We start from the raw sequence: 71,153 nt of genomic DNA, 5'->3' as shown, positions 1-71,153 counted from the left end.
GATGTGTACCAAACCTGATGTGTGCCTTGCTATTAGTTTAGCAGGGAGGTACCAAAGTAATCCAGGAGTGGATCACTGGACAGCGGTCAAGAACATCCTGAAATACCTGAAAAGGACTAAGGATATGTTTCTCGTTTATGGAGGTGACAAAGAGCTCGTCGTAAACGGTTACGTCGATGCAAGCTTTGACACTGATCCGGATGACTCTAAGTCACAAACCGGATACGTATTTTTATTGAATGGTGGAGCTGTCAGTTGGTGCAGTTCCAAGCAGAGCGTCGTGGCGGGATCTACGTGTGAAGGGGAGTACATAGCTGCTTCGGAAGCAGCAAATGAAGGAGTCTGGATGAAGGAGTTCATATCCGATCTAGGTGTCATACCTAGTGCATCGGGTCCAATGAAAATCTTTTGTGATAATACTGGTGCAATTGCCTTGGCAAAGGAATCCAGATTTCACAAGAGAACCAAGCACATCAAGAGACGCTTCAATTCCATCCACGATCAAGTCAAGGAGGGAGACATAGAGATTTGCAAAATACATACGGGTCTGAATGTTGCAGACCCGTTGACTAAGCCTCTTTCACAAGCAAAACATAATCAACACCAAGACTCCATGGGTGTTAGAATCATTACAATGTAATCTAGATTATTGACTCTAGTGCAAGTGGGAGACTGAAGGAAATATGCCCTAGAGGCAATAATAAAGTTGTTATTTATATTTCCTTATATCATGATAAATGTTTATTATTCATGCTAGAATTGTATTAACCGGAAACTTAGTACATGTGTGAATACATAGACAAACAGAGTGTCATTAGTATGCCTCTACTTGACGAGCTCGTTAATCAAAAATGGTTAAGTTTCCTAGCCATGGACAAGAATTTTCATTTGATGAACGGGATCACATCATTAGAGAATGATGTGATTGACTTGACCCATCCGTTAGCTTAGCACTATGATCGTTTAGTTTATTGCTATTGCTTTCTTCATAACTTATACATGTTCCTATGACTGAGATTATGCAACTTCCGAATACTGGGGAACACTTAGTGTGCTATCAAACGTCACAACGTAACTGGGTGATTATAAAGATGCTCTACAGGTGTCTCCGATGGTGTTTGTTGAGTTGGCATAGATCGAGATTAGGATTTGTCACTCCGATTGTCGGAGAGGTATCTCTGGGCCCACTCGGTAATGCACATCACTATAAGCCTTGCAAGCAATGTAATAATGAGTTAGTTACGGGATGATGCATTACGGAGCGAGTAAAGAGACTTGCCGGTAACGAGATTGAACTAGGTATGATGATACCGATGATCGAATCTCGGGCAAGTAACATACTGATGACAAAGGGAACAACGTATGTTGTTATGCGGTTTGACCGATAAAGATCTTCATAGAATATGTAGGAACCAATATGAGCATCCAGGTTACGCTATTGGTTATTGACCGGAGATGAGTCTCGGTCATGTCTACATAGTTCTCAAACCCGTAGGGTCCGCACGCTTAACGCTCGATGACGATCGATATTATGAGTTTATGTGTTTTGATGTACCGAAGGTAGTTCGGAGTCCCGGATGTGATCACGGACATGACGAGGAGTCTCGAAATGGTCGAGACATAAAGATTGATATATTGGAAGGCTATGTTTGGACACCGGAAAGGTTTCGGATGAGTTCGGGCATTTTCTGGAGTACCGGGGGGTTATCGGACCCCCCCCCCCGGGGTGTTAATGGGCCTTAATGGGCCATGGTGGGAGAGAGGAGGAGGCGGCCAAGTGGGAGGCGCGCGCCCCCAAGCCCAATCCGAATTGGGGGGGGGGGGGCTCTCCCTCTCCCTGTTCCTTCTTCTCCTACTCCAACTAGGGAAGGGAGGAAACCTACTCCTACTAGGAGTAGGAATCCCCCCCTTGGGCACGCCCCATGAGGCCGGCCCTCCCCCTCCTCCACTCCTTTATATACGGGGGAGGGGGGCACCCCATAGACACACAAGTTGATTGTTTAGCCGTGTGCGGTGCCCCCCTCCACAGATTTCCACCTCGATCATATCGTTGTAGTGCTTAGGCGAAGCCCTGCGTCGGTAACTTCATCATCATCGTTATCACGCCGTCGTGCTGACGAAAATCTCCCTCGGCCTCTGCTGGATCAAGACTACGAGGGGCGTCACCGAGCTGAACGTGTGCAGATCGCGGAGGTGTCGTGCGTTCGGTACTTGATCGGTTGGATCGCGAAGACGTTCGACTACATCAACCGCGTTACTTAACGCTTCCGCTTTCAGTCTACAAGGGTACGTGGACACACTCTCCCCGCTCGTTGCTATGCATCTCCTAGATAGATCTTGCGTGATCGTAGGAAATTTTTTAAAATACTGCGTTCCCCAACATATTTTGGCAGTTGTTTTGCAGGTCGGGACAGGATGCGGGGTCTGCTAGAGTTGCTCTAAAACAATCACTCCACACCCCGCAAAAAAAAAAAAAAAAAACAATCACTCCACTTCAAAATTCACTAAAAAACAAAGTTGTCAAGCATGAGGAACGCCTAGCTTAACAAGACTAAGAAAAGGAAAGACTCAACAAAGATCAACTATCAACCAATAATAAAGAAAAATGGAAAAACAGGTCGCACATAGAAGAGCAGTGCGGCAAAGCGCACGTCCACAACCGAGCACTAGCCGCAACCCAGTGGCGACCAAAGGGATACAGCACGACGATCTTTAACTATAGTTAAATGCGATCGATGGACATGCAACTGTAGTTGCACGCCCATGCACGGACGTGCGACTGCAGTTGCGCACGATCTGTTGGCATGCAATTGTAGTTTTGTGTGGTCGACGAACGTGGTAAAAATAAAACCAACACACATAAAAATAAAGGTACCAATCAAACTGGTCAAAATAATAAATAGAAAGGACATATTCCGCTTTGCGCAAAATAAGACTGAGATTAGCAAAACAATTTTTCTGAAATGAGTTCATTTTTGTTTCACAGTATTATTTAAAAGCACACAAAAACAAAAACAGAAGTACCAATCGAACCGATCAAAATAACAAATAGAAAATAGGAAAAGGACATGTTCCGCTCCATGTAAAATAAGACTGAGATTTAGTAAAAATGTTTTTCTCAAATGAGTTTATTTTCGTTAGCCATGTATTGTATTAATTATAGTTAATTCATTAATGTTTTCTAGGCAATTAATATGTTTTTTTAGTAGAACGGTGTGATGTTTCTCTCAAATCCGTGAATTTTTTTTCAAAATCTGGTGAACGTTTTTCAAATTCGTGAACTTTTGTTTACAAAAATCGATGAACTTTTTTCAAATCCAGTGAACTTTTTTGAAACCATGATTTTTTAGAAAATTTATTAACATATTTTTTTATTTTCGTGAACATTTCTTTTGAAAATCTGTGAACTCTTTTTTCAAAATCCATGAACCTTTTAAAATTTTGTCAATTTTTGTTTCTTTTTTCCAAATAATTTATACTGCAACTATAACATGGGTCAAATAGATTTGTTTTCGAACAGAACACAACAAAGTTGTCGTGGTACAATGGTTCTATAGCAAAGTGTATCGATAATGCCATGTGGGTTCGAATCCCACGTATGGCGCTGAGTGCGCCGTAGAGGAGCACTCCAAGGAGGCACGACAGGGTGCCGTGCTTAACAGCACGGTAGAGTAGCCGGTTCCCATGGCATAAAGAATATTAGAGATGTTGCAGAGCTTCATTGTGGCTAGGGGACCTTTGCCCCCCTCCCCCAATCCAAAAATACTGTAACTTGTTTTTTTAGGGGATAAAAACACTGTAACTTCTAGACATGCATGTATGAGTCTCATAACTGAGTGGGACTAACTAGCCCATCCCACTTAAATTGCGTTACTGGGATCCTATTTGTATACAACCTTGAAGTGTAATACTATCCTCCGTTCTGTATCCTTCAAACGTTTGAAGTGTGATATTTCCAATCGCGAGTGCATTTAAGTGGGGGATCCCACTTGTGCCCACATGATTTGTGTATGTTCTGACGGGATGTCTGGTTATCACCCCTAAATGTACGGATTGAGGTGGAACAAGAACACATCCAAGAAGCAAACTGTACCAACCGCATTGAATCGGCTCCATTGAATCGTTGGTTTGAATCATGCACCCGCCGCAATGACCGAACCTGCATAATAAATTCACCGTTTAAGGAGGTCGTGATTAAGATGATGGAGGTAAGACGAGTATAATTTTGCCGAAAACGATCTAAAGAAACACTAGAATGATCCTAATTACTCCCACCGTTTCTAAATATTTGTCTTTTTAGAGATTTCAAATGGACTACCACATACGGATGTATATAGACATATTTTAGAGTATAGATTCACTCATTTTGCTCCGCATGTAGTCACTTGTTGAAATCTCTAGAAACACAAATATTTAGGAACGGATGGAGTAGATTGTTAAGTGCCGATAACGGCCCCTTTATCATTAATTCTTTAATGGTTTTGATCAGCTTGATATACTCGAGAGATCAACACGGACTTATTTATCTTTATTTATATATATGTATGTATGCCTAGCTGCCTCTTCTCGTGTCCGACTGGATCAAGCAGCATCATGGTCCTGTGCCTAGATGATCTTTGTTCCTCAACGGCATCAAGCTTGATCTTTGATGGGGGTCGATGCCGGTGATGATGGCGTTTGCAGACGTCCTTCTACTTATCAGAGGCATTGTCGACAAGTTCGTTGGATTGTGACAATGGTTTAGTGTCATCATTCATCAAACACCGTGTTTTCATCATTCAGACGACAAGAATTCTGCCGGTTGTAACTTCAAAAATTGCCTGAGGTTGTTTTAGTTCGAAGAACGGCATAGACAAAAAGCATCGCCGCTGTTTCCACATTAATTCAAGTCAGTTCTCATCCACAAGAGGTCTTGAGCACATCAGAATGCAACGCCAGGGCCTTCTAAATAACTAAATTGCCGAAATTTGTTGTAGAACAGAGGAATCACCACATGAACCGACTCGTATGCAACACTAGCATTACCACATTCCCACAAATTCAGCAAATAACTATCCAGGTCCAGCATGGGATAGTTTTGCAAGAAGCAAATTGCACAACTGCACCAACAGGGAGGCGTACGAACTGATGATTTGATGAGTGCATCTTAAACGCACATGTTTTTGAACACATACAGACCGGAAACAACCAAGAGAAATATCATCCATGTAAAACATAGTTTGTACTATCTTGCTCTATAAGTATGAAAAGTTACATTGTCATACCTCCACATATGAACGTCTGAATATTTTCTGATGATAAAAAGGGGGCTAAAATGGCTATTTACATTCCAAAAACAAAACCATTCGAGTAGCATGGTATGTATAGCGCACTATTGTTCTCTGCAATCGGCTGCCTGAAAGGATTTACCTGTATCTGGATGAGAAATGACAGATGATGAAGGTGTCAGTTTGATCGGCGCTCCATAATGCAACAGCAAAAGAGATAACGAAAGACTGAGCATATATTGGACATACAGGGAGTCCCAGGGGTTGGCCAGTTATGGAGCTTATGCAGCAAGAGGCCAGATGAGCAGCTTCTTCGCAAAAGTCGGTAAAGATTGCAGGAACTCCAATTCCCCTAATCATTTCCTTGAAACGAAATAGAATACAAATGATAATTAGCACCGACTTCTTAAAATGAAAAGCCTCTTACAAATATAGCTGAGGCAGTGTATATGTGAAATGCCAAAACATGCTTCCATGAATCATGTAGCTGATGGAGTATTACAGAAACAAGAGATATCAATTGACTGCATGCATTTTTACTTTGAAATCATCAATTGAAGTTATAACTTGAAGTACTAGACAAAAGGAGGGAGGATACAACAACATAGGATCAAACAGTTGAAGTCATAAATGCATGCTACAGTATGAAAATAACTTGTTTATTATGCATTCAATACTTACAATAGTTGGCATCCAACTAGGATAAGCAGCTACACCCGCATTTGGGGCAAGTATAAGATGAGGATTTGAATCCTACCAAGAAACAAATTATTAGTAGGGGGAAGTCAGCCATACATGAAAATACTTGACTGTCAAACTGACAGGGAACTTCACATTTTCCCTTTTAAATAAGTCAAGAGTTACTGTTGAGAGAACCTTTACTATATCACCATATCTCTCATGATAGAGTCCTTTCCATATTTTCAGTGTCACCTCACTGCAATTCAAGTTCTCAGAGGCAATAGAAGATCTACAATGGCAGCTCTCACCAGAACAATTTGGATAGCTGGAAATATTTACAACTTCACCATCCCTGTAAGCAGCCATCATATCAAAATCACAAAAAAGAGCAGGTACTCCAAACCAATTATACTACTCAGTATTTGGAAATAACTGTATATGTAATACCTGTTGAAAATAAGGCTACCACTAAAATAATTCTGAAAACAGGCAACATACTGAACATCAATGTTAGATCTACAAGATTTCTACCACTATCAAACATATGAAGGCTAGTATTGCGTGTATCATCGACTTAAAACTTGGATAGACTAAATTCGATATGAGTCAACTGGCAATCTGATCACACATGAAATAACAAATCACAACATGTACTTGCAATGCAACAGATGGAGAGTCGGACATGCTTTTGTACATAGACAGAGGAGAGGTCACGGCGATCGGCCATATGCAAAGGAGAGGCGACAACAATCGGAGACCTGAGTAGTTGTGTGGAGCACAGCACTGCCCAGAATCCTTATCACACGGCACCCATTTTAGGTCCCAGGTCCCAGTTTTCGCCATTCACATGCTGGCACACTTGACCAAACAGAATTCAGAGAACACATGGAGATGTATTCTCCTCCTCTAGTCGACCTTAAGCATTTGATTTTCTTATCTAATTGGTTCTCTACCTCAACCTTATTGATCTTAAAGGAATTTAATGCCTCATCTTCTGCTTTAAGTTAAAAGATGTAGCACCATCTTCTATGGACGTCATCATACTATTTCCTTGTATTAGACAATATTGCATTCATTCCACATATGTCTAAATGGTTAAATCTAAAGGTGAAAGATTGTTCTCCCATATAGCTGTGAATAGATTTCGAGGTTGGATTGCACACAAGCAAGACAGTTATATCCTCTGACTATGGAAAAAAACAGAAGTGAATCAAGTTTGCACAAACGAATAATGCGATCAGGCAACATAAACAAGAATTCTGAACATGACACCCCCTAAATTATTTCCAGAGTCTAGGTTAGTGTTCAACCTTTTCTATTTAAGATGACTAACTGGAGGCAGATTTCTATTTAGCTCTGATAAATAAAGGAACGATAAAATATTGATGGGGAAAAAGTAAGTATATATATATATAAAGTTGTCAGGCAAACACAAGGAAATATCAAACATTAAAATAAAAAATCAGCTTCGGTGGCTAGCCTGGATCTTGGAACTGCTGGCCCCACAAGTTCAATGCGAAGGTGGACACCTGGAAATAGTGCACGTAGTTCTGCAAACACCGCAAGCTGAAGCAACTCTTTCTCAGGTCCTTCAGATATTTAGTAGATAATGTGCATGAAGAAAGCAAAACATCAGTGCCTGCTATCTGGTTGAAAGAGCTATACAGTACTTAAACAAAGATATTTCTCCTATGGCAAGTTGTGGTAAAATTGGAACCATGACATAATTAAAACTTGATTGTTGTGTTGTTGAGTAGTAACCAAAGACAAGCTAAGATACACTATTTGCATTCAAAGTTTCGAAGATATTGTAAGTTATAACACTGTGAATTTTGTTCTTGCTTTTACGGAAGAGAAGGAGTATAGAAATTTTGTCTCATTGAACAGCCTACAAAGCTTTCAACGTTTGCTGCAATCTGCACAATAACAGCCTAAGAAAGTTCCTGCCATGAATTAAGTACAATATTGCTTACTACTTAATGGCATGTACTTGTGCCCAAATATTTAGTGATAATCCTGTACAACCAATACAATGTGGGGCGAATGTAGTCAATGAAACAAATGATAATACCAGGAGATACTTATACTTCTGAAATAAATTTCAGCAGACATTAAGAAGTTTACCAACACTTCAAGCCTTTGCAAAAAATGCAATCATCCACAACTAGCCCTAGCATAGAGTGAACCTCAAAGGCATTTTAAACCAGCTTGGCCCAATAAAGAATGACGCTAGCAGGAACCACTGAAGCAGCTGGCTACCATGGAACAACCGGACTTACACAGATGCATGCAAGCACTCTACATGTCAGAGAGCTGGACATAACAGATTTTACCTAAATAGTGAATGTGCAGAGTGTCATGCCCATCATATCTTGAGGTTTGGATGCGAGATAGTTGAAGGCAATGATATAGAGTAAGTGGCTGCAAAATTGAAGCAAGTGCTGTGAACACTGGCCCATAATGAGATTGCACAGTAAGACAAAATGGGGCCGCAACTGTACACTATACTAAAACAGCAGCATCTCCCTGTCTGAAAAATGCTATATAAAATAAACTGTGCCCCCCTTAACTTCAATTCCTCCCTTTACTCACTTCGCAATTAACATTGCTCAGTATCAGACCACTTATAATTAATGAAATTGATACTATCCAAGACATTCCAAGTTTCATGCTACATGATGACATCAAGATGGATTATCTCAATGTAAATAAAACCTTTCGCACATATCCTATATACAACCATTGTATTAACAATGCACTGACCAACACAAATTCTGAAATTATCGCTCCATTCACATGAGAATTTGGTACACCTTATTTTGTTTCTGCAGACACATACTTGTTCACCCATGCAATCATCAATTCTAGCACATTTAGGGTAAATGGTTCAAACCCACAAACAGTAACCAGAATAGTATCTTGTTTTAGGCAGTGGATGTGTTTTTGTGTATGTTTCTTTGTTTGTTAAGGAGTTCTGTAACCAGTTGTCTCTCCTTAGTTTGGACCTTTATTTTGCCCTCCTAATATGTTCAAACAGAATACCTCATACCCCATGTGTTCTTATTAACAAAATCAAACCCACCAGATGACATAATGAGTGACAGGATATTTAAAGAGTACCATTTCTGAAAACTAATACTCCCTCCGTACAAAAATAATTTGAACTAAAACCATGTCACTTATTTTGGGATGGAGGAAGTATATCATAAGATATTATATTGCACATACCCAGTGAAGTAAAACTGCCACAGGTGAATGTAAAGGAAGGGATCTCCACTGAAAGTAGTCTTCCCAGCTTGCCAGGGGTGCGGGCACAGGATTTTCAGGCTCTATGGTTCACAAAAAATGTGATATTTTTAATTACAGTGAAATAAACACATTTCCAGCAACCTCACCAAATCCAGAGATGCACCTGTACATGGGCAAAGTGAGCTTTCCATGTTCCATTCAGTTGTTATGCTGTACATTATGCAGAACAATACAAAGTCAAATTATCAGACAGTAACGATGGAATAAAGAAATAACAATTTTAAGCCATGTAAATAGTTTGTTTAAAAACTAATTAGCCACTGAGACATTTATACCCACATGGAAATGGTGAAGACTGATTCCTAATGACCAGAAAAAGAGAGCATGTAGAAAGACTCGAAATTATTCAAGTTTGATCTATAGGATGAAAAAAGTGATAGAATTGACTACATAAAAAGTTGAGATACAAAAGCAATTCATCATTATACAAAAAAGTTACCCGCACCCTCATAGGCCATTACAAAACTCTTTTGATGCCATATATGAAGTTAAGCGAAAAATATGAAGATGAACACAAGACTCTATAAAACAACTTCCAAAAAAATTAGCAGAAAAATCACTACCATCAGCCAGTCGAACTGTATCAGTTCAAACATTCAAAATAAGTATATAGATCACAGGAATTCCCTCCTGCTCCGACCATAATAGCTTAATAGGAGAAGTGAGTTCCCAAAAAAGATAGCCATAAGATCTTTAGACTTAACTAATAGCGTTCCCAATACATGGAAGATCATACATTGATAACATGATATCATATAGAATATCAAACTGGATGGCTAAGAGTGCCTCCTCAACAAACAATAGAGTTCATTATTATGTTTATTAATTGACAAGACCATTCCAGGGCTGCTCTTCTGCCACTGGCACACTGAGCATTTCTTAGTGTGTTCATTTTGCTCTTTCTTTCAGTTGTTCGGCTGATCTTCTCTAAGGCATGTACAGTTTTCTAATCATCAATACAACGAGACACAATGCTCATTGAGTTTTCTTGAATAGACTAGTACGTCATTATGCTATTTTCTTTTACAAACCTCAGGTCCTTGACAGAAGCAATATCTGGGCCACACATGCATCCTGATTTCCAGAGTCCTTTCAGGTGAACTTTCATTGACTCCAAAAATAAGCACCTCATACTTCGTTTTGTATGATTCTAAAATTAATAAATGTGTGTGAGAAAACAAGACATTACAAAGCAATGAGGAAACACAAGCTCTTTAATTTGCATAAAAAGGTAACTTAGAAGGCCAGGTGAGTTAAGTGCAGAACATGAATGAAGGCAATGGTACAAAATCATTTCAAGAATCTAAGGTAGGACCATGAAAAACTTCAGGCACAAGAAAAATGAAAAATTACAGAGAAACGGAATATCACTATTTTGAAGACAGGAAGTACCAGAGCATGAGGTTCGACGGAGAATGTGAACGGAAATTGGCTGAGCATATCAATGCGACTCATTTGTGTTGCAAGCCTTGCACATTCTTCTTTATGAACTTTCCAATGTATGAACTGAAAAGGGATTGCCAAATTAATGCATGAAAAATATATGTAAAAGGAGAATGACAAGTGATACAATTATAGAAGAATTTATTTCCTAGTACACTGCTATAAACTCCACTGACCCTGTCGATAGTGCTACATGGCCCCTAAAGTCGCGTTTCCTAGTATAATTCTGCTACCTCTGTCAAAGAATCAAACTGCTGTTGATGGTTATCAAATAGCCCTCCATTTCTACCGCATGATGCATAGCCTACCAACCCTTTTCAACATGAAGTCTATCAAACACCCCAACCATCCTGAAAGGCTCAAGCTTAAGCGAATATAGGAGAAATACTCCTTTCAAAATGCAAAGTGAACAAAAACACTTGTCTGCAGTTTGATATCTCCTGATGCCTGATGATTCCCGCCTTGTGTTTATGGCTTATTTAAAACAACGACCATCACAAATTTACAACGATGTAACTCAATCCTAATGTACCTGTGAGCCTCCAAGAATCAAGTGAACCCATTTCTAGCAATATTTTCACCGAAAGGTTGCATGATCAACTAATTTGTAGTACATTCCTCAATCTAAAACCACCAAAGAAAAATCAATCTAGAAGCACAAAAACCTCAATGCTTACAAAGCTCACGTAGACACGAGTCCAAATGTGCCCATTCCTTAGCCATATTTCTCTATTCAGAGTGCTAATGACATGCCATTCATTCTTGGAGCTAGAGCACCCACTCGAACTTGCAAACCCTCCCCCCAAATTTCAAGAACTAAATAAATTGTAACGGAACGGAAGATAAAGGGATAGGTGCTACCTGGTGGTCTTTCGAGCAGTAGGCTACGGCCCCGCAGCTGCCGCACCGCCGGTTGGCGCCGCTGGCGCATGGATCCTCCACTATCCCCTTCGCTGCACACTCCATTATCGTCTGACAAAGAAAAAAGAAGGGAAGGTGAACTCTTCTAGGAGTGACAAAGACGGCTCCGGCCCACAATAAAGCTGCACAGTCACTGCATTTTTTCTCCCGGGTGCTAGTGGTAGTGGCTGCTGGCTGGTGTCTGTTCTGTTTATTTAATATTGCTGGTTGCTCAATCCTAAGTACCATGTGAAGTTGTGAACTGACCAAGTTAGATTTTTTTTTTTCTGGAGTAGTGATTTAAGCACCCTGTGCCCTGTACTGTATGCGCAGGTGACTGGTGATTATTAAGCTGGAAACTGTGTTCAGTACTACACTATTGCAAGAACGCAAAATCTGCACCCTGCCAACTATGCATACTAAATTACTACTACCTCTGTTCCTAAATATAAGACGTTTTGGCAGTTCAATTCCAACTCCCAAAACGTCTTATATTTAGAAACAAAGGTAGTAATTCTCAACCCTGCTGGCATCCTACCAACCATAAGCATGTTACAAATTTCTGCCTAGTTTGTTGTTTCCAGTTGAAGAAAAAACAACTTAGTAGTATTTTATTTGAGAAGATAATGTATGTAACTTTAACCTGCTTTGCAGTTTGTTAAGTAAAATTTCTGGTTTGCGTCAAGAATGTACTGTAGCTAATAAGCCTGGACCTTAAGCAACATTTCTTCAGAACAATTCAAGCCCAGCATCCAAAAAGACACGGGGAAGTAGGGGAGGATGGGGAGAGGGAAATGTCTTACGGGGCTGAAGCCTGTGGTGATGTTGACGGTGAGGAGGGAGATCTCGTCGTCCTTGGGGCGGAAGACGGCGGGCTGTGAGGTGGAGGTGGAGGAAGACCACGCGCTGACCAGTGATTCTGTGAGGCGCTTTTGGGCACGGCCGGCCGGCGGGCGATGACCGGGAGGGGAGGAGCTCGGAGGGCACCGACGGCGGGCGGAGTGGGCGGCGACGGTCGAACGGGTGGACCGGGGGTAGAGCGGCGACGCACGGACGGGTGGCGGGCGAGGCGGCGGCGGCGGCGGCGGATCCCTAGTTTTCTCTGTCTCGCTGTCGCTCGGTTTGCGGCTGGCCTGTTCGGGCTGAGACAGTAACAGTGACATGCCCCCTCTCTAAACCGTCCGATCGAGAATCAACGGACAGATCAGGATGAAGCTACAGAAAAAATACCAACAATAGGAGACGTGAAGTTTTTGCACCCGAGCTTAAATTCGAAAAATATTCTAAAAATGTTCAAGAAAATCTGAAATTTTCTTATGGCAAACTTTGACAAATGTTCTAAAAGCTTGCAAAGTTTCATCATGAAATCACATTTGTGAAAGTCATGGCAAAAGAAACAAAATCGATACTCTGAAAATACTGCTTTACTTTCAAGAGCATTCTGAAGCATTAATTTTTATTTTTCTTTGCCACGACGTCCTCAAATGTGATTGTGTGCTGAAATTTTGCAAGCTCTTAGAACATATGTCGAAGTTTGCCTAAAAATATTCAGATTTTTCTTAACATTTTTTAAATGTTTTTCAAGTTACTGTTCACCCCGGCCTCATTTGAGCTCGGGTGTAGAAGGGCGCTTTTTAACAATAGGGGCAAAGAGATATATCTCCTCCACTCTCAAGTCCTTCTCATGACCACCGCTCGAGGTAGGGTTGCTCCCGATTATTATCACCCCGCAGTATGGGCGGCGGCGACATGCTTCGTCGCTAGAGGTAACCTTCCATCTCACAGTGGGCATAAAATCCGATGTCCGAAGTCAGGATACATGATAGTAGTTGCCAGATCTCATATAGTACCTCCGTACCAAAATATAAGACGTTTTTGCAGTAATTGAACTGCAAAAACGTCTTATATTTTGGTACGGAGGGAGTATGAGTGTGTTTTATGTCTATTCACATAACTTGCACGTCATTGATAAGTAGTTGTCAGTTTAAGTGTTCAACTTGCCTAATGGTTCCCTTCACACAACTTGCACGCGCGACTGATGTAGTTGCCTCTGTTTTAACTGTTCGACTTGCCGAGTGGTTTGACAGGTATTTTTACATTGACATTGCTATGTTCCTTTTTGCTACTAAAACTTGCTACGCTCCAATGTACATGTGTTTGCACTCAGAGTTCTTTATACACACATCTGCTGTTAACTATGTAGCCATCTACGCGGGATTATCTACTTTTGTTTTTTATTTTTCTCAAAACTTGCCTAACACTTGATAGCTATTTGCATCAACTGCACTTGAAACCTTGACTCACTGGATGTTAATGAGCCAATACCTGGCGCGAGCCAAAGAGCGTCCATTTGGAATTATGCATGATCTCATAACCAAGGTAATGAAGAAAGACAAGAAGGGGCCAAGGGATTACGGCAAGCTGCACGTAAGAGTTTTTTCTACTCAACATCATTTTTTTGCATCAAACCATGGCAAACTTCATAAAGCTAGTCGAGGCAATTCCCACACATAGCATAGGCAAAAATCATACAAACATTTGTGAGGGGTAATCACAGACATAATTTCTAGACAAGTCATACAAGAAACACTAGCAACTCAAACTCACAACATAAGCAAGTCATGCACACAACATCGACACAGTGACACAAATTATATCAAGCAAGTCGCACATAACGAGAAAGGCAACACATAAACACAAGTTGTGCATGCACAAAACATGAATTGGCTTTTTTAAACAAGTTTGATGAACTATTCTTAGATTCTCTTGAAGGGCCCTAATTGGATAGATGTTCTTCGAGATGTCTAAAGATATGTATATCAGTTTATCATGCTCTACAGAATACAATGCACAATTTTCTGATTTTTTAAGTAGCTAATCTATTGGAATAGCAGCAACCATGTAATGCAAGCATAACAATTATCTCAAAGAATAACCGTCATGCCTAAGATGCATAATGGGATTGAGAAGGAATAAAGCTAATAAGGTAAAACAAGAGTAAATACTAAATACTTGCGAAAAAGTGTGGAAAGCCAAGACAGTAGTTGAAAAAGGAAAAAAAATAGAAAAAAAGACAATAGGGCCCAACCGGGTTTGAACCAGTGACCTATTGATCTGCAGTCAATTGCTCTACCACTGAGCTATGGACCCATTAATATTATTTCATTTTACCCTAGTATATATATAATTACACAAACAATAAGATTGGCTATGGGCCAGTATCCTTGTGTTTAAATATTAATTGGTTCACTATGTATTGTTAATGCAAATTAAAAATTAGTTTGCATCCTTACAGATTTAGATATGGATTAGAATGCTAGTGTTTATTTTTACATGGTAATACATGTCTTATTTATATCGTAAGGATCATAGTACAAGCCATGTACGTACCGACCTGGCAAAACTGAAAAAATAACAGAACGCTAGCCTTTGCACAAAGGAACACCAACCAAGGAGTAAAAATACAAACAAGACCGAAGAGCTTGACATCAACGCCCGTCACTTGTCTCTGGCACCACCACAACAGCCACCAAAGAAAAACAATGGCGGATCACCTCCACACCCGAGCTCGACACAGCTCCATCGCTGATATGCAGCTTTGCGGACCTCCAAGGTGGCTCACCAAAGGCGAAACCACTACCCTTGAATGAATTAGACCGGGGCAACACCCCATACACGCAATCGAACTCCAAATCTGGCACCCCCACATGACTAAGATGTCGAAGGAGGAAATCATACCTGACATCCATGTACCACGAACCCAGCACATGATCCACCATTTTTCTGATGCCGTCAATGTAGACCACAATCTGCATTCACCCCTGGACTACCTCCCAATCTCCGCGCCGGCACTGGAGAAAACGTCGTCACAACGGTGGAGCCCGAGGACATGGGTCCACCACGAGGATGCCGCCGCCACCGTACCATCCTTGCTTGAACAGATTGGATTCCAAATCCATCCCCAACCATAAGACCAATCGCCTTGTCGGAGTAGGATCTGAAGAAACTTTATACAGCACCACCATCGCCGCCGCCGAAGCCAAGACAATGAACAACCTAAAAACTAAGCTACTTTGGCCTAAAACTATCCATACACATGGATCCGGTGACCCCCCACACCACCGACGACTGAGGTCGTCAACGGAGGGGAGCCTGTCGTGGAATTGTCACGGCAGATGTCCTCGTGCAAGGACTTAGTCGTGGAGCCATCGCAACTAGGAAGCTTAAAGGGGTTAAGCGGGACAAGGGACACGAGGATTATACTGGTTCGGCCCCTTACGGTGAAGATAAAATCCTACGTCCAGTTGAGGTGGTATTACTTAAGGTTTCGATGACCAGGGAGCTTAATCGCTATGCCTGGCTATCGATCTGTTGTCTCCCCCCCTAAACCGCCGCCGGGTCGTTCCTTTATATAGAGAGGTTGACGCCCCGGCGGCTCTCAGGGTTCCGGGTCGGCTTATAACAGTGTCCGGCCCGGACTCTTAGCTATTCTTGCCTTACACTACAAGTCTTGCCATAACGGCGGTTCATCACTACGGGCCTTAAGCCGCCTCCGGGTCTTAAGCCCATTACTGACCCGCCTTCCGCAAGCTTGGTACTGGGCTTCACGTGATGATCATTATAACGTAACCCGGCCCCTCCTGGGCGGGTGACTCTACTGGTTATATCCTCAACATTAGGCCCCAGATTGATTTGAACCGGTTCACGTCAATCTTCAAAATCTTCCGGCTTCTGCTTGTGTAAAGGTTATAACCCGCCATGACGTCATCTTCTGGATTCTTGGTAACCCGCCATGACGTCATCTTCCATTAAATTCATTGTTTATTCTGTCATATCCCAACGGATCTTATCTTTAATGACCATCCCGAAATCGAGGCGTTCTGCGACAAGATAATCATGTCTTCCGCCTCCTCTTTTCCCGCGCCCATTTACCAGCCGGCCCTTATAAATAGGCCCGGCCCATAGGTCTTCGTCACTCTTCCCCTCCATCGTCTTCCTCCTCCGACGCTCCAGAGCCCAAGCTCCGCCGCCGCCACCGCGCACCTCGTCTTCACCGACCAAGGCCGCTGCATCAACCTGTCTTGACCAGAAACCTGCGGCGCGCCTCCGCTGCTCATCAGCACCAGTAAGTCCTCACCGTCCCGTACCTTAGATCCGCATTAGGGCTCGCAAGTTCTCTGTGTTCTTCGTAGTTCGTCGCGATTTCTTCACAGTTCCGCCACCGAGGTTCCTTTTGATCCAAAACGGTACAGACTCCCTGCGGTAGTAGTTTCTCACCCATTTTTATGCTAGTAGATCCCTTTTGTCCGCAAAAAGACCTCGTTTAGAGCTTATGAACTTCTCTGTATCAGCTTTTTAGGTCTAGAAATTTTTCCTTTCTAGACGATCGTTTGATCCAAAACAATCCCTGCAATCTGTGAAACTTGTTTGTGCAACACTTAGACAAAAAACTGCATCTGTTAACCATGGCGGCTCATATCGTTGGCTTAAAAGAGGCCATGCTTTGTGAAATTTCCGGCTCATTCATAATAGAGTTTTAAACAACTTGAATTGCTCATGATATCCACAGCAGCTTAGATAACCCGACACAGTTAGCCATGTATCATTAGGCCCCTTCATAAGCCGCCATCTTGAATACTGAACTGAAATCTTCCTCCGACTTAGATTTGAACCGGAAATTTTCTTTTGTCATAGGCTTCCGTCTTTCACAATGCCGCCCAAGGCTCCCAAGGCACCCATTACGTGCAACTGGGTGAGATCCAACGTTACTGATAATACCTTAGATGACTTCGTGAAGACGAGTTACCTGCCTAAGAAGGAGGTCATGTCCTATCGTGCCCCTGACCCGTCCGAAGAAAGACCTCAACCAAGAAACGGAGAGGTTGTTATATTTGCTGATCACATGAGCCGGGGTTTTGCACCTCCCGGCTCAAAATTCTTCAGAGATGTTCTGCACTTTTTCGATCTGCGACCTCAAGACATTGGACCCAATTCCGTGTCGAACATTTGTAACTTCCAAGTGTTCTGTGAGGTGTACCTTGGAGAAGAGCCCAGCCTACTGCTCTTTAGAGAGCTGTTTTATCTGAACCGCCAGAACGAGTGTGCCAACGGGCCTAGCTTGGAACTTGGCGGAATTTCAATCCAACGACGGAGGGATTGCCTGTTTCCTTATGCTGAGCCGCCAAGCCACCCCAAAGACTGGAACCAGACATGGTTCTACTGCCAGGACACCTCTCCGGCTAACGAGAACCCTCTGCCCGGCTTTCGCGCCCTGCGTCTGGAGTCAAATCACCCCCTGCCAGACAAATTATCTCAAGCTGAGCGTCAACCACTTATCCCCACCATCAACAAGATTAAAGCTCTTCTGGGAAACGGCCTTAACGGCGTTGATCTAGTCCGGGTCTGGATTGCTTGGCGGGTGATTCCTCTAAGCCGCCGCCCCGGCTTAATGTGTGATTATACAGGCCGAAAGGATGATCCTCTTCGGCACAGCCCCAACGACTTACCTGAGGACGTCGTTGATGACATGACCAAGTCCCTTCTAAACGAGAGCTTAGCAGATTGCGGGAGGACAGGCTTAAGTCCCTTCTGCAAAGCTAACCCGGCTCCGGCGGTAAGATACTGATCTGAGCACCTTACTTTCCATTTTAACAATTTTCATCTTAACTTCAAGAAACCTTTGCTGTATTTTTCAGGCCAATGATAAGTTCTGGAAGGTCAGGTATGACCATGAGGCTGCTAAAAAAGCCAGGAAGGTTAAAAAAGCCGCCAGGAGAGCCGCTCCCCGCTAGAAGGGGAGTAAGCCTAGCGCCTCAGACCTGCTTCAGTTGGATGACACCTCCGAGTCAGAGGTAGCCCTTGATTCTTTAGGCTCTTCTTTTGTTTTTTTGTCTGTTTTTAACCACCTTATTGACACTGATTATCAGCAGGATGATACCGGAGCGAGTAACCCGGTGATTGAAGAGGTAACTATACTTTCCTCCGACTCGGAGCCCTTGCCAAGGCTGAAAGTCCGAAGAGTAACCCGGAAAGTAAGATTTTCACATCCTTTAGCTTATCAAGATCCTCAATTTCTTTTGAAGCGACAGATTCATGAGAGACGGAGGCAAACCCGGACCAACAAGGATGCAGACCTCTCCTCCGGCTTACCTGAAGCATCAAGGAAGCACCGGACTGAGGTTATCTCCAACTTATATCCTTTTCATCCTTTGGCGGGCGTCACTCGTCAACCACTCAATTCTTCTGATTCAAACTATCAGGAAACTTCACCTTCCTCCGGGGACTCCATGCAATCTAACTTGCCGGCTTTCAAGACCGCACCCGGGTAATGATGATCAGCTTATTTTGTGCTTATCTTACTCATGTTTTTGCACTAACCTTTTGACTTTCAGTGCACAAGCAAAGCTCAGCAAGTGGGCAAAGAAAAGTATCCGGGTCGAAGAGCCGGTCTTGATTGAACCCAACGCCTCTGCCTCTGAGCCGCCGTCTGCACCAGCTCCAGAAACCACCGCTCCAACTGAAGAACAAGCTATGGAGGGTTCTGATAATCCGGAGATTCCCAGCCCAGCTCAACCGGCCGATGACCCGGATGTGGTGATTACCCGGACCGAATTTGTTGAACCGGGAAGACCCACCGTGCTGGCTAAGTGCTCTGCTAAGGAGGAACTTCTGGGACACCGCAGAGCCAGGCTGGACATTACTAACTATGCCAATCTGAGCATTGGAGATATTGTCGCTGGTTATATTGGTCAAGTGCACAACAGCCGGGACCTGGAAATTGACATGGTGAAGCAGATACAGCAAAAATCTGAGGTACAACTCTCTTGCTTACTCCATAGTCATCCTTACCATGCTAGCCCCCAAGTCTATTACTTATGATAGAATATGTTGTAGACTTAATACCGGCTTACCTGGTAACACTCAAGGGCCGGCTTAAATAGCATAGTTCACCTGATTCTTTCCTTACTTTAACCAAGTAGTTGAGCAACTTGACACATTAGCCCCCAAGTGCCAAGTACCTTGGCCTGCAAAGTGCTTGGGACTTATTTTCATGAACCGGCACTGTAAATAAAGCTTCTCAGCCTACATTAGCCCCCAAGTGCCAAGTACCTTTGCCTGCAAAGTGCTTGGGACTTTAATGTTGCATGAAAATCACTCAAACTGTAACCCGGAATTTGTACAGGCTGCCTGCAAGAAACTTGAATCGGAAATCTCTGATCTGAAGAACCGCCTGAAGACTCAGGAAAATGAGACCCAGAAGGCCAATGCCAAATTTGAGTTCAGTGTCTCTGCACAAGAAAAACCGAAGAAAAAATTTGAAACAGAAAGAAAAGCCTGGGCCGATGAAAAGACTGCCTTGCTCAGCCGGGCCGAACAAGCGGAGGCTGCTCTTACTGAAAGAACCGCTGAACTCTCCGGCTTAAAACGCCATGTATCGCAGATGGTCTCCGCAATCTTCGGTAAGTTACTTTGTAAGCTTCTAACAAGTTTACATCATTCATGTCTCATAAGTCCCACCATTGCCATCAGCTCACCTGACTTTGTTATACAGGTCCCAGAAGCTCCAATCTCAATCAGAACATGCTGACCAAGCTGAAGGCTGTTTACACCTTGGTGGAGCAACTCTACACCGGGTCACAGCGTGCTTTAGCCGTTGTGGCATTGTCCAATGAGGTTCCCACTCACCTGGCAGACGTACTCAGGCGGCTTGCCGTACTTCCTCAACGCTTCCAAGAGCTGAGACGGGCTTCTGCAAGAGCCGGAGCTATAGCTGCTCTGAGCCGGGCCAAGGCGTTTCTACCGGAGCTAGACCCGGCCGACATCGCTCTTGGATACCCCAGCCTGAAGGAAGACGGCACCCCTTTGACCAGAAAGACTTCGCCGCCTGTGTGAAGAGCGTGCGCCCGGTGGCCACCTTGATTGGGAATGACACAGACCTTACCAAGTATCAGCCGGGCTATGACGCGGAGAATCAGAGGATCCCAACTCCACGCTATGAAGCAGCCAGCCTGATCCCTCCGACTCGTAAGCATACCTTCGCCCCAGAAGTTGACCCGGCCGGGTTAATTGATGATGAGGCTCAATTTGAAGCTTTGAGCGGCATTGACTGGAAATCATCAACCTTCCAGGTCATGGAAACAGCCGGAGGAGCGGAGAGGGATGAGCCGGGAGCTTCAACCCAACAAGCACCTTGATTTCTTAGGCGGCTCATGGTTATGCCTTAAAAACAATGCCTCACCTTTTGGACTCGGGGAGTCCTGTAATAGAGTAGGACAAACACTTAATTTTGTCGTGCCATCGTGCACGTGTGGAGTGCTTAACTCCGTTGAAGCTGCTCTTTTGTATTCCTCCGGGTTATGTTTGATCATTTACTTTCCTTAAGTTTAAAGAACTGTCTTTCATTGTCCTGCATAGAAAACAAATCACAAGTCTCTAGGCGGCTTTCCGCACTGGGAGTCATATATTTTACATATAACCCGGAATATGAACCAAAGTCATAAAAGACCGGCTCTCAATTATATCCTCGAGGTAACCATAATAGCATACCTGCAAGCCTTCAAGTACACTTCCGATTTATGTAACCCAAATAATGAGGTTGAGAACTCAACTCCGGTTCACCAGCATCGATAATGCTTATTGTGTGCTATCAACATTGTGAATCAAAGTTAAGCCGGCGGAGTAAGAACCGCCCTTGCACAGTGTTGATATGATCAAAAGAACTTGTTGCAAACTAAAAGATCAAAACTTAAGGGCTTCTGGTTTGAATACGACCAGAGAACCGTCCCAAAGGGGTTAAGCTAAGATTCGAATGCAATCATATAGCCCCCAGTGGCTTTGGCGTTGCCGATCAAGAGGGTACCGACAGCTATGTTCTCTTAGGTTCGAATACGACCCATGTTTGAACAGGAAGCCCCCAAATGACCTTAAGAGTTGTTTAACGACGCTGATTCGAATACGATCCACGTCGGTTCCCAAAGGGGGTTGAGCTATGATTCAAATATGATTAAAAAAAACTCCCCAATGAGCTCGGCAATTTGCCAATCAAGTGTGTAACGACAGCTATGTTCTCTTTGGTTTGAATACGACCTATGTTTGAACAGGAAGCCCCCAAGTGATCATATTGTTTAATGGCTAGATTCGAATACGATCATAAGCCGGATCAACCTCCAAGTGACCATGTAATGTTGTAATGGAAATAACAATAACACACTTTGGAGGGAAAAAGGACAGAGGTCCTGCTTTATTATTTATCATAATATATACATGGCTATGGAAATATGTACATTATGAGAGCCGGTGGCTCGAGTGTAATAAGGCCGAAGCTGAGCTATGTTCCACGGCCGACGGGTCTCTTCCTCCGACTTACGTGAATCTTTGTGATCCCGAACATCGATAAGGTAGTATGACCCGTTGTGCAAGTTCTTGCTGACCACAAAGGGCCCTTCCCAAGGCGGGGATAACTTGTGTGCATCTGTTTGATCTTGGATGAGCCGGAGCACCAGATCACCTTCCTGGAAGACCCTGGACTTAACCCGGCGGCTGTGATAGCGGCGCAGGTCTTGTTGGTAAATCGCCGAGCGAGCTGCTGCCACATCACGCTGTTCGTCCAACAAGTCAAGAGCATCTTGGCGCGCCCGCTCATTATCCGCCTCAACATAAGCCGCCACTCGAGGCGAGTCATGACGGATGTCGCTAGGGAGGACCGCCTCCGCTCCATAAACCATGAAGAAAGGCGTGTAACCCGTAGACCTGTTAGGAGTAGTATTGATGCTCCATAACACGGAGGGTAACTCCTCCACCCAACAACCCGGCGTCCGTTGCAAAGGGACCAAAAGTCGGGGCTTGATGCCCTTCAAGATTTCCTGATTGGCTCTCTCAGCCTGACCATTGGATTGTGGATGAGCCACTGATGAAACATCAAGCCGAATATGCTCTCGTTGACAAAACTCCTCCATGGCACCTTTAGACAGATTAGTACCATCGTCAGTTATAATGCTGTGTGGAAAACCAAAGCGAAATATCACCCTTTTCATGAACTGAACCGCTGTGGCTGTGTCACACTTACTAACTGGCTCTGCTTCAACCCACTTTGTGAACTTGTCAACCGCCACCAAGAGGTGGGTCTTCTTATCCTTGGACCTTTTAAAAGGCCCAACCATATCAAGCCCCCAGACCGCAAATGGCCAAGTGATTGGAATCATCCTCAACTCTTGAGCCGGCACATGAGCCCGTCGCGAGAACCTCTGACAACCGTCACATTTACTGACCAAGTCCTCTGCATCAGCATGAGCCGTCAGCCAATAAAAACCATGACGAAAAGCCTTGGCCACAAGGGATTTTGAGCCGGCATGATGGCCACAATCCTCCTCGTGGATCTCACGTAAGATTTCTTGACCTTCCTCAGGGGAAACACAACGCTGGAAAGTTCCAGTGACACTGCGACGATGCAGCTCGCCCTTGATAATTATCATTAACTTAGACCGCCGGGTTATTTGTCTGGCCAAAGTTTCATCTTCAGGCAATTCTCCCCGGGTCATGTAAGCCAAGTATGGTACTGTCCAATCTGGGATAATGTGGAGAGCCGCCACCAACTGCGCTTCCGGGTCAGGAACAGCCAAGCCTTCCTCTGTAGGCAACTTAACAGAAGGGTTATGCAGGATGTCCAAGAAAGTATTAGGCGGCACCGGCTTTCGCTGAGAGCCCAGCCGGCTTAATGCATCAGCCGCCTCGTTCTTCCTGCGATCGATGTGCTCTACTTGGTAACCCTGAAAATGTCCAGCAATGGCATCAACTTCGCGGCGATAAGCCGCCATGAGGGGGTCCTTGGAATCCCACTTGCCTGACACTTGTTGGGCCACTAAATCTGAATCGCCAAAGCACCTTACCCGGCTTAAGCTCATCTCCTTAGCCATCCGAAGACCATGGAGCAAGGCCTCGTACTCAGCTGCATTGTTAGTACAGGGAAACATCAACCGTAGCACATAGCAAAACTTGTCACCTCGAGGGGAAGCTAATACAACGCCAGCCCCCGAGCTCTCCAACTGCCTGGACCCGTCAAAGTGAATAGTCCAGTACGTATTATCCGGTTTCTCTTCAGGCACCTACAGCTCTGTCCAATCGTTTATGAAATCCACCAATGCTTGAGACTTGATGGCAGTGCGTGGTACGTATTTCAGACCATGAGGCCCAAGTTCTATAGCCCACTTAGCCACTCTTCCTGTGGCTTCTCTGTTTTGGATGATATCTCCTAGGGGAGCAGAACTAACCACAGTGATAGGGTGACCCTGGAAATAGTGCTTAAGCTTTCGGCTTGCCATGAACACCCCATAAACAAGCTTCTGCCAATGTGGATACCGTTGCTTGGACTCAATGAGTACTTCGCTGACGTAGTAAACCGGCCGCTGAACCGGATACTCCTTACCCGCTTCCTTACGCTCCACTACCACAGCCACACTGACGGCTCGTGTGTTAGCGGCTACATACAGCAATAAGGGCTCCTTGTCAACAGGAGCAGCAAGGACTGGGGGCTCAGCCAGCTGTCTCTTCAAATCCTCAAAAGCAGCATCAGCAGCATCATTCCATATAAAGTCATCTGTTTTCTTCATCATCTGGTACAGTGGCATGGCCTTTTCACCCAAGCGGCTTATAAACCGGCTCAAAGCAGCGATGCGACCCGCCAGACGCTGGACGTCGTTTATGCACGCCGGCTTAGCCAGCGAGGTGATTGCCTTGATTTTTTCCGGGTTAGCTTCAATGCCTCTATGAGAAACCAGAAAACCCAAGAGCTTGCCCGCGGGAACACCAAAAACACACTTGGCCGGGTTAAGCATCATCTTGTAAACCCGGAGATTATCAAAGGTTTCTCTAAGATCATCTATCAAGGTCTCCTTCTCCCTGGATTTAACAACCATATCATCCACATAGGCATGAACGTTGTGCCCAATCTGGTTATGAAGACAATTCTGCACGCAACGCTGGTAAGTCGCCTGTACACTCTTGAGCCCAAAGGGCATAGACACATAATAGAAAGCTCCAAAGGAAGTGATGAACGCCGTCTTCTCCTGGTCCTTAACTGCCATTTTAATCTGATGGTATCCAGAATAAGCATCCAAAAAACTTAAGCGCTCACAACCCGCCGTAGCATCAATAATTTGATCAATACGGGGGAGAGCAAAAGGATCAGCCGGACAAGCTTTGTTTAAATCCGTGTAGTCCACACACATCCGCCAGGTGCCGTTCTTCTTGAGCACAAGCACCGGGTTAGCTAACCATTCTGGATGAAAAACTTCAACAATAAACCCGGCCGCCAAGAGCCGGGCTACCTTCTCACCAATGGCTTTCCGCCTCTCCTCATTAAACCGCCGGAGGAATTGCCTGACCGGCTTAAATTTCGGATCAATATTGAGAGTGTGCTCAGCGAGTTCTCTAGGTACACCCGGCATGTCAGAAGGTTTCCATGCAAAGATGTCCCTGTTCTCACGGATGAACTCGATGAGCGCGCCTTCCTATTTCGGATCCAGATTGGCACTGATGCTGAACTGCTGAGATGAGTCACCCGGAACAAAATCAACAAGTTTAGTCTCATTAGCTGATTTAAATTTCATTACCGGCTCATGCTCCGTGGTTGGCTTTTTCAAAGACATCATATCTGCCGGGTCAACGTTGTCCTTGTAAAACTTCAACTCTTCTGTTGCACAAACAGATTCCGCGTAAGCCGCGTCACCTTCCTCACACTCCAAGGCTATCTTTCGGCTGCCATGAACCGTAATGGTCCCATTGTGACCCGGCATCTTGAGCTGCAAATACACGTAACACGGCCGTGCCATGAACTTGGCGTAAGCCGGCCGCCCAAATAAAGCATGGTACGAACTTCTTATCTTAACCACCTCAAAGGTTAGTTTTTCCGCCCTATAGTTGTACTCATCTCCGAAGGCTACTTCCAGTTCGATCTTACCGACTGGATATGCCGACTTGCCGGGCACCACGCCATGGAAAACAGTATTGGACTGGCTGAGGTTTTTATCAGTTAAACCCATACGACGGAAGGTCTCATAATAGAGGATGTTGATGCTGCTGCCTCCGTCCATGAGCACCTTAGTGAATTTATACCCCCCAACCTGAGGAGCCACCACCAAGGCCAGGTGACCCGGATTATCAACCCGGGGAGGATGATCTTCCCTACTCCACACAATAGGCTGCTCAGACCATCTTAAATAGCGTGGAACCGCCGGCTCAACAGCGTTCACAGCCCTTTTATGGAGCTTTTGCTCTCGCTTGCACAGACTGGTAGTAAACACATGATACTGCCCGCCATTGAGCTGCTTTGGATTGGTCTGGTATCCCCCCTGCTGCTGTTGTTGATGACCCTGGCCGGACTGCTGATTAAAGCCCCCTTGAACATTCTGAGAATTGGAATTTGAGCCGCCGCCCGGGCCATGAAAGCCGCCGGCGCCTGAGTCGCCGCCCGGGCCATTGTTGCCATTGAAAGCATTGGAATTCTTAAAGGCCTTCATGATTGCACAGTCCTTCCATAGATGAGTGGCCGGCTTTTCCCTAGAGCCATGCCTTGGGCAAGGCTCATTCAACAACTGCTCAAGCGTCGGGCCAGACCCGCCGGCTCGGGGAGGTGGTCTCCCCTTGCGCCGGTGGTTGTTACCCTGTGAATTGGCGTTGGCCACAAATTCCATACTGCCATCAACCTTACGCTTGTTACCTCCCTGGTTCGCCGGGTTATGCTGGGGGCCCTTGCCATTGCCATTCTGTTTTCCCTTCCCTGTCCTTTCATCATCCGACGCGGGATCCTTGGTACTATCAGAGTCGGCGTACTTGACCAGAGCCGCCATCAGCGTACCCATATCATTGCAATCGCGCTTGAGCCGCCCGAGCTTCATCTTCAGGGGCGCAAAACGACAATTCTGCTCCAACATTAAACTGCAGAGCCGGCGTCCATCTTATCAGATGAATGTATTATCTCTTTGACCCGGCGAACCCAATGGGTTGTAGACTCACCCTCCTGCTGCTTGCAGTTGGTCAAATCCACAATTGACATAGATTGCCTACATGTATCTTTGAAGTTTTGGATGAACTGGGCTTTCAGCTCCGCCCACGACCCGATAGAGTTAGGCGGCAGTCCTGTCAACCAAGTGCGGGCAGTCCCATCTAACATCATGGTGAAGTACTTGGCCATTGCCGCTTCACTGACTTCCAGCAACTCCATAGCCATCTCGTAACTCTCGATCCATGCTCCGGGTTGTAAATCAGCTGTGTAATTAGGTACCTTCCTAGGCCCTTTGAAATCCTTGGGCAGACGTTCATTACGGAGAGCCGGCACCAGACAAGGAACACCTCCAGCCCTCGTAGGTATACCCGCGTCGATAGAAGCCGTCGGATAAGCCGGGAGTGGCTGGTAAGCCGTCAACTGAGCCGCCCGCTCCGCCTCTTGTCGTGCCCTGTCATGGTCTACCATGTTAACGGCTTCATTATGTGCCGGACCGTGGCCAGCTGGTAAGTTGCGGCGCCAGACGTTGCTTGAGCCGGTTGCTGATTCCATGTGCTTGCTATAACTTGGGCTCTGGTTTGGACGAGGGGTTGAATGAATCCTGTCCCGGCTATATGAGTATGCCTCTTGCTGCGCCAGAGCCGTCTGAAGAAGTTCTCTGACCCGGCGGGTTTCGACCGCCGTTGGAGAGTCGCCCTCGATTGGGAGAGCCGCCAGTCGCGCCGCCGCGGCGACCATGTTTTCCAACGGGTTGGCATAATGACTCGGTGGTATTGGCACGTACTGAGGAGGGGCAGCGTTCACCCGGGGAGGCCCCATCACTTGGGGCTGAATTGGCGTTCCAGCCCTGGGCGCCGTGATCTCTGGCGGGTTACTGGGCCCTGCACTAGGCGTGTTGAAGAGGTTTCGAGGATCGTAAACTGGAGGGAGTCCAGATTGAGCCTTTTGATGCCTCCTTCTCATGATCCCATTGGACGCGTTCTGATCCATCGTGAGCCGGAAAGACTGCGCTTGAATGAGCTGAGTCTGGGCGTCGAGAGCCGCCCTTTCTGCAGCCATCCTGATCCCTTCCGCCGCCAGATCCTCCTTGGCTTTTGCTAGATCCAGCTTTAACTGTGCCACCTCCACATCATGCTGAGCTTGATCTGCTGGGGCGACCGTGGCGGTTAACAGGGCCGTCATCTTGTCTGTAAGATCCATCAGCACCTGAGCCGGCGAGTGCACAGGGCCTCCTGCCCCAGTGGCGGAGTTTTGAACAGGTTGTGCGCCGGCCATGAAGATTCCAACCCGGCTCGGCGGCTCAAAGGGGTCCGGAATACTGTCGCCATCGGAACAACCCCTGAGCCTGCCATCTTGAAGTTGATATAACGAGTTTGTCTCATCCGTGGACGACTCGCCGTCAGAGCGGGCGGCCGTCTCATCGCCGGATCCAGATCCTTCAGAGAGTCCTCCATGGACGCATCCCACGAAATCACGCTTCAAGGCAGGCAGAGCCCGGGCGGGTCGTGCACGCTGAGCCGTCTCGATGAGATCGGCGCAGAGGTCCGGCTCAGGGCCCGGCTCACCAATCTTGCCAATGAAGACATGGATTCCGCCGAAGGGGACCCGGTACCCGTACTCGATGGAGCCGGCGTCGGGGGCCCAGTTTGCATCGTCGATGTAGAGCTTGCCGCGGCGACTCTTAGTCATGCGGCCCACAGCGTATCCCTTGAGCCCTTCGAAGCTGCCCTTCAAGAACTCAAATCCACCGTGCGCCAGCCCCACGGTGGGCGCCAACTGTCGTGGAATTGTCACGGCAGATGTCCTCGTGCAAGGACTTAGTCGTGGAGCCATCGCAGCTAGGAAGCTTAAAGGGGTTAAGAGGGACAAGTGACACGAGGATTATACTGGTTCGGCCCCTTACGGTGAAGGTAAAAGCCTACGTCCAGTTGAGGTGGTATTACTTAAGGTTTCGATGACCAGGGAGCTTAATCGCTATGCCTGGCTATCGATCTGTTGTCTCCCCCCCTAAACCGCCGCCGGGTCGTCCCTTTATATAGAGAGGTTGACGCCCCAGCGGCTCTCAGGGTTCCGGGCCGGCTTATAACAGTGTCCGGCCCGGACTCTTAGCTATTCTTGCCTTACACTACAAGTCTTGCCATAACGGCGGTTCATCACTACGGGCCTTAAGCCGCCTCCGGGTCTTAAGCCCATTACTGACCCGCCTTCCGCAAGCTTGGTACTGGGCTTCACGTGATGATCATTATAACGTAACCCGGCCCCTCCTGGGCGGGTGACTCTACTGGTTATATCCTCAACAGAGCCGCTGGAGGAACTCCCTGGCGACTGTGCTGGCAAGATCCCCGTTTCCTTCCAGAGGAAGAAAGAACGATATTAGGGCGTGTTCGGAATCTATCTAGCTTCTTACAACTTCACAAATCCAGCTTCTAGAGCTAGCTTCTCACTTCACCTGGCAATTCCGACGCGTTCAGCACGCTTGACAGCTTCTCCCAGCACTTGTACAGTACCATCACCAGCCATAGGGAAGATGCAAAGGCGAGCTCACCTTGGGTTGGGGAGAGGGGGCGAGGGTGAGGAGGTTGGCTCAGAGGACGACTTGGTGAGCACCAGCATCAATGGCGTCAAGGCGGGCGTCTCCTGCCAGTGGGGTTGCTGCAGCTCCTCGCTGGCGGCGCTGGAAAGTGCTCCTTTGGGACGGGATCCGGCGGGAACGGGGCTGGAATGGTCGGATCTACCGGCGGAGAGGCTCGCCGGCCGGCGAAGGGGTGGAATCGGGCGTGGCGGCGGCGACCGGCTGCGCTGGGTAGGTCACGAGCAGAAGGGATGTCGAGGGAGAGAGGGGAACAGGCGTCGGGGCTGAGCCGTGCGAATCGTTTTTTTGACTTGGCGGTGGCATCCTCTTGTAATTATGCCGAACTCCTCACTTCTCGTTTTCCTGGAGCTGTGATTTTGGTGCTTCGTGTTTTTACATTGGACTCCGGCTGTGCTTCTCGAAGCTAGCTTCTTCGAGCTTTTTTGTTCGGCTCAGCTCCGCTCCAGCTTTTTGTGAAGCGTGGAGCGGGAGGACATCCGAACACGCCCTTAGAACGCTAGTTAGGAACTTACACATATGAATATCAACCGTATGCGCCATCGTAAATTAGGTGCACGTACTTTACGGTTGTGCTCATGAATTGCCGGTTCCTAGGTTAGGAAAACTAGTTTTAGATTCTCTTGAAGGGGCCTGATTGGATAAATGGTCTTCCTACATGTCTAAAAACATAATATTAGTCTCTCATGCTCCACATAATATACACAATTGCCTTAATTTTGAAGTATTTGAGAACTATTCAAATAGCAATAGTGGTAGCCTTCTAATGTATGTAAGCATAACAATTCTCGCAAAGAAGAATCGACATGCTAGAAAATGCATAACGGATGAGAAAGACTAAAGGTAGATATGGTAAAAAAAACTTGCATGCGGAAGCTGAAGACAGTAGTTGATAAAAAAAATAGAAAGAAAAAAACAATAGGGGCCAACCATGTTTGATCCGATGACCTATTGAGATGCAATCAATTCCTCTACCATTGAGCTATGAACCCGTTAATATTATTCCATTTGACCCTGATAAATATATAATTACACAGGCAATAAGATAGACTCTGCGCCCTTATCCTTGCGTTTAAATATTAATTGGTTCACTCTATTGTAAATGCAAATTGAATATCAGTTTGCATCCTTACATATTAAGATACATATTAGAACGCTAGTTACGAGCTTACACATACGCATATCAGTAATATGTGCCATCATAAATTAGGTGCACGTACTTTAGGTTGTGCTCACGGATTGCGAGTTCCAGGTTTTATGTAACATGCTATTTTGGGTTATGCAAACTATTCCTAGATTCTCTTGAAGAGACCTAATTGGATAAATGTTCTTCCTACATGTCTAAAAATATGTATACTAGTCTATCATGCTCCACAGAATATAAGACATAAATTCCTCATTTTTGAAGTAATTGAGAACTATACAAATAGCGGTAACCATCTAATGTATGTAAGCATAACAATTCTCTCAAAGAAGAATCGACATTGCAAACAATGCATAACGGATGAGAAGGATTAAAGCATATGGTAAAAAAAGAGTAAATACTTGAGAAGAAAGTGTGGAAATAATTCAGAACTTTTTAAATAGCGGTAACCATCTAATGTATGTAAGCATAACAATTCTCTCAAAGAAGAATCGACATGGCAAAAAATGCATAACAGATGAGAAGGAATAAAGCATATGGTAAAAAAGAGAGTAAATACTTGAGAAGAAAGTGTGGAAGAATTCAAATAGCGGTAACCATCTAATGTATGTAAGCATAACAATTCTCTTTAACAAGAATCGACATGGCAAAAAACGCATAATGGATTTCTCTCGAAGAAGAATCGACATGGCAAAAAATGCATAATGAATTTCTCTCGAAGAAGAATCGACATGGCAAAAAATGCATAATGGATGAGAAGGAATAAAGCATATGATATAAAAAAAGAGTAAATACTTGATAAGAAAGTGTGGATGGACAAGACAGCATATAGTTGAAAAAGTAAATAAAATCGACAGCATATAGTTGAAAAAGTAAATAAAATCGAAAAATATAGGGCCCAACCGGGTTCGAACCGGTGACCTATTGATCTGCAGTCAATTGCTCTACCACTGAGCTATGGACCCGTTGTTGTCGTTAAACTTGATCCTGTCTACATGTAAATCCATCTGTGAGCTGTGAGTATCAATATTGGGTGCTAGTGGTCTCGTGTCATATTCGACTTCCTCCGTTGCATATTTCCACTGATATGTCTTAACGAATTCTGTTGCAATGCAATGTATTTGGAGAAATGGTTTCGAATTCATATGTTACTGCTCGTCTCGTCTTGTCTTTTTGCTGACATGATTTTTATTCTTCCTTCGTGATTGCACTTTTATGGTTTTTCATCAGTCTTTGGAAAATGAAACCTGCTCCAGATATTTCCCCTCCTACAGTCGATGTCCTAGAATTGTCATGTTTGTTCTTCAGCCTGTGCCCTATTGGCAGAAGAGGTTGCTTGAGAAAGTGTGTCCAGAAGACAAGCCCAGGTGTTTCATTTTTGAAAATCTGCCCATTTCTCAGTCGCAAAAAAAACAACTGCCCATTTCTTTGCATCCATATGATCGAACACCCCATGATTATGATGTACTCCCTCTGTCCCATAATGTAAGACGTTTTTTGACACTACATCATACGTCTTACATTATGGGACGGAGGGAGTACATGGAAATGTTTCTAGGAAGAACTTGAATGGCTAGGCTGACTTCATCAGAGGGAGATATATACTTCTGCGTTTAGTGATGGAATTCCAACAATTTTGAGCAACTGAACAATCCGAAGAAAGATGAAGAGCAATCTCCTCATCCACTTGTTCATTACAGAGAACACAATCATACATAGGTGGGCACACGGAAAGTTTTTCTTTTGAGCGGGTTCCTGGTGCATGCAGGAATAACCAAAAGAAATTTTATGTCTTAATCTACTAGCACATTTCCACAACCACCTGAAAAGAAAATGCGCCCATTTGGAACTCTCAGAATTACTCCTCAATTCAAATGTTTTTCATTCTTAAAAGACATTTGTACATAAATATTCTATCTATACAAACAGGAGAGTGCCTGTATTTTCCTCCAAAGAAAACACACACTGAAATGCGGCAAATGCCAGCTAGCTACGAGGCTGCTGAAGTCCATGGATTTGCCGTGCCAATAGCCATACAACCGTAATGAACTCGCCACCACTGCTGAGGTGCTTGGCATGGGAATCTCTGCTGCAGTGGTTGGCAGCGTAGCACAACATTTCCAGCCATACCTTGAAAATCACCTGCAACAAATCGGTGGGTGTGCCCAATTCCATGCGGAGAAGCTCATGCGCACGTGGAGTTCCGTACATACGATAAGGATGAGTCGGGTTCGTAATGTGATCGGGGGGCATGTCCTGAAACACGCGAGGCTGAAGCGGTATAAGATATAAGTTCAGGCAGATGCAAGTAGTAGTATATACCTGTCCGAAAGTGTTCAAGCAGATGCAAGTAGTAGTATATACCTGTCCGAAAGTGTTCACCATACCTTCCTCTTGTAAAAAGTTCATTACATACGTCATCAAGTATTGAAAGAAGTTCAACTTCTTTTCTGTAGGTGATAACCTGATCTGAGCATCAGGTGGTATATCAGTTCCCTACAAAACATGATTGTTACATGAGTCCACTTTTACAAGAACATAGTACTCCGATCAAACTTCAGTAGCTGATAACTCGCCACTGGGACACAGTTTTATTCAACAACTAACCAAAGGAATAATTTTGTCCAATGGCTCCAGTAGAGGATCTTCCTCCGGTTGCCTGACTGTAAAGCTACCGTGATTTCTCCCTGTCTCTGTGTATGGAATGCAAGCATGTCAGATCAATTAACATGATTTTCTGGTTCAAGATAGAGAAACCCAGTGCTTCCTGATTTCCCTTATCAGCGACAATGGAGTGCATGCCTGAATAAGATTAATTTGATTTTATTCATCTAATGCTTGAAAGCTCCGCATGTTGTATAAATGCCACAGCATTTTTTTTATCAAAGAAGGGCTCGCCCCTTCCGATTTTCATTACTGAAAACCAAACCAGAGTAACAGAGTAACCAGCATTTAACAAACCTAAGAAACTACCAACCGACTCTAATCACCAGAAACCCAGCAAAAGGCCAACACAGGCCGATAGACTCCAGACCCCAACAGACTGGGGTATAACATAGCAAGGTTATCATTACATGAGACAGGAACTGATAGAAGCAAAAGGACTAAGAACAGCAGCAGCAGCGCGAAGAGGTCACAACAGCAGGACATCATCATAGGAGCCTCGCCACGTTGATCCGCCAGCCTTGCCCAGCAGTGTACCTCTCACTTGCTGCCCGTTCTAGCACTCTTGCTCCCAGCTCCAACATTTTTCTTGGCGGCTCCTTTGTCTGCAAGATGGACCAGTCAATCAACCACTGGCTCATTAGTTTGATTATATAGAAAGGATCATTTATCCTTTTCTTTTCAAATATGATTGCATTCCTACTTTTTCAGATCGCTCAAAATAAGGCAGAAATCCCTACCATCACCATTTTCTTGTCTTCTTTGTTAAATTTACCTAGCCACCCCCCCCCCCCCCAAACAATCATCAACATTCAGTGGAGTGGTCTTCAGACCACAAATACATCTGACCAAACTCCATAACAGAGATGCCGCAGAGCAAGTAAACAGCAGATGATCAATTGATTCATCTTTCCCACAGAAAACACAACTTTTCCCTCCTTTCCATCCTTTTTTGAGCAAGACACCTCTGGTCAGAATGCTCTTTTTATTAACTAGCCACAAAAAGACTTTTATTTTTGCAGGTATCTTAATTTTCCAAAGGTATTTTTGTGGAAATTCAGCCCAAGTGTAATTATTTTCTTATATAGAGACCCCACCGAAAACTTATGATCAGCAGTGAGAGTCTAGATAATTCTATCTCCCCCCCGCCCCCTTCAGACTTATTTCTTCACATCTACTTTTTAAACTATTCCACGGTTCCAGAGTTTCTCCATATAAAGTTCTTCTAAATTTGAACCCCTGCCACCCTTTTTGAATGGCCTCATCTACAGTTATATTGTGGTCAAAGCAAATGTCATAAATTATGGGATAAGCCTCCTTTAAAGGTTTATCATCTACCCAAGTATCCTCCCAAAATCTGGTGTTTTTCCCATCTCCCAATTCTTTCTTGACAAATTTATAGAAAATCTCTTTAATTTTTAAAAGACTAGTCCAAAACTGGGAATCTCCAGGTTTCTTATCTACTAGTGCTAAGCAGTCATCTTTCCTATATTTCTCTTTCAAAATGTCTTGCTAGAGACTCTCTTCTGTCTCCATTTTCCAAAACCATTTAGCTAGAAGTGCAATGTTCATCACCTCCAGATTGAGAATCCCTAATCCCCCCCACCTCTTTTGGCAGACAGCATTCCTTCCATTTAACTAAATGATATTTTTTGATGTTCTCATCTTCCTGCCACACCAACCTAGCTCTAAAAAAGTCTGTTTTTTTATAATCCCTTTTGGGACAGCATAAAAGGACATCATAAACAGAGGTATGTTAGTCAGGCAAGCTTGCACCAGAGTGATCCTGCCAGCAATAGATCCTAGCAGTTTCCCTTGCCAACAACTACACCTTCTTTCAATCTTATTTGTTACACAGCTCCAATGTATGTTCCTAATTCTAGTCTTTGACACAGGCATCCCCCAATACCTGATAGGTAATTCCCCCATCTTACATGTCAGTATTTCCTGATATAGCAATTGTTTTTCTTTAGCCTTCCCAAATAGCATCAATTCACTTTTATGAAAATTTATTTTAAGACCTGACATTTGTTCAAATGCCCAATATGAATTTGAGTTTTCTCACACTTTCCACTTCATCCTTGATCAGAAAAATAGTGTCATCAGCATACTGTAACATATTTACCCCTTTGCTATTTCCTTATTTTAATACACCCTTGACTATATCATGTTCCAGGGCATTGTTCATTAGAATGGCTAAAGCATCAGCAGCCAGATCAAAAAGAAATGGTGACATAGCATCACCTTGTCTTAAACCTTTGAAAGTTTTAAAGTATGGACCAATTTCATCATTTACTCTAACTCCTACATGTCCCCCCTCATGGTCTCCATAACCCAATCACACCACTTTTCTGGAAAGCCTTTTAACTCTAGCATTTGTATTACAAAGGGCCATTTAATTTTATCATATGCCTTCTCAAAATCAACTTTGAAGATCATAGCATCTTCTTTGTCTTTATAGAACGTGTTCAGAGCTTCATGTAAAATAACCACCCCTTCCATGATATACCTTCCCTTAATAAATGCAGTTTGGGTTCTAGAGATCACAGGTGACACACACTTAATTAGTCAACCTATTCATTAGCACTTTAGTAATGATCTTAAAGCTAACATTCAGAAGACATATTGGTCTAAATTTTTGAATTTGCTTGGCATCATTGGTTTTAGGGACAAGAGTAATGATGCCATAATTAAGCCTGGCAATATTAATTTCACCCTTGGCAAAACCATCAACCAGAGCTTTCAGATCCCACTTGACCAGATCCCAGAAATCTTGATAAAAGTCAGCAGGGAACCTGTCTGGTACCGGGCTTTTGTTTCTTTTCATCCCAAAAACTACCTGATGGATTTCATTTAGGGAGAAAGGGGCCAATAGCTCCTATTTGTCTTGTGAACTGATCTTTTTCATTTCCACTACCCTCAGAGATATATTAGACTCTTCAGGGTGTCCAAATAATTCCTTATAGAATTTAGTTATATACTCCATCAGTCTGTGATCTCCTTCTATGATCCCTTCATCTTGCTCCAAAGAGATAATTCTGTTCTTCCTTCTCTTCCCATTTACTTTTGCATGAAAGTATCTAGTATTTCCATCTCCATCTTTAATCTCTTTGTCTTTATATCTCTGTATCCACTTCATTTCCTCTTGTGTCATAACTCTTTTTAGTTGAGCTCTATGCTCTTTCTGCTCAGTTCTGTCTGCAGCAGTTAAACCCATTATCTCAGCTCTCTTATCTAATTCATCCTACTTTTTAATAATTTCAATCTTGATTTTTTTATACCAGGCATCCATGTTCTTATTCCAACCTTTAGCTTTTTTCCTTAAATTTCTCATTCTAAGTTGCCATCTCTCCAAAACATTTCCCATATATCTTTCATTCCATGTTTTAGATACTAACTCTTTGAATCCATCTCTCAAAATCCATGCATTCTCATATCTGAATGTGTATTTGTGATTTTGTGTCTCCCCCGTGTCTAGGAACAAAGGGGTGTGATCAGAAATTTCCCTAGCAAAGGCTTGCAAAATAGTTAATGGATATTTCTCTTCCCAGGCTAGGCACATTAATACCCTGTCCAACTTCTCATATGTGGGGTCCTCCTGGTTATTTGCCCAGGTGTATTGTCTCCCATTTAAAGGTAGCTCTCTCAATCCAGCTTGTTCAATTATAGCATTAAACATAAAGGACCACTGTTCATTTATCATAGGTTTGTTCTTTTCCTTGTCATTTCTAATGATATTAAAGTCACCTCCAACCAAACATGGCAGAGGGTTATCATGATATAATCTGGCAAGCTCAGCTAGGAAGCTGGCTTTCCCTTATCTTTGTGCATCTCCATATACAGTGATCAGATTCCAATGCATTTTGATATTCTTATCAAATACTAGCACTCTCAAAAAATATTGTCCTTTTTCAATACACTCAACATCAAACATATCTTTATTAATGCCAACTAGAATCCCACCAGACATCCCTCTAGGGAGATTCCAACACCATTGGTAATTTTTACCTCCACATAGATTGTGCAGCTCATTCTTGGTAAAGTCTTGTTTTATTGTTTCAGAGATCCCAATAAAATATAACCTCTGATCTATGATCATTTCCCTAATATATCTTTTTTTATGATGCTGTCCTATGCCTCTAACATTCTAGAAAACTCCTCTCATTTTTGAAGTATTTTTATTTATATAAGATTCTCCCAAATATCCCAGTCAATCTTATATTGCTTTCCAGGTTAGAGACTAATTAGTCTTCTTCCCTTTTATTCTCCTCCTTAGTGCCCCAATCCCAATTGTTTGCTTCACACAGTCTAAGGCTGGTGAGCTTTTTTTACCACTTTTCTTCCCTGAGAACATCTCTCTCAGATTCTTGTATTGCTGTTCCTCAATCTCAGCATCAGAATGATCCAAATCAGAGCATAATCCATTGATATCCACATCCCCAATATTAATGTATACTGGTGTGTCCTTCTTTTCTTTCTCTATCTCTTTTGTCTCCCTCTCCCCATCATTTTTTTCTCTTTTAATGTTTTGGAAATATATATCCCTCCTAGCCATCTCCATTTTATTGATAATATCTAGGTTTCTATCAATCATATCAATGGAACATCCTAAATCAATCCCCACCACAGAACTAATTTGTAATAAAGAAGAGTTTGTAAATTCAGAATCAAGATTCTTACCATAATTGTCTCTTTCTTCAGCTCTGATTTTTGCCATCTCCTCTATTTTCTGATCTTCTTTTCCTTTGTTCCTGAGACTTCTTTTAGTTTCCACTTCTCTCTCCTCCCCATCTTTTTCCAGGACCTCAGCTCCATGTATGTCAGCCATTTTTTCACCCAGGGTCCCTATTGATTCTTGACTGGCATTATAGTCAGTAGGTTCATTGTATTTCCCAGATCAGTTTCATCCTTTCTCTGTTGATTTTCCTTTTCATAATCCTCCAAATCCATATTAGCTAACCCCATTTCATACTGTTCTCTATTAGCAGCCTCTTGAATTAGTTTCTGGATCTCTTTTTGTTGCTGTCTCATCATGTCCTGCATATTTTGTTGATTACTCTCAAGCTCCTTGATTCTTTTTTCAGCCTTAGCCCACAATGCACTGTGTCTGACTTTGTCCTCTTCCAGAGATTTAATCTTACTAAACATAATGTCACTTTCTTTTTGCCACTTCCTTCTCTCTGTGTTCATCTCAGTTTGCTATTGCATCATGCTCTCTTCCACTTGTGATCTCATTTTTTCAATTTTCCCATCTATCTCCTCACTTTGCTTAAGAGATAAGCATCCCAGTGCAATGCCTTTGTGTTCTGTATCTTCCATCTTTGTTCTCTTTCTGTTTTCTGTTTCACCATCTCCATCCTCTAGGTTGCATATATTTTCATTTTTCCTCTTTTCTTCTTTATACCAGCCAATTAACCTCTGTACCAATCCTGAACATGAGCAAATCAGGGGCAGTGATTTCCACTTGGGGTGGAATTCTTTCCACATCTCTGATCCCACATTTGACCCTCATTTTCTCCTCATTTATTGTATCCATATCCACTTCTAGCACAGGCCCCACTGCAGCAGCAACCTCACAAATGCCCAAGAAGTGTCTGAAACAGTCGGGCACCTTATTCAATTTAATCCAAGCTGTGTGCATTTTTCCCACTGCCTGATGATCCAGGGACCAGGGTTGAACTTTGATCACCACCCCTGTCCCCAGCAAATTAAAATCATTGAATTTTGCCAATTCTATCAGTTTTGCCTTATTGGGGAATCTCATCATAAAGCCATTTTCCCCAAATTCTTTAACTCTCCATTGCCATCCCCAATCAAACATCTCTCCCAGGGTCTTGGTTAGTTTAGTTTCATTGATCTGCCCTTCTCTAACAATCACCACACCCAGAGGGTTTGTGTGTTCAGCTACTAGCACATCTTTATAGCTCTGGACCAACAAGATTCCCAGCCCCTTAGCAGCATATCCAACATATTTTGGCACTGGCTTCATCTGTTTCAGCAAGTTGCACTCACTGGTGATATGATTATCCCTTCCACAAATCAAACAGTGTCCTACCCTGCATTCTCTGGTAGAGTGTCTAGCATCTTTGCATTTACCACAAACTTGCTTGTTGAATCTGTCCATCCCTTTCTTATTATCTTCCAAGTTCAACTGCCAATTGCCTCCGCCCCCCTGTTTCTTCATCTCCATCATTGGGTCTTGTTCAAATCTTTTATCAGCTCTTTGCATAGATTCTCCATTATTTTCCTCTTTCCTTTGAACATCTCTTCCAGTCTGAATACCCAGAGGTTTTCCTAACATTCCTTCAATTTGCTCCTTCTCACTCCCCTTTAATCCTTGCACTAATTGAGAGAGCAGAGAAGCTAGCAACTGTTGCTGTGTATTTTGATCTTTCTGAATCAACTGTTCCTTCTCTTTTCCCCTCTCTGCTCCAGAATCCCCCCCTCACCATTAGCTCTTTTAATATTGTCTTCCACTACCTCTTTCTTCCCAGTTTTAGCTTGCCACACCAGATTTTCTCCATTTCCTTCGGCAGCAAATTCTTCTTCATCTCCATATCCTCTGCCAACTCCATTTCCTGCACCAGATGTGCCACCACCTCTTCCAAAACCACCAGCTCTCTCTGTTGAAGTATATCTACCTCCATTCCATCCCCCTCCTCTACCAGCATAGTTGAATCTCCCCCAGCATACCCACTCTCACCTCCTCGATTGAATCTGGGACCTCCATAACCTCTCCCAAAGTTTCCAGCCATTCTGCCTGCTGGCGGCGGTGTGAGAGGAGGAGGGGGAAACCCTATGTGGTGGGATTGCTTCCCTTTCCCCTTCTCTCCCACCTTTATACCTACCAGCCCCGGATCCACTTTATGGGCTGGGCTGCTATCAAGCCCACTAGGCCTCCACCAAGCAAGGCCCACTCCTACATCTATATTCAAATCTTGCCCCACTGAGCCCCCAAAAATAATCAGGGGTCTCAAAAGCCCCTCATCTTTATTTCTTTCCATTTCTTCCTCTTTTGGAGCCAAATATGCCCCAATGGGAGTTCTCTGCATATCTAAATCCAATTCCATCCTCATCATACCAGGACATAATAGGATGTATTTTGTCCTTTTTCATATGATTATGCACAATATGAGCATCTAAACCCATTTTTTTTAAAATTATCCCCTAATTTGACTTCCCTTTTCTCCTTCTCATTTCTCTTACTTCCCAAACTATTACCATCATAGTAAGCTCCATCGCAGTCGTCTGCAAGTTGGGATTGAGACCCTTTTTTGTTCCTACTAACGTCACGAGATCCCTTTTTACCCTTTTCCCCCCATTTCTAGCATCATCTACCTCAATTGAAGTAGTAGATATCAAGTATTTGGAGATTTTGTCCATACCTGCAGAGTAGTCAGGGGACTCCTCCTCCCCCTCCTCCTCGGAGCCCTCACCGTCCAGCAACCAAAAACGATTGCCGGCCGGCGAGCGCCTCGGGAAGCGGGGTGAGCGGCGAGGAAGTGTGGTCGGGGTCGCTGGCGCCCTGGCCCTGCGCCTTGGTGGCACAGCCACCACCTCGTCTTCCTCGATCTCGATCGGGAGCCACCTGGATCCCGGAGCCGGGATCCCCACCACCACCTCCTGCGGCGGCGCCTGCGGCTGGATTTGGCGGTAGCGAAGAGAGCGGAACACCTTCCACTTCTTCCTCTGCTTCGGAATCAGAGACTCCGCCTTGAGCATCGCCCAGAGAAGCACCCCCATCGCCGGCTGGCGGTCGTGGTTGGGGAAGCACCTGAGGATTTCCTCCCCCCTCAGCTTGTCTCTCACCATCCCTGATGCATCGTTGAGTGCCTTCGCCGTTGGAAACCATCGATCTATCTCCTTCAATCTCCCCATCAGCACCTTGTCGCCGGCGGACAGCGCCCACATCTGCTGCTCGCGCGTCGTCATCAAACCCTAACCCTTGGAGCGGCGAGTCGCGGTGGTTTTTTTGGATAGGAACTGTGAGGGAGGAAGTGGTGGAGAGCCGATGCGTCGGCCTAATAACCTCTCTCCCTCCCCCCTCTCGCCATTACTCACCTCGGTAACCGCCCCGGAGTCGCCCCACCGGTCAGCCGCCGCGAGCCGCGCCAGATGGCAAGGGAAGACCACCATCTGGCCCACCTGGAACCCTGCGTCGTCGCGCCAGCTCCGTGCATCCACCACCACCCCATCCGCGTCGACGTGCTCCAAACGCCGCACTCACCAGCGAATCGAACCCGACCGGAAAATCAGCAGCGCCGTACCGAGATGGTACGAAGTCGCATCGGAGTCGCATGTCGCACGGAGATCGCGTGTCGCACGGAAGTCGCGTGTCGCACGGGAGCCGTGTACCGCACTCCATCTTCTCCATACTCCAGCGCCCCTGCTCGGGCCGCACCTGTCCATGGACAGGGTGCGGCTCCTCGACGGGTACCAGATCCCAGCAGCAATGCCTGTCATGGTGAACGCCTGGGCCATCGGGCGGGACCCGGGCGTTTGGGGTGAGGACGCTCATACTTTCAGGCCCGACAAACTAGGTGTGCACTTGAAATTGCATATACTACTTCTCGTTGGTAGAATCTACAAAATGTTCTGCACCAAAAATTCAAAATTTGATCACCTAGATACCAAGAGACTTCAGAAATATGTAGTAGAAGATACTTACGTATCAATATGATCTTGATGATATCACCTTCATTTACAAAATCTTGGACAAGATAGCAAGATACGTCAGAGGCAGTGGCGGAGCTATGTTGGGGCGGGGGGGGGGGGGGGGGGGCACTGTCCCCTTGGATCAATTTCTGAAAATATTGTTTTTTAGGAAGACTTAGAGTAGAACTTTTTTAGCATTTGCCCCCCCCCCCCCCCCCCCCCCCCCCCCACAAAAAAAAAACACTGATGATTTGTGTTTCGCCCCCAGCGATTTTCTGCTAGCTCCGCCACTGCTCAGAGGTATGTACAAGATCAGTAACTTCGTGTTTAGGCATTTTTAATGTCAAACTCTGGAATATTTACAACAAAAATGACCAAAGGTATGGCCAGTGCCATCAGGAAATCACAGGTGAACCAATGCACCATAGTGGAACACTGAACTGACAAATCCATCATATGTATCACCAATCTTCTTGAGAACTTGTAAAGAAAATTCTCTCCTCGGAGAAGACAAGCTTCTTCCCTCATTCACTTCAGCTATCTAGAGAAATTAGCTCATTTGGTTGACGTTCCGAGGCAATCTTTTAAGTCACAGTCCAAACTGTCAGTGTAACTCGTAGCGAAGTGTCTGTTCTGTTCATGTGATTAGTTAGTGTAGTGCCACACCTGGAGTACTTGAGAAGGCATGCTACAGCCACACCTGCATACAGTCTAAGAATATCAAAATACAGGATGGTTCCTTGGAAGTTATAAACCCAGTTTACTAGTGAGTCTAATGCCAAATAGGGTAAGTAAATAAAACTAAAGCATAGCAATCGTCGATGTCACACTGAAAGGTGTTTTAATCAACTTTCTGCAGCACATTTTAATTGTTACAGACTGAAAACAATATGCTATTGATAATTTGATATTGCTATCCTACATAGCATACAGCACCTATCACTAACATATTTGTAAGCTTATACCAGTAGCTACAAAGAACAGTGTAATGAAAGTGGCAATAGGAAAGGAACAAAGACTCAGTTACCTTGACAGAACTGGACGAACCTAGTAGGATATTCACTAATTTTTTCACATCTAAATCTGCATATGTACATCCAACAATTCAACATCTTCGTCATAGGCTGTATCTCGCATGGCATCAGACAATTCCCAGAGCATCCGGTAGATGGACGACGAGTCTGGGTGAGACGCGTCTTGGGCTACGAAGGCGTGCACCTCGTTCCTGACCTCCACCCAGCTGCGCCCGGCCTCCTTTCTCACCCCAGCCTCGTCCATCCCCTGCCGCACCATGTCGGCGTCACGCCACTCCCCGTGCATCGCATGTATGCCAGACATCAGCACGTAGCTTGCCGAGTCCTGGTCTGAGAGCTCCACGAGCTTTTCGGCGGCGAGCCTCCCCGTCTCCAGGTTGCCGTGCAGCCTGCATGACGCCAGCAGCGTCTTCCACACTAGGACGCCGGGCTCAAAAGGCATCTCCTCGATCAGGCAGAGCGCGTCGTCGAACCTGCCACTACGGCCCAGCATGTCGACCACGCAGGCATAGTGTGAGGGTGTCAGGAAGGCGCCATACCGGCCGGCCATTGCTGATCTGAAGAATGCCACACCTTCGTCCACCAGCCCGGCGTGGTTGCAAGCTGCTAGGATTCCCAAGAGCGTCGACTCATTGGGCTCACCGCCATTGGAACACATCTCGCTGAACGCCTTCAACGCCCTGTCCACCTCACCATGCTGCGCGTACCCGTGGATCAGCGAGTTCCAGGACGTTACATCACGGTGATCCATGACGTTGAACATGAGCCTCGCGGGCATGATCTGGCCACACTTGGAGTACATGTTGATCAGCGCATTCCCGGTGCAGGTCTTCATGTCGCATCCTAGCTTCAGGGCCAGGCAATGGAACTGCCTCCCTTGGTCCAGCAATGCCAGGTCTGCGCAGGAGCTTAGCACGCTGGAGAAGGCATAGTCGTTTGGCGTGAGACCTTGTGAGTGCATCTGGGAGAGCAGTGCTATGGCCTTCTCACCATGGCCGTTCTGGAAGTATGCAGAGATTGCTGCTGTCCAGCTGACAATGTCTGGATCCTCGATGCCACGGAACATGGTCTCGAGTTCTTGGACGAGGCCGCTCCTGCCGTACATGGAGAGCAGGGCATTCGACACCCGGAGATCGCTTGCCAGGCCACGCTTGACGGCTGAGGAGTGAAGCTGACTCCCCAGAGCGATGGACTCACAGGCACCAAGGACAATTGAGAATGCAAACTCGTTGGGATCGACAAGGCCCTCCGAGATCATTTCGTCGAACAGCTGCAGTGTATCCTCCGGCCTTCTATCTCTGATGTGCAGCTGCATCATGGTGCACCAGGTGACCACGTTCTTGCACTGGAGGTTGTCGAACACCGTCTTCGCCATGTCGAGCTCGCCATTTCTTGAGTAGAGATCGATCAGCGCGCTCGACGCGTAGACGCTCTGTGACGAGCCCATCGCCTTGATCATGTAGCCATGTATCTGCAGGCCGAGAACCAGCGGGCAGCACGCCGCCGCCAGGATGCTCGTCACCGTGTGCTCGTTCGGCTCCACTCCCCGCACCACCATCTTGCCGAGCGCCTCCACCGCCATCCCGAACTCGCCGCCCCGGCAGAGCGCCGAGACGAGCGAGGTGTACGCCACGACGTCCGGCGACTCCATCCGGGCCAGCACGGCCTCGGCCGCGCGCGTGGAGCCGCACCGTGCGTAGAGCTCGACCAGGCAGCTCCCGACCCACGCGTCCCCGGCGAGCCCCGCACGCACGGCGAGCGAGTGCAGCTGCTCCCCGGCGAGGAGCGCGCCCGGGCCCGCGGCCGCGCACGCCGCCAGCGCCGCGTTGCAGGCGAAGTCGTTCGGCGCGACGCCGGACTCCACCATGCCCGCGAACATCTCAACCGCGGCCTCCGGGCGGCCGTTGCGTGCCAGCCCGGACACGGCCGAGGTCCACGCCACGACGTTCTTGCGCGGCATCCGGTCGAACAAGTCCAGGGCGTCCGCCACCCTGCCGGCCTTCATGAGCCCGTCCAGTCTCTTGCAGTCGCGCACCACCTCCGCCGTCTCGCGCCGGAGGCCGCGGCGCGGCGGCGGGCTTGCTGTCGCCGGCAGGAGCTTGGCGGCCATTGCTCGACCGTCTCCACTCCCATGGCAAAGAGAGCTTCGAGCCGCAGAGGAACCAACGAGCTGGAAATGGATGGATAAGCTTCGGTCCAGTGTCTCGACTGGGCCGAGCTGCTTACATGGGCCGACACGAGCCCGTGTTTGGCCCAACAAAAGAATACACATTGAGGCCCAACGACGACGCAAACGAAGCTAGAGAGAGAGAGAGAGAGAGAGCAGCAATGGAGATGGAGGCGCGCGGCGACCTGCGATCGATCCTGCCGCAGCTCCCGGTGGTGCTGCGCGGCGGGGCGCTGTTCTGGCCTGCGGCGGCGCAGGAGCAGCTGAGGGCGCTGTCCCTCGGCCCCGACGTGAGCCGGGTCACATCCGGCGACGTCCTCGCCGACGCGCTCAGCGACCTCCGCCAGGCCCTGGCCCTCCGGGCGCTCCCCGCGCGCGCCGCCGAGGGCTACGCGCTCTTCTTCGACGACCTCCTCTCGCGGGCCCACGCGCGGGACTGGTTCTCCGACGTGCTCCCGCGCCTCGCGCGCCTCCTCCTCCGCCTCCCCGCGCTGCTCGAGGGCCACTACGCCGGCGCCCGGGCCGCGACCGGGCTCCGCCTCCTGGGGTCTCAGGACGCGGGCTTCGTGCTCCTCGGCCAGGAGCTCGCCGCCGCGCTGCTCGCCTGCGCGCTCTTCTGCCTGTTCCCCACCGCCGGCCGCGGCGAGGCCCGCCTCCCGGCCATCAATTTCGACGCCTTGTTCTCGTATGCCATCAATTTCGGCTCATTTGGGTGTCCTAGGGTTTAATTAAACCTTGTAGTGTCAAATTGACTAGCTGTTCTTATTTTTGATCTCCTATGCTTCTATGGTTTGGCAGGGCACTGACTAACAATGCGAGGCAGAGCCAGGAGCACAAAGTGAGGTGCATTGCTCACTATTTCGAGAGGGTGACTGCGTCTACGCCTGCCGGTTTTGTGTCGTTTGAGCGCAAGGTTCTTCCGCGCGGCTCCCTCTCCGGTGATGTTACCTACCCTGACAGTGATGCCTGGATGAAATCTAGCGTGCCCCTATGCCCATTCCGGGTAAGTGGCTTCATATGCTCCATTTTAGTCCTTCTGCAGGGCTCCTCTGAAATTATATAGTGTGCAAGTTATTTGGGTTCACCTGCGTTGGTTAAATCAAAGCTGAACTTGTAGCCAGCATTGTTTCAGACCATATTCCTCTTTACATGATGTGACATAGCTTGCGTGAAGTTGATTAATTGGTATCTATTAACAACCAGGTAGCTGAGATTTAGCTGCTCAAGCAATATCAAGACGACAATCCGGTCTTGTAACAACACAGAACAGCTACTTGTCTTCATATTTCACATTTCCAGTCATATTTTGGCCTATAACCATTGTCCTAGGCATCCTCGGAGACAACATTTTCCCATCTCAGACATGTGGGGTCATTTTGGTATTTGGAAACCCGAAACAGGCAACTGGTGTATGTTACATGAAGTTCAACTTGCTCGTAGTACCATGCCTGTGGTTTTTTCTTCAAGTGTCAAGAAAATATTAAAGCTAAACCATAAGGGTGAAGGTGTATTCAATTAGATGTGAGTAGTTTCCTGTAATGAGATCTTAGGAGTGCTGAGCAAATTTGCCACGACTATTTTATTGAATTTTGTTGTCGTTCTATGAAGGTCTATTTAGAATAACCGTTTGTTTGCAAATTAGCATCACCCGGCAGGCATGCTTTGGACACAGTGGAAAAGTAAATGTCTTGGGTCTTTTTTTATGTTATCTGTTTGTTCTCCATCATGTGTCCTCAACATTTGGATGATGCTATGCAGGATGATAAATTATCTATATCCTGGTATGGCATGATAATGGAAATAAGGCTGGAATAGATAACTCTGTGACACTGGAGTACATATTAGGAACAGCTAGGGTTATCTTTTATCATAATGTTATCAAAATGCCTCATGGTCTTTACAATTATTATGGAGTCTGCTGATTGTTTGTTTTCTTTTCATTAGTAGGTAATTTCCTCGGGTTTGATCGAAGATGAGGAAGAAGAAGCCCTCGAGGTTGACTTTGCTAATAAATATCTGGGAGGAGGTGCACTTTCCAGGGGCTGTGTGCAGGTCTCTTTTTCCTGATTAGTAGATTACCTCGTCAATGTTCCATGGATTGCATTAATTATGAGGCGTTATTTGTTTAGCACTAGTTTTAGAATATATTCCTACATTCGTTTTGTATGAATTGTATGTCACTTATCCATCATCTTCTATGCTACATGGAAAATTATTGTTGAGCCAGTCACTATCTTAAGACCAGTTTTGACTTCATGGGTGTCTGATGTGAATTGAAGTACCTTCATGCTATGTCATCATTCTGCTGGATAGCACATCTTGATGTTGTGCAAGTTGATTAGTTAAGATAATTTACAATGATGCAAGGTTTTTATGGTTCTCTTATAGATGATATATTTCTTCTATGGTACAGGAAGAGATCCGTTTCATGATAAACCCAGAACTGATTGTAGGCATGCTCTTCATGGCCTCAATGGAAGATAATGAGGCTATAGAAATTGTCGGTGCGGAAAGGTTCTCACAGTATATGGGGTTAGTTTAAATCTTTCCACCCTTCGCTTGATTTAGTTCATAAATGAAAAGAAAAAGTCCGGCAATACTAATTAGCTATGGCATTTCCACAATACTGGATGATTTTTACATTGTAAATGGACACTTCATTTGCTTCTTACAGGTACGGCTCCTCATTCCGCTTTGTCGGTGATTATTTAGATACGAAGCCCCTTGATGCAATGGGTCGACGAAAAACTAGGATTGTAGCAATTGATGCCTTGGACTGTCCAACTAAGTTACAGTATGAAACTAGTGGTCTTTTAAGGTATGTCTTGTTCTTGTTTCACTTCAATGTATGACAGTATTTCATAATTTATTGGTAGCTTGTTGTGGTCGCTATCGTTCGTAAACGAAATATAGTTGTATAGTTGTATTTGTTTTCCTAATTCGTTTTCATCGGTACTACATCTCTGCAGGGAAGTGAACAAAGCATTTGTTGGTTTTTTGGATCAATCAAAGCATCAGTTCGATGTGAAGCCTTTCCAGGTGTTTACCTAACGAGTCCTGAAGTTGCTGTTAATTGAATCCTCCTATGAATTACCTAATTTCAAACACAAGTGGCAAACATCGTCTAACATCTCCATCTCTGCTAAGGTTCAGAAAATGACTTGATAGCATGTATTTGCCCCTATCATTTATTTTATGTCCGTCGACCAATAAAGTAATAAACTGTCGGAATGAACTTCTGCTGCACATGTATATAATTTCAAATGAGGTCTAACATGATAAGTAGTGACCTAAAATACATGCACGCCATTAGAAGGTGGTGTCTATATGTTCACTTTTGATCATTTTTTTAACTTTTAACACATGGTTCCAGGATTCTAATTCCAAGGATAATCATCCAAGTGTCAACTCAGTTGACTGTATAGGAGTTTCAACCGGAAACTGGGGTTGTGGGGCTTTTGGTGGAAACCCTGAAATTAAGAGCATGATTCAGTGGCTTGCTGCATCACAGGTACAGGAAAGATGTTACATCACGCAGTGGAATTTTCAATTAGGGTTCATCTGTCTGTTCCCAGTTAAATGTCTATACCGATAAATTCAACTATCAACATTGTTGGAGTAATCAAATATACTTGGCTTTCTTATTTTGCAGGCACACCGACCTTTTGTTAATTACTATACTTTTGAGGATGGGTCACTTAGAAGACTAGAAGAGGTATCACAATACTATGAAAGCCTTTTCACATTTATTTTTGCGTATGCAGTTATGCACAGAAGTAGAACGAATAAAATTTAGCTGAGTTTCGAAGTTGTAGTAGTTTTGCCTGTCTAGTCATGTTCATGGTTCCACGGCCACTCACTGAATTGTGTTGGGAATAGGCAAATATAGCAATCCTACATCAAATTCTGTTAGATTTTGGTTTTCAGTGTGAAATCAACCAATGATTGAAGTTGATGTGATTTCTAAGATGAGCCTAATAAACCGGAAAGGAGGGAGTAACTTATTTGCACGCTAAAGCCTAAAAGTAGATATGATGGATGGTTCTAGATGGAGGCAGGGACCCTCCTTTTTCTTTTCTCCACCGAATTGAGTCGGCTGTAATCACATGCTGTCAGATTCCCCTTTTATGTTCTCTTCGCCTTATAATTTTTTGCATCATTCTGCTGTGACAGGTGATCCAGTGGGTATTACGCCACGGATGGACCGTCGGCGAGTTGTGGCACATGATTGTTGAGTATTCATCCCAGAGGCTCAAGAGAGAAACTTTTGATGGCTTTTTGACTTGGTTACTTCCGGAAGACAACGCCAATAATGATGCGGATTACATGTGCGAGTAGCCCAGTTTCGTGAGGTTAGCATCTGCGTGATGTGTGCACTACTTGTGTGAAGAGCAACTTTGCTAAAACATTACTCGGATATTTGTTGCCCTGATCTCAAACAAGCAAAATGTGCGAGACCAATCCATAAATCCCATGGCTGAGCCACATGGTTCACGATCGGTGAAGGATACTTTACTCAAGAGAAAACACACACACACACACACATTGTTTAAAATGTGCCATTAACATGATAACCATACATTGACCTTATAAGTAACTATAATAAGAAGTGTTGTGTCATGACATGCCTCTCCACTGTAACCTTTTAAGGGAAAGAAAAAACCTTAAAATTAATCTTTAAAGGAAACTAGAGATTATCAGAGGGCACGTCTGATGTCGACGTTTCGGCTCCAGCTGCCGTCTTCTTCCACCTTGCTATCTTCTCCAGCCCCTGAAAACAATTAACTAGATTAGCAAAATTTGCCACCTGAAGTTACCTGGACATGTTTTGAACAAACTGGCTGAAGCTAACACACACTGTTTTGTACAGCCTGTAATTGTTGCTACGTATACTAACAGTAGACTCTGTCCAGAATTGTTTCTGACTGGGCATATATATACCTTGCGTGGCTCGACCGCCACGTCATTGTCCTCGATGGATTGGATGACGAAGCCCAGGGGGTTCAGCACCTCCTCGTAGCTGCACACGTGACAATAGTGAAATGAAGGACTGGCATTTCTGTCTCTCTCAACACTGTGATGGATTATACTAGTAATTGAAAATTAGCAGGGATGTGATGCTTACTCGTGCACTGTCGTGTTGTATGGTGGCCCCGAGTCCTGGTCTTGAGGCTGAAATGCACACATGCATGATCATTAGAAGGTTGATTGATATTTACAACTGATACTGTATATTATACTCCCTTCTTAGTGGTAGGATTAGTGGGTGATTACCAGGTACATGAGGGTGATGAGCTCTCCGTCCGGCCGCAGCAGCTCCTCCATCCTCGCCGCCCACGCTGGCCGCAGCGACGGGTCAAGGGCGCAGAAGAATCTGAAACATTATTAATTGTTTGATTTAATCATGAGAGCATAAGCATAGCTATTAATTAACTCTTGTTTAGTAGTCGGAGAGTGTGTATGGTCGGTAGAGGTACGTGTAGTCGAAGATGAGATGGAACGGCTCCGGTGGTGACCAGGTGAAGAAGTCGGCGCAGACGAAGGCCACGTCCGACGAGCGCTGCCTGGCCCTCTGGATGACGGCGTCGCAGACGTCGAGACCCACCACGGAGCGGCCGCCGCCGGACAGGGCCACCGCGTCGTACCCCTGCAGCGCCAGAGCGCGTAAGTGCGTGCATGAGATTGCCAGTGCAAACCATCTCATTTACAGTACATCTCTCAGCATGAGTAGAGCATGTGCATCGTACCCCGCCGCATCCCGGGACGAGCACGTTGCCGGCGGGGAGGGTGCCGGACTGCACCAGCTTGACGACGGCCGGCGTGGGCTCGCCCAGGTCCCACGGCGTCACGCCCTGCTCCCAGCACCGCCTCCACCCCTCTGCAACACATGCATGCGCCACTATTTCATCAGTCTCTAATAGTAACAGATATACAGCCAGTGGATTGCATGCCGAGTGAGCGTGCCAGCAGCAGCACCTGAGGACTGGGGCCCGTCGACGAGCTGCCGGAGCCGGACGATGGCCGGGTTGGAGCCGTCGAGGACCTGCCCCACTCCGGCGGCCCCGACCCCGAATCCCCCGGCGTTCGCGTCCGCCACGGCCGTCCACGCCATTCTACCTTAACTGAAACTGGCTACAGTAATAATAACAGGTGTACAGACAGAGCCGACTGTTTTTCTAGCTTCAAAACAACTCCAGACATACACCGTATAAATACTGCCGCTCTACCCCTCCAGTACGTGCGTCACTGCATACGTGTTTTATTTCCCTTTTTATTTACAAATACAAATCTCTGCGAAAATCAGACAATTTGCCACGAATTCACTCTAGAATGATTTGCTTATAAAGAGATAAAGAAAGAGTAAAAGAGAGCGACTGACCCGTGGCTGCAGGCCTCTTCTTCTCTTCAGAATGAAAACCTCAGACGTACCATGCATTTATCATCACAAATAGAAAAAACTGCAGCCAAAATCGATCATGATCCATAAATTTTGTGTATCCATGAAACAGTGACAACCAGAGAGTGAGACACCTACGCCAGGTTTTCGTCCGTGCCGGGGAAGGGCAGACCTGACTAGCCACATTCTAAATTCACCAACAACCAAAAGAAAACCTCCAATGCTCATCATCAACACAGATATTTACATTTATTTACACGAGAAAAACAGTGATATCTTTAGAAATAAGCCGAACTGCGTATTCACATAGTAAGAAGTCGATTTTTTTTAGGAAAAAGCTAACAAGTCAAATTTCATGATCCGGAAAAAATATTGGTCGGCGGTTAAAAGAAGAAGAAGGCTTCAAGGTGCCATGTCACATGACACAGTACGAGATGTAAATGCTAGTAGTTCATAGTCACGCAAAAAAATAATGTTAGTAGTTCATAGCATCATCAAGGTCAGCCATGCCACATGACTACATTCCTTCTACTAGTTTCTACTCCCTCCGTTCCTAAATATAAGTCTTTTTGGAGATTCCACAATATGGACTACATACGGAGTAAAATGAGTGAATCTACACTTTAAACTATGTCTATATACATCCGTATGTAGTTCATTTTAAAATCGCTAAAAAGACTTATATTTAGGAACGGAGGGAGTATCTAGGAGAAACCACATGGACTGACAGGACGGGCTCATAGATAGATTTTCGTTTCATTTTTAGAGGTACATCTCGTACTACATGTTTGAACTACGAACAATAATACACGCATTATCAGGTCAGCTCTTAACACCAAGGCTCAATCTAAAAAACAAACCAGGCTCATTCTTCCCTAAGAAAACACGAAGGCCCATTACGCTCTTCCGTTAATTTGGGCCACACCAAGGGAGATCCAGCCTACTGCTTGCGGCCCACCCCGCGTCCGATGTCTCCCGGCTTCACAGCGCGTGGAGTAAAACAGAGGCTAGTTTGTTTAGTCCCACATCGGCCAGCGGAGGAGAGACAGACCGTTTTATAAGCGTGAGCGCGGCAGCTGACTCGTCCCTTCGGGGACATCCGATAAAATTGGAACGATACAGAGAAGATTAGCATGGCCCCTGCGCAAGGATGACACGCACAAATCGAGAAATGGTCTAAATTTTTTTGAGATTTCGCGCGCAGGTCCCTGGAGGGCTTCTGCCCTGGCCCTCAGTTGCACTGCACTTATTACAAAAAAGTCCCTGAAATTTTCATTCTCTGTCAGAAGTGTTCTCACGACTGCCACTGTGTAATAACTTTTGAACCTTTAGTTTTCTACTCAATTTTATTTCTGTTTTTTATATATATACAAATCTAATATTAATTAAGTTTCATGGTCAGTTTTCGTTGCCATGCCCTCACATATATGATTTTGCTCCTTAATTTAATTTTAAGGGATTCTCTCTCAATCGCAACTGTGCTTCGCTCATAGTGCAGAAACATGTTTCATTAGTTTATTCGATTACGCAACCACCTAGCGAGCTCATCCAACAACCGTGAGAGAGAGATGAGCATGAAAATTGCTGCAAATTAATGGGTATGGGGCAGCAGTGCCACAAGGCATCATTCTGTGCGTGTTGGATTCTAGTATCACTACTGGAAAATTGTTGTTTGCCGAGTAACACTGTCATTGTCGAGTTCTCATTCACGGGGTGTTGGTTTTTTTTTTTTGAGACAAACTGCAAAGCTTTATTACGTCGTCACAATGTTTACAGGGACAAAACCAAGATCGTTGGGCTGGCCTAACCAAACATGGCGGCCAACCCCGAGAGATAAAGCGTGCTTTGCTAGTTTGTGAGCCTCGATATTCGAGCTCCTAAATTCGATTCACGGGGTGTTGGTAAACCTCGCCTTTGCGGAGTGGGCCCTCAGCTGAGGGCGGCCTTTTGTCGAGAGCCTTTCTAAAAAAACTCAACAAAAGGTAAATACTCGGCCTACATAGTGTTCGCCAAGAGCTATTAAAGTGGCACTCGGTAAACAACATGCCACGTGTCCCTACTGTCCATGGGTAACGGTGGGGTCACTTTTGTTGAGCGCTCAAAAAACTGAACTTCGTCCTTCCGCTTCGTCTCCCCGTTATAGTAAAGGCATGCGGTGCGTAACCCCCTAGCTGCTGCCATCACCACCGTCGCCTGCTCCACCGAGCTAACTTTGTGAACATTATGGTACAACACATCGTGGCTCTCTCTTTTTGATAAATCAAGAGGATATGAAAATGGACGGATGCATCATATCCTCAACAAAATCGGTTTAAAGTGCCCTTTCTGTTTTTGGAGATTGTGGAGGTTATGCCTAAATTCAGAGTCGCCGGCGCAGTCCCCGATTTTCCACGACCACAAGTACAAACGCACATAGAAGCAAACTCTCAAGGTTGTCCCTGACACCCTCCAGTACCTACACTAGTTACATTGCACAATCTCCTTCGGGAGAACACATCACCCAGATTACATCTCAAACCCGGCAAATCCACCCTCGTTGTGGACCCAATCATCGGCGGCTGCCAGCTCCCCAAGGTCCTGATGGACAACGAGTCCAACCAGGCATCAGTGTTGCTGCCGATTCGGCCACGCAGGTGTGTCTATCGGCCGCGCAGATGTGTCTGGATCGCCCGTTGGTATGCAGCCCCAACATTGTGGAGCCCAAAGATATCCCTGAGGCCGGAGGTTGGTGTTGAAGGCGTTGCGGGCCCTAATGGGACCGATGATGCGATCTGCTGGAGTGGCAGGACGCACACGTGGAAGCCACATTGACGGTCGATGACGATTGCCAGTGCGCCAAAGAAGACGGTGTGAGAAAGGGAGGCTGGTGGGTTGTTGTCGATCCAGCCCGTCCCGTCCGCAGTGAAGGTGAAGGATCCGAAAGTTAGGCTTTCTCCCGACGGGAGGCCACCGAAAGCTGGAATTGATCCGATCTGGGATGAGTCTCCGGCTGACGGAGCCCGTGCCTTGCGCGCCAACTGATCTGGGATCAGGCTATGTGAGAACTTGGGTGCGTAACTCTAAAAGTTTTACCATTTCCTTGAAAGTTCATACCAACATTTGAAATTTTAAAATTAAACTTTAATTGACACAAGTATACAAAAATTATCATCGATGTGCAACATAGTCTCAGCGCCAGGACTGAGTGGTACTACTAGTATTGGGTACTAGGCCCACGCCTCAAATGTAGCCCGACCCAAAGGAGGGAGAGCGGGGCCCTTTATAATCCCCAACATTCTTATCCACTAGATCTCCCTCTCGTGCCGCCAGCCTCCCCCTATTTTAACCCCACCACACTCTCGCGCCGTCATCCTCCCCCATTTCATCCATTCTCCACATTCTCGTGCCGCCGGCCTCCCCCACTTCATCCCTCCCGCCCCACCACACTCGCGTAGCGGCAGGCTATTGTTGGGGAACGTAGTAATTTCAAAATTTTCCTACGCACACGCAAAATCATGGTGATGCATAGCAACGAGAGGGGAGAGTGTTGTCCACGTACCCTCGTAGACCGAAAGCAGAAGCGTTAGCACAACGCGGTTGATGTAGTCGTACGTCTTCACGATCCGACCGATCAAGTACCGAACGCACGGCACCTCCGAGTTCAGCACACGTTCAGCCCGATGACGTCCCTCGAACTCCGATCCAGCCGAGTGTTGAGGGAGAGTTTCGTCAGCACGACGGCATGGTGACGATGATGATGTTCTACCGACGCAGGGCTTCGCCTAAGCACCGCTACAGTATTATCGAGGTGGACTATGGTGGAGGGGGGAACCGCACACGGCTAAAAGATCAAATCAATTGTTGTGTCTTTGGGGTGCCCCCTTGCCCCCGTATATAAAGGAGCAAGGAGGGGAGGTGCGGCCGGCCAGGAGGAGGCGCGCCAGGAGGAGTCCTACTCCCACCGGGAGTAGGACTCCCTCCCTTCCTTGTTGGATTAGGAGAAGGGGGGAAAGAGGAGGGAGAGAGGAAGGAAAGGGGGGCGCCGCCCCCCTCTCCTTGTCCTATTCGGACTAGAGGGGGAGGGGCGCGCGGCCCTGCCCTAGCCGCCTCTCCTCTTCTCCACTAAGGCCCACTATGGCCCATTAAACCCGTTTCACTCGGAACACTTCCGATATCCAAATATAGGCTTCCAATATATCAATCTTCATGTCTCGACCATTTCGAGACTCCTCGTCATGTCCGTGATCACATCCGGGACTCCGAACAACCTTCGGTACATCAAAACTCATAATATAACTGTCATCGAAACTTTAAGCGTGCGGACCCTACGGGTTCGAGAACTATGTAGACATGACCGAGACACGTCTCCGGTCAATAACCAATAGCGGAACATGGATGCTCATATTGGCTCCCACATATTCTACGAAGATCTTTATCGGTCAGACCGCATAACAACATACGTTGTTCCCTTTGTCATCGGTATGTTACTTGCCCGAGATTCGATCGTCGGTATCTCAATACCTAGTTCAATCTCGTTACCGGCAAGTCTCTTTACTCATTCCGTAATACATCATCCCGCAACGAACTCATTAGTTGCAATGCTTGCAAGGCTTAAGTGATGTGTATTACCGAGTGGGCCCAGAGATACCTCTCCGACAATCGGAGTGACAAATCCTAATCTCGAAATACGCCAACCCAACACGTACCTTCGGAGACACCTGTAGAGCACCTTTATAATCACCCAGTTACGTTGTGACGTTTGGTAGCACACAAAGTGTTCCTCCGGTAAACGGGAGTTGCATAATCTCATAGTCATAGGAACATGTATAAGTCATGAAGAAAGCAATAGCAACATACTAAACGATCGAGTGCTAAGCTAACGGAATGGGTCAATTCAATCACATCATTCTCCTAATGATGTGACCCCGTTAATAAAATGACAACTCATGTCTATGGCTAGGAAACATAACCATCTTTGATCAACGAGCTAGTCAAGTAGAGGCATACTAGTGACACTATGTTTGTCTATGTATTCACACATGTACTAAGTTTCCGGTTAATACAATTCTAGCATGAATAATAAACATTTATCATGATATAAGGAAATAAATAATAACTTTATTATTGCCTCTAGGGCATATTTCCTTCAGTCTCCCACTTGCACTAGAGTCAATAATCTAGTTCACATCACCATGTGATTTAACACCAATAGTTCACATCATCATGTGATTAACACCCATAGTTCACATCGTCACGTGACCAACACCCAAAGGGTTTACTAGAGTCAATAATCTAGTTCACATCGCTATGTGATTAACACCCAAAGAGTACTAAGATGTGATCATGTTTTGCTTGTGAGATAATTTTAGTCAACGGGCCTATCACATTCAGATCCATAAGTATTTTGCAAATTTCTATGTCTACAATGCTCTGCATGGAGTTACTCTAGCTAATAGCTCCCACTTTTAATATGTATCCAGATTGAGACTTAGAGTCATCTGGATCAGTGTCAAAACTTGCATCGACATAACCCTTTACGACGAACCTTTTGTCACTTCCATAATCGAGAAACATATCCTTATTCCACTAAGGGTAATTTTGACCGTTGTCCAGTGATCTACTCCTAGATCACTATTGCACTCCCTTGCCAAACTTAGTGGTAGGGTATACAATAGATCCGGTACACAGCATGGCATACTTTATAGAACCTATGGCTGAGGCATAGGTAATGACTTTCATTCTCTTTCTATCTTCTGCCGTGGTCGGGCTTTGAGTCTTACTCAATTTCATACTTTGTAACACAGGCAAGAACTTCTTTCTCTGACTGTTCCATTTTGAACTATTTCAAAATCTTGTCAAGGTATGTACTCATTGAAAAAACTTATCAAGCGTCTTGATCTATTTCTATAGATCTTGATGCTCAATATGTAAGCAGCTTCACCGAGGTCTTTCTTTGAAAAAACTCCTTTCAAACACTCCTTTATGCTTTGCAGAATAATTCTACATTATTTCCGATCAACAATATGTCATTCACATATACTTATCAGAAATGTTGTAGTGCTCCCACTCACTTTCTTGTAAATACAGGCTTCACCGCAAGTCTGTGAAGGAAATATGCCCTAGAGGCAATAATAAAGTTATTATTTATTTCCTTATATCATGATAAATGTTTATTATTCATGCTAGAATTGTATTAACCGGAAACATAATACATGTGTGAATACATAGACAAACAGAGTGTCACTAGTATGCCTCTACTTGACTAGCTCGTTAATCAAAGATGGTTATGTTTCCTAGCCATAGACATGAGTTGTCATTTGATTAACGGGATCACCTCATTAGGAGAATGACGTGATTGACTTGACCCATTCCGTTAGCTTAGCACCCGATCGTTTAGTATGTTGCTATTGCTTTCTTCATGACTTATACATGCTCCTATGACTATGAGATTATGCAACTCCCGTTTACCGGAGGAACACTTTGTGTGCTAGCAAACGTCACAACGTAAATGGGTGATTATAAAGGTGCTCTACAGGTGTCTCCAAAGGTACTTGTTGGGTTGGCGTATTTCGAGATTAGGATTTGTCACTCCAATTGTCGGAGAGGTATCTCTGGGCCCACTCGGTAATGCACATCACTATAAGCCTTGCAAGCATTGTGACTAATGAGTTAGTTGCGGGATGATGTGTTACGGAACGAGTAAAGAGACTTGCCGGTAACGAGATTGAACTAGGTATCGAGATACCGACGATCAAATCTCGGGCAAGTAACATACCGGTGACAAAGGGAACAACGTATGTTGTTATGCGGTCTGACCGATAAAGATCTTCGTAGAATATGTGGGAGCCAATATGAGCATCCATGTTCCGCTATTGGTTATTGACCGGAGACGTGTCTCGGTCATGTCTACATAGTTCTCGAACCCGTAGGGTCCGCACGCTTAAAGTTTCGATGACAGTTATATTATGAGTTTTGATGTACCGAAGGTTGTTCGGAGTCCCGGATGTGATCACGGACATGACGAGGAGTCTCGAAATGGTCGAGACGTAAAGATCGATATATTGGACGACTATATTCGGACTTCGGAAAGGTTCCGAGTGATTCGGGTATTTTTCGGAGTACCGGAGAGTTACGGGAATTCGTATTGGGCCTTAATGGGCCATACAGGAAAGGAGAGAAAGGCCTCAAAAGGTGGCCGCACCCCTCCCCATGGTCTGGTCCGAATTGGACTAGGGAAGGGGGGCGCACCCTTCCTTCTTTCTCCTTCCCCCTTCCCTTCTCCTACTCCCACAAGGAAAGGAGGAGTCCTACTCCCGGTGGGAGTAGGACTCCCCCCTATGGCGCGCCTCTCCCCTTGGCCGGCTGCCTCCCCCTTGCTCCTTTATATACGGGGGCAGGGGGGCACCCCAGAGACACAAAAATTGATCCTTGAGATCTCTTAGCCGTGTGCGGTGCCCCCCTCCACCATATTACACCTCGATAATACCGTTGCGGAGCTTAGGCAAAGCCCTGCGTCGGTGGAACATCATCATCGTCACCACGCCGTCGTGCTGACGAAACTCTCCCTCAACACTCGGCTGGATCGGAGTTCGAGGGACGTCATCGAGCTGAACGTGTGTAGAACTCGGAGGTGCCGTACGTTCGGTACTTGATCGGTCGGATCGTGAAGACGTACGACTACATCAACCGCGTTGTGATAACGCTTCCGCTGTCGGTCTACGAGGGTACGTGGACAACACTCTCCCCTCTCGTTGCTATGCATCACCATGATCTTGCATGTGCGTAGGAATTTTTTTGAAATTACTACGTTCCCCAACAGTCTGTATAAAACTATATGCTTTGATCAACTCATCAAAGCGTATATTCCAACTCCGAGATGCTTGCACCAGTCCATAGATGGATCGCTGGAGCTTGCACATTTTGTTAACACCTTTAGGATCGACAAAACCTTCTGGTTGCATCATATACAACTCTTCTTTAATAAATCCATTAAGGAATGCAGTTTTGTTTATCCATTTGCCAGATTTCATAAAATGCGGCAATTGCTAACATGATTCGAGCAGACTTAAGCATCGCTACGAGTGAGAAAATCTCATCGTAGTCAACACCTTGAACTTTGTCAAAAACCTTTTTTTTCGACAAGTCTAGCTTTATAGATAGTAACACTACTATCAGCGTCCGTCTTCCTCTTGAAGATCAATTTATTTTCTATGGCTTGCCGATCATCGGGCAAGTCAACCAAAGTCCACACTTTGTTCTCATACATGGATCACATCTCAGATTTCATGGCCTCGAACCATTTCGCGGAATCTGGGCTCATCATCGCTTCCTCATAGTTCCTAGGTTCGTCATGGTCAAGTAACATGACCTCCAGAACAGGATTACCGTACCACTCTGGTGCGGATCTCACTCTGGTTGACCTACTAGGTTCGGTAGTAACTTGATCTGAAGTTACATGATCATCATCATTAGCTTCCTCACTAATTGGTGTAGGAGTCACAGGAACCGGTTTCTGTGATGAACTACTTTCTAATAAGGGAGCAGGTACAGTTACCTCATCAAGTTCTACTTTCCTCCCACTCACTTCTTTCGAGAGAAACTCCTTTTCTAGAAAGGATCCAAATTTAGCAACGAATATCTTGCCTTCGGATCTGTGATAGAAGGTGCACCCAACTATCTCCTTTGGGTATCCTATGAAGACACATTTCTCCGATTTGGGTTTGAGCTTATCAGTATGAAACTTTTTCTTATAAGCATTGCAATCCCAAACTTTAAGAAACGACAACTTTGGTTTCTTGCCAAACCACAGTTCATATGGTGTCGTCTCAACGGATTTAGATGGTGCCCTATTTAACGTGAATGCAGTTGTCTCTAATTCATCACCCCAAAACGATAGTGGTAAATCGGTAAGAGACATCATAGATTGCACTATATCCAATAAAGTACGGTTATGATGTTCAGACACACCATTATGTTGTGGTGTTCCAGGTGGCACGAATTTGTGAAACTATTCCACATTGTTTTAATTGAATACCAAACTCGTAACTCAAATATTCGTCTCCGCGATCAGATCGTAGAAACCTTATTTTCTTGTCACGATGATTTTCCACTTCACTCTGAAATTCTTTGAACTTTTCAAATGTTTCAGACTTATGTTTCATCAAGTAGATATACCCATATCTGCTCAAATCATCTGTGAACGTCAGAAAATAACGATACCCGCCGCGAGCCTCAACACTCATCGGACCACATACATCAGTATGTATGATTTCCAACAAATCTGTTGCTTGCTTCATTGTTCCGGAGAACGCCGTTTTAGTCATCTTGCCGAAGAGGCATGGTTCGCAAGCATCAAGTGATTCATAATCAAGTGATTCCAAAATCCCATCAGCATGGAGTTTCTTCATGCGTTTTACACCAATATGACCTAAACGGCAGTGCCACAAATAAGTTGCACTATCATTATTAACTTTGCATCTTTTTGGCTTCAATATTATGAATATGTGTATCACTACGATCGAGATCCAACAAACCATTTTCATTGGGTGTATGACCATAGAAGGTTTTATTCATGTAAACAGAACAATAATTGTTCTCTAACTTAAATGAATAACCGTATTGCAATAAACATGATCAAATCATATTCATGCTCAACGCAAACACCAAATAACACTTATTTAGGTTCAACACTAATCCCGAAAGTATAGGGAGTCTGCGATGATGACCATATCAATCTTGGAACCACTTCCAATACACATCGTCACTTCACCCTTAACTAGTCTCTATTTATTCTGCAACTCCCGTTTCGAGTTACTAATCATAGCAACTGAACTAGTATCAAATACTTAGGGGTTGCTATAAACACTAGTAAAGTACACATCAATAACATGTATATCAAATATACCTTTGTTCACTTTGCCATCCTTCTTATCCGCCAAATACTTGGGGCAGTTCCGCTTCCAGTGACCAGTTCCTTTCCAGTAGAAGCACTCAGTCTCAGGCTTAGGTCCAGACTTGGGCTTCTTCACTTGAGCAGCAACTCGCTTGCCGTTCTTCTTGAAGTTCCCCTTCTTCCCTTTGCCCTTTTTCTTGAAACTAGTGGTCTTGTCAACCATCAACACTTGATGTTTTTCTTGATTTCTACCTTCGTCGATTTCAGCATCACGAAGAGCTTGGGAATCGTTTCCGTTATCCCTTGCATATTATAGTTCATCATGAAGTTCTACTAACTTGGTGATGGTGACTAGATAATTCTGTCAATCACTATCTTATCTAGAAGATTAACTCCCACTTGATTCAAGCGATTGTTGTACCCAGACAATCTGAGTACATGCTCACTGCTTGAGCTATTGTACTCCATCTTTTAGCTATAGAACTTGTTGGAGACTTCATATCTCTCAACTCGGGTATTTGCTTGAAATATTAACTTCAACTCCTGGAACATCTCATATGGTCCATGACGTTCAAAACGTCTTTGAAGTCCCGATTCTAAGCCGTTAAGCATGGCGCACTAAACTATCAAGTAGTCATCATATTGAGCTAGCCAAACGTTCATACGTCTGCATCTGCTCCTGCAATAGGTCTGTCACCTAGCGGTGCATCAAGGACATAATTCTTCTGTGCAGCAATGAGGCTAAACCTCAGATCATGGATCCAATCCGCATCATTGCTACTAACATCTTTCAATTTAGTTTTCTCTAGGAACACATATAAAACATAGGGAAGCAACAACGCGAGCTATTGATCTATAGCATTATTTGCAAAATACTATCAGGACTAAGTTCATGATAAATTGAAGTTCAATTAATCATATTACTTAAGAACTCCCACTTAGATAGACATCCCTCTAATCATCTAAGTGATCACGTGAAATGGAGTAGTTTTCAATGGTGAACATCACTATGTTGATCATATCTACTATATGATTCACGCTCGACCTTTCGGTCTCAGTGTTCCGAGGCCATATCTGCATATGCTAGGCTCGTCAAGTTTAACCTGAGTATTCTGCGTGTGCAAAACCGGCTTGCACCCGTTGTAGATGGACGTAGAGCTTATCACACCCGATCATCACGTGGTGTCTGGGCACGACGAACTTTGGCAACGGTGCATACTCAGGGAGAACACTTTTATCTTGAAATTTAGTGAGAGATCATCTTATAAAGCTACCGTCAAACTAAGCAAAATAAGATGTATAAAAGATAAACATCACATGCAATCAAAATATGTGACATGATATGGCCATGATCATCTTGCGCCTTTGATCTCCATCTCCAAAGTACCGTCATGATCTCTATCGTCACCGGCATGACACCATGATCTCCATCATCTTGATCTAATATCAATGTGTCGTCACATGGTCGTCTCGCCAACTATTGCTCTTGCAACTATTGCTATCGCATAGCGATAAAGTAAAGCAATTATTTTGCGCTTTCATCTTATGTAATAAAGAGACAACCATAAGGCTTCTGCCAGTTGCCGATAACTTCAACAAAACATGATCATCTCATACAACAACTTATATCTCATCACGTCTTGACCATATCACATCACAACATGCCCTGCAAAAACAAGTTAGACGTCCTCTACTTTGTTGTTGCAAGTTTTACGTGGCTGCTACGGGCTGAGCAAGAACCGTTCTTACCTACGCATCAAAACCACAACGATAGTTCGTCAAGTTAGTGCTGTTTTAACCTTCTCAAGGACCGGGCGTAGCCACACTCGGTTCAACTAAAGTTGGAGAAACTGACACCCGCCAGCCACCTGTGTGCAAAGCACGTCGGTAGAACAAGTCTCGCGTAAGCGTACGCGTAATGTTGGTCCAGGCCGCTTCATCCAACAATACCGCCGAACCAAAGTGTGACATGCTGGTAAGCAGTATGATTTGTATCGCCCACAACTCACTTGTGTTCTACTCGTGCATATAACATCTACGCATAAAACCTGGCTCGGATGCCACTGTTGGGGAACGTAGTAATTTCAAAATTTTCCTACGCACATGCAAGATCATGGTGATGCATAGCAACGAGAGGGGAGAGTGTTGTCCACGTACCCTCGTAGACCGAAAGCGGAAGCGTTAGCACGACGCGGTTGATGTAGTCGTACGTCTTCACGATCCGACCGATCAAGTACCGAACGCACGGCACCTCCGAGTCCAGCACACGTTCAGCCCGATGACGTCCCTCGAACTCCGATCCAGCCGAGTGTTGAGGGAGAGTTTCGTCAGCACGACGGCGTGGTGACGATGATGATGTTCTACCAACGCAGGGCTTTGCCTAAGCACCGCTACAGTATTATCGAGGTGGACTATGGTGGAGGGGGGCACCTGTTGGAAATATGCCCTAGAGGCAATAATAAATAGGTTATTATTATATTTCCTTGTTCATGATAATCGTTTATTATCCATGCTAGAATTGTATTGATAGGAAACTCAGATACATGTGTGGATACAAAGACAACACCATGTCCCTAGTAAGCCTCTAGTTGACTAGCTCGTTGATCGATAGATGGTTACCGTTTCCTGACCATGGACATTGGATGTCATTGATAACGGGATCACATCATTAGGAGAATGATGTGATGGACAAGACCCAATCCTAAGCCTAGCACAAGATCGTGTAGTTCGTTTGCTCAGAGTTTTTCTAATGTCAAGTATCATTTCCTTAGACCATGAGATTGTGCAACTCCCGGATACCGTAGGAATGCTTTGGGTGTACCAAACGTCACAACGTAACTGGGTGACTATAAAGGTGCACTACAGGTATCTCTGAAAGTGTCTATTGGGTTGGCACGAATCGAGACTGGGATTTGTCACTCCGTGTAAACGGAGAGGTATCTCTGGGCCCACTCGGTAGGACATCATCATAATGTGCACAGTGTGACCAAGGAGTTGATCACGGGATGATGTGAGTTACGGAACGAGTAAAGAGACTTGCCGGTAACGAGATTGAACAAGGTATCGGGATACCGACGATCGAATCTCGGGCAAGTAACATACCGATAGACAAAGGGAATTGTATACGGGATTGATTGAATACCCGACATCGTGGTTCATCCGATGAGATCATCGTGGAACATGTGGGAGCCAACATGGGTATCCAGATCCCGCTGTTGGTTATAGACCGGAGAACGTCTCGGTCATGTCTGCATGGTTCCCGAACCCGTAGGGTCTACACACTTAAGGTTCGATGATGCTAGGGTTAAAGGGAATAGATATACGTGGTTACCAAATGTTGTTCGGAGTCTTGGATGAGATCCCGGACGTCACGAGGAGTTCCGGAATGGTCCGGAGGTAAAGATTTATATATGGGAAGTCCTGTTTTGGTCACCGGAAAAGTTTCGGGTGATATCGGTAATGTACCGGGACCACCGGGAGGGTCCCGGGGGTCCACCAAGTGGGGCCACCAGCCCCAGAAGGCTGCGTGGGCTAAGTGTGGGAGGGGACCAGCCCCAGGTGGGCTGGTGCGCCCCCCCACCAAGGCCCAAGGCGCATGGGAGAGTGGGAGGGGGCAAACCCTAGGTCCAGATGGGCCTTAAGGCCCACCCTAGTGGCGCCCCCCTTTCTCCTCCCCTTGGCCGCCCCCCTAGATGGGATCTAGGGCTGGCCGCCACCCCTTGGGGTGGGAACCCTAGAGGGGGCGCAGCCCCCTCCCCCCCTTATATATAGTTGAGGTCCAGGGCTGCCCAACATATGAGTTTTTCGGTCTCTCTTGGCGCAGCCCTTCCCTCTTCCTCCTCCTCTCCCGCGGTGCTTGGCGAAGCCCTGCGGGATTGCCACGCTCCTCCATCACCACCACGCCATCGTGCTGCTGCTGGATGGAGTCTTCCCCAACCTCTCCCTCTCTCCTTGCTGGACCAAGGCGTGGGAGACGTCACCGGGCTGCACGTGTGTTGAACGCGGAGGCACCGTTCTTCGGTGCTTAGATCGGAATCAACCGCGATCTGAATCGCTACGAGTACGACTCCTTCATCCGCGTTCTTGCAACGCTTCCACATCGCGATCTACAATGGTATGTAGATGCACTCCCCTTCCCCTCGTTGCTAGATTACTCCATAGATTGATCTTGGTGATGCGTAGAAAATTTTGAATTTCTGCTATGTTCCCCCACAGTGGCATCATGAGCTAGGTCTATGCGTAGTTTCTATGCACGAGTAGAACACAAAGTAGTTGTGGGCGTAGATGTTGCCAATTCTTCTTGCCGCTACTAGTCTTATCTTGTTTCGGCGACATTGTGGGATGAAGCGGCCCGGACCGACCTTACACGTACGCTTACGTGAGACAGGTTCCACCGACTGACATGCACTAGTTGCATAAGGTGGCTAGCGGGTGTCTGTCTCTCCCACTTTAGTCGGAACGGATTCGATGAAAAGGGTCCTGATGAAGGGTAAATAGAAATTGGCATATCACATTGTGGTTTTACTGTTGGGAATTGTAGCATAATTTAAAATTTTCCTACGCTCACCAAGATGCATCTATGGAGTCTACTAGCAACGAGGGGAAAGGAGTGCATCTACATACCCTTGTAGATCGCGAGCGGAAGCGTTCCAATGAACGTGGATGAGGAGTTGTACTCGCCGTGATCCAAATCACCGATGACCGAGTGCCGAACGGACGGCACCTCCGCGTTCAACACACGTACGGTGCAGCGACGTCTCCTCCTTCTTGATCCAGCAAAGGGGAAGGAGAGGTTGATGGAGATCCAATAGCACGACGGCGTGGTGATGGATGTAGCGGGTCTCCGGCAGGGCTTCGCCAAGCTTCTGCGAGAGAGAGAGGTGTTGCAGGGGAGGAGGGAGGCGCCCAAGGCTGTAGGTTGCTGCCCTCCCTCCCCCCCTTTATATTGGCCCCCTTGGGAGGGGGGCCGGCCAAAACCCATCTAGGGTTGGGGGGGCGGCGGCCAAGGGGTGGAAAGGGGTTGCCTTGCCCCCCAAGGCAAGGGGGAAGCTTCCCCCCCAGGGTTCCCAACCCTAGGCGCATGGGGGGAGGCCCAAGGGGGGCGCCCCAGCCCACTAAGGGCTGGTTCCCTTCCACTTTCAGCCCACGGGGCCCTCCGGGACAGGTGGCCCCACCCGGCGGACCCCCGGGACCCTTCCGGTGGTCCCGGTACAATACCGGTAACCCCCGAAACTTTCCCGGTGGCCGAAACTTGACTTCCTATATATAATTCTTCACCTCCGGACCATTCCGGAACCTCTCGTGACGTCCGGGATCTCATCCGGGACTCCAAACAACTTTCGGGTTTCCGCATACATATATCTCTACAACCCTAGCGTCACCGGACCTTAAGTGTGTAGACCCTACGGGTTCGGGAGACATGCAGACATGACCGAGACGCCTCTCCGGTCAATAACCAACAGCGGGATCTGGATACCCATGTTGGCTCCCACATGTTCCACGATGATCTCATCGGATGAACCACGGTGTCGAGGATTCAATCAATCCGTATGCAATTCCCTTTGTCAATCGGTTTGTTACTTGCCCGAGATTCGATCGTCGGTATCCCAATACCTTGTTCAATCTCGTTACCGGCAAGTCTCTTTACTCGTACCGCAATGCATGATCCCGTGACTAACGCCTTAGTCACATTGAGCTCATTATGATGATGCATTACCGAGTGGGCCCAGAGATACCTCTCCGTCACACGGAGTGACAAATCCCAGTCTCGATCCGTGCCAACCCAACAGACACTTTCGGAGATACCCGTAGTGCACCTTTATAGTCACCCAGTTACGTTGTGACGTTTGGCACACCCAAAGCACTCCTAGGGTATCCGGGAGTTGCACGATCTCATGGTCTAAGGAAAAGATACTTGACATTGGAAAAGCTCTAGCAAACGAAACTACACGATCTTTTATGCTATGCTTAGGATTGGGTCTTGTCCATCACATCATTCTCCTAATGATGTGATCCCGTTATCAATGACATCCAATGTCCATAGTCAGGAAACCATGACTATCTGTTGATCAACGAGCTAGTCAACTAGAGGCTTACTAGGGACACTTTGTGGTCTATGTATTCACACATGTATTACGATTTCCGGACAATACAATTATAGCATGAACAATAGACAATTACCATGAACAAATAATAATAACCATTTATTATTGCCTCTAGGGCATATTTCCAACAGTCTCCAACTTGCACTAGAGTCAATAATCTAGTTACATAGTGATGAATCGAACACCCATTGCGTCCTGGTGTTGATCATGTTTTGCCCTAGGGAGAGGTTTAGTCAACGGATCTGCTACATTCAGGTCCGTGTGTACTTTACAAATATCTATGTCTCCATTTTGAACACTTTCACGAATGGAGTTGAAGCGACGCCTGATATGCCTGGTCTTCCTGTGAAACCTGGGCTCCTTCGCAAGGGCAATAGCTCCAGTGTTGTCACAGAAGAGAGTCATTGGGCCCGACGCATTGGGAATCACCCCTAGGTCGGTAATGAACTCCTTCATCCAGACTGCTTCCTGTGCTGCCTCCGAGGCTGCCATGTACTCCGCTTCACATGTAGATCCCGCCACGACGCTTTGCTTGCAACTGCACCAGCTTACTGCTCCTCCATTCAAAATATACACGTATCCGGTCTGTGACTTCGAGTCATCCAGATCTATGTCGAAGCTAGCGTCGACGTAACCCTTTACGACGAGCTCTTCGTCACCTCCATAAACGAGAAACATATCCTTAGTCCTCTTCAGGTACTTTAGGATATTCTTGACCGCTGTCCAGTGTTCCTTGCCGGGATTACTTTGGTACCTTCCTACCAAACTTACGGCAAGGTTTACATCAGGTCTGGTACACAGCATGGCATACATAATAGACCCTATGGCCGAGGCATAGGGGATGACACTCATCTCTTCTATATCTTCTGCCGTGGTCGGGCATTGAGCCGTGCTCAATTGCACACCTTGCAATATAGGCAAGAACCCCTTCTTGGACTGATCCATACTGAACTTCTTCAATATCTTGTCAAGGTATGTACTTTGTGAAAGACCAATGAGGCGTCTTGATCTATCTCTATAGATCTTGATGCCTAATATATAAGCAGCTTCTCCAAGGTCCTTCATTGAAAAACACTTATTCAAATAGGCCTTAATACTTTCCAAGAATTCTATATCATTTCCCATCAATAATATGTCATCCACATATAATATGAGAAATGCTACAGAGCTCCCACTCACTTTCTTGTAAACACAGGCTTCTCCATAAGTCTGTGTAAACCCAAACGCTTTGATCATCTCATCAAAGCGAATGTTCCAACTCCGAGATGCTTGCACCAGCCCATAGATTGAGCACTGGAGCTTGCACACTTTGTTAGCATTCTTAGGATCGACAAAACCTTCCGGTTGCATCATATACAAATCTTCCTTAAGGAAGCCGTTAAGGAATGCCGTTTTGACGTCCATCTGCCATATCTCATAATCATAGTATGCGGCAATTGCTAACATGATTCGGACGGATTTAAGCTTCGCTACGGGTGAGAAAGTCTCATCGTAGTCAACCCCTTGAACTTGTCGATAACCCTTAGCAACAAGTCGAGCTTTGTAGATGGTCACATTACCATCCGCGTCCGTCTTCTTCTTAAAGATCCATTTGTTTTCTATGGCTCGCCGATCATCGGGCAAGTCAGTCAAAGTCCATACTTCGTTTTCATACATGGATTCTATCTCAGATTTCATGGCTTCTAGCCATTTGTCGGAATCCGGGCCCGCCATCGCTTCTTCATAGTTCGAAGGTTCACCGTTGTCTAACAACATGATTTCCAGGACAGGGTTGCCGTACCACTCTGGTGCGGAACGTGTCCTTGTGGACCTACGAAGTTCAGTAACTTGATCCGAAGCTTCATGATCATCATCATTAACTTCCTCCCCAGTCGGTGTAGGCACCACAGGAACATTTTCCCGCGCTGCGCTACTTTCCGGTTCGGAAGGGGTGACTATCACCTCATCAAGTTCCACTTTCCTCCCACTCAATTCTTTCGAGAGAAACTCCTTCTCTAGAAAGGACCCGTTCTTGGCAACGAAGATCTTGCCTTCGGATCTGAGGTAGAAGGTATACCCAATAGTTTCCTTAGGGTATCCTATGAAGACGCATTTTTCTGACTTGGGTTCGAGCTTTTCAGGTTGAAGTTTCTTGACATAAGCATCGCATCCCCAAACTTTTAGAAACGACAGCTTAGGTTTCTTCCCAAACCATAATTCATACGGTGTCGTCTCAACGGATTTCGACGGAGCCCTATTTAATGTGAATGCGGCAGTCTCTAAAGCATAACCCCAAAATGAGAGCGGTAAATCGGTAAGAGACATCATAGGTCGCACCATATCCAATAGAGTGCGATTACGACGTTCGGACACACCATTTCTCTAAGGTGTTCCAGGCGGCGTGAGTTGTGAAACTATTCCACATTTCCTTAAGTGTGCACCAAACTCGTGACTTAAATATTCTCCACCACGATCTGATCGTAGGAATTTTATTCTCCTGTCACATTGATTCTCAACCTCACTCTGAAATTCTTTGAACTTTTCAAAGGTTTCAGACTTGTGTTTCATCAGGTAGACATATCCATATCTACTTAAATCATCAGTGAGAGTGAGAACATAACGATATCCTCCGCGAGCCTCAACACTCATTGGACCACACACATCGGTATGTATGATTTCCAATAAGTTGGTTGCTCGCTCCATTGTTCCGGAGAACAGAGTCTTGGTCATCTTACCCATGAGGCATGGTTCGCACGTGTCAAATGATTCGTAATCAAGAGACTCCAAAAGTCCATCTGCATGGAGCTTCTTCATACGCTTGACACCAATGTGACCAAGGCGGCAGTGCCACAAGTATGTGGGACTATCGTTATCAACTTTACATCTTTTGGTATTCACACTATGAACATGTGTAACATCATGTTCGAGATTCATCAAAAATAAACCATTGACCAGCGGGGCATGACCATAAAACATATCTCTCAAATAAATAGAACAACCATTATTCTCGGATTTAAATGAGTAGCCATCTCGAATTAAACGAGATCCAGACACAATGTTCATGCTCAAAGCTGGCACTAAATAACAATTATTGAGGTTTAAAACTAATCCCGTAGGGAAATGTAGAGGTAGCGTGCCGACGGCGATCACATCGACCTTGGAACCATTCCCGACGCGCATCGTCACCTCGTCCTTTGCCAGTCTTCGTTTATTCCGCAGCTCCTGCTTTGAGTTGCAAATATGAGCAACCGCACTGGTATCAAATACCCAGGAGCTACTACGAGTGCTGGTAAGGTACACATCAATAACATGTATATCACATATACCTTTGGTGTTGCCAGCCTTCTTGTCCGCTAAGTACTTGGGGCAGTTCCTCTTCCAGTGACCACTTCCCTTGCAATAAAAGCACTCAGTCCCGGGCTTGGGTCCATTCTTTGACTTCTTCCCAGTAACTGGTTTACCGGGCGCGGCAACTCCCTTGCCGTCCTTCTTGAAGTTCTTCTTATCCTTGCCCTTCTTGAACTTAGTGGTTTTATTCACCATCAACACTTGATGTTCTTTTCTGATCTCCCCTTCCGCTGATTTCAGCATTGAATATACCTCGGGAATGGTCTTTTCCATCCCCTGCATATTGTAGTTCATCACAAAGCTCTTGTAGCTTGGTGGAAGCGACTGGAGGATTCTGTCAATGACCGCGACATCCGGGAGATTAACTCCCAGCTGTGACAAGCGGTTGTGCAACCCAGACATTCTGAGTATGTGCTCACTAACAGAACTGTTCTCCTCCATTTTACAGCTGAAGAACTTGTCGGAGACATCATATCTCTCGACCCGGGCATGAGCTTGAAAAACCAGTTTCAGCTCCTCGAACATCTCATATGCTCCATGTTTCTCAAAACGCTTTTGGAGACCCGTTCTAAGCTGTAAAGCATGCCGCACTGAACGAGGGA

General features: G+C 45.6%; 4 protein-coding genes and 3 non-coding genes across 8 annotated transcripts; 2 read left to right on the top strand and 5 right to left on the bottom strand.

Annotated features, from left to right (window-relative positions):
- Nucleotides 1–5,112: 5,112 nt before the first annotated feature.
- LOC109767072 (uncharacterized) lies at nucleotides 5,113–12,728 on the bottom strand. The gene is made up of 12 exons (XM_020325829.4): nucleotides 12,404–12,728; nucleotides 11,562–11,672; nucleotides 10,650–10,763; nucleotides 10,289–10,407; nucleotides 9,361–9,407; nucleotides 9,177–9,277; nucleotides 8,282–8,369; nucleotides 7,429–7,537; nucleotides 6,144–6,300; nucleotides 5,949–6,020; nucleotides 5,517–5,630; nucleotides 5,113–5,415 (listed from the first exon to the last, which is right to left on the bottom strand). The coding sequence occupies exons 2-12, from the start codon at nucleotides 11,664–11,666 to the stop codon at nucleotides 5,323–5,325; spliced, it is 1,119 nt and encodes a 372-aa protein (XP_020181418.3). The 5' UTR covers nucleotides 11,667–11,672; nucleotides 12,404–12,728; the 3' UTR covers nucleotides 5,113–5,322.
- Nucleotides 12,729–14,678: 1,950 nt separating this feature from the next.
- Nucleotides 14,679–14,750, bottom strand: TRNAC-GCA (transfer RNA cysteine (anticodon GCA)). The gene has a single exon. It is a non-coding gene; the product is annotated as a tRNA-Cys (tRNA).
- Nucleotides 14,751–31,225: 16,475 nt separating this feature from the next.
- Nucleotides 31,226–31,297, bottom strand: TRNAC-GCA (transfer RNA cysteine (anticodon GCA)). Its single transcript has one exon. It is a non-coding gene; the product is annotated as a tRNA-Cys (tRNA).
- Nucleotides 31,298–42,679: 11,382 nt separating this feature from the next.
- On the bottom strand, nucleotides 42,680–44,837 carry LOC109760711 (pentatricopeptide repeat-containing protein At2g27610). The gene has a single exon (XM_040391239.3). It carries the CDS (start codon nucleotides 44,793–44,795, stop codon nucleotides 42,729–42,731), a length of 2,067 nt encoding a protein of 688 aa, XP_040247173.1. The 5' UTR covers nucleotides 44,796–44,837; the 3' UTR covers nucleotides 42,680–42,728.
- Nucleotides 44,838–44,986: 149 nt separating this feature from the next.
- LOC109760709 (poly(ADP-ribose) glycohydrolase 1) lies at nucleotides 44,987–49,321 on the top strand. 2 transcript variants are annotated; one of them, XM_020319516.4, is made up of 9 exons: nucleotides 44,987–45,537; nucleotides 45,651–45,855; nucleotides 46,800–46,904; nucleotides 47,266–47,384; nucleotides 47,527–47,670; nucleotides 47,822–47,891; nucleotides 48,226–48,363; nucleotides 48,505–48,567; nucleotides 49,026–49,321. In XM_020319516.4, the coding sequence occupies exons 1-9, from the start codon at nucleotides 45,014–45,016 to the stop codon at nucleotides 49,188–49,190; spliced, it is 1,533 nt and encodes a 510-aa protein (XP_020175105.1). In that variant the 5' UTR covers nucleotides 44,987–45,013; the 3' UTR covers nucleotides 49,191–49,321. The 2 variants fall into 2 exon arrangements, 1 of the variants encoding a protein (XP_020175105.1); XR_005758432.3 differs by having other exon boundaries at nucleotides 44,988–45,537; nucleotides 48,266–48,363.
- Nucleotides 49,322–49,397: 76 nt separating this feature from the next.
- On the bottom strand, nucleotides 49,398–51,259 carry LOC109760710 (probable thiol methyltransferase 2). Its single transcript, XM_020319517.4, has 7 exons — nucleotides 50,829–51,259; nucleotides 50,600–50,730; nucleotides 50,330–50,499; nucleotides 50,127–50,226; nucleotides 49,978–50,024; nucleotides 49,794–49,872; nucleotides 49,398–49,623 (listed from the first exon to the last, which is right to left on the bottom strand). The coding sequence occupies exons 1-7, from the start codon at nucleotides 50,962–50,964 to the stop codon at nucleotides 49,540–49,542; spliced, it is 747 nt and encodes a 248-aa protein (XP_020175106.1). The 5' UTR covers nucleotides 50,965–51,259; the 3' UTR covers nucleotides 49,398–49,539.
- A 1,073-nt stretch (nucleotides 51,260–52,332) lies between these two features.
- Nucleotides 52,333–52,435, top strand: LOC120965527 (U6 spliceosomal RNA). The gene has a single exon (XR_005758571.1). It is a non-coding gene; the product is annotated as a U6 spliceosomal RNA (small nuclear RNA).
- Nucleotides 52,436–71,153: the final 18,718 nt, after the last annotated feature.

This window comes from Aegilops tauschii, chromosome 5 (genome assembly GCF_002575655.3).
Source record: "Aegilops tauschii subsp. strangulata cultivar AL8/78 chromosome 5, Aet v6.0, whole genome shotgun sequence".
Lineage (NCBI taxonomy): Eukaryota > Viridiplantae > Streptophyta > Magnoliopsida > Poales > Poaceae > Aegilops > Aegilops tauschii.
This window is presented reverse-complemented; position numbering and strand designations above follow the sequence as displayed.

Coding starts and splice junctions, on each gene's coding strand:
- LOC109767072 (XM_020325829.4), bottom strand. CDS start 11,666: ATGGAGTGTGCAGCGAAGGGGATAGTGGAGGATCCATGCGCCAGCGGC. Junction 10,764..11,561: donor ACTGCTCGAAAGACCACCAG/GTAGCACCTATC, acceptor ATCCCTTTTCAG/TTCATACATTGGAAAGTTCA. Junction 7,538..8,281: donor TCTGCACATTCACTATTTAG/GTAAAATCTGTT, acceptor AAATATCTGAAG/GACCTGAGAAAGAGTTGCTT.
- LOC109760711 (XM_040391239.3), bottom strand. CDS start 44,795: ATGGCCGCCAAGCTCCTGCCGGCGACAGCAAGCCCGCCGCCGCGCCGC.
- LOC109760709 (XM_020319516.4), top strand. CDS start 45,014: ATGGAGATGGAGGCGCGCGGCGACCTGCGATCGATCCTGCCGCAGCTC. Junction 45,538..45,650: donor AATTTCGACGCCTTGTTCTC/GTATGCCATCAA, acceptor ATGGTTTGGCAG/GGCACTGACTAACAATGCGA. Junction 47,385..47,526: donor AGGTTCTCACAGTATATGGG/GTTAGTTTAAAT, acceptor TGCTTCTTACAG/GTACGGCTCCTCATTCCGCT.
- LOC109760710 (XM_020319517.4), bottom strand. CDS start 50,964: ATGGCGTGGACGGCCGTGGCGGACGCGAACGCCGGGGGATTCGGGGTC. Junction 50,500..50,599: donor TCGTCCCGGGATGCGGCGGG/GTACGATGCACA, acceptor CTGGCGCTGCAG/GGGTACGACGCGGTGGCCCT. Junction 49,624..49,793: donor TGGCGGTCGAGCCACGCAAG/GTATATATATGC, acceptor AATTGTTTTCAG/GGGCTGGAGAAGATAGCAAG.